The 60948-nt window shown below is 39.6% G+C and overlaps 3 protein-coding genes across 3 annotated transcripts; all 3 read left to right on the top strand.

The window, feature by feature from the left end:
* The first annotated feature begins 4595 nt into the window (after window positions 1-4595).
* Window positions 4596-5534, top strand: LOC140847643 (olfactory receptor 5AN1-like). Its single transcript, XM_073228360.1, has one exon. The coding sequence runs from the start codon at window positions 4596-4598 to the stop codon at window positions 5532-5534; it is 939 nt and encodes a 312-aa protein (XP_073084461.1).
* A 26621-nt stretch (window positions 5535-32155) lies between these two features.
* LOC140847644 (olfactory receptor 5AN1-like) lies at window positions 32156-33094 on the top strand. The gene has a single exon (XM_073228361.1). It carries the CDS (start codon window positions 32156-32158, stop codon window positions 33092-33094), a length of 939 nt encoding a protein of 312 aa, XP_073084462.1.
* Window positions 33095-44555: 11461 nt separating this feature from the next.
* Window positions 44556-45494, top strand: LOC108410118 (olfactory receptor 5AN1-like). The gene has a single exon (XM_037011888.2). The coding sequence runs from the start codon at window positions 44556-44558 to the stop codon at window positions 45492-45494; it is 939 nt and encodes a 312-aa protein (XP_036867783.2).
* Window positions 45495-60948: the final 15454 nt, after the last annotated feature.

Raw genomic sequence — 60948 nt, forward strand, 5'->3', positions numbered from 1 at the left:
AAGCAGTTTCAGCTGCTGAGGTTCAGGGCACAGAAGACAGAGGAAAAGCCCCACTTCCAGCCTGGGTCCTTGCAAGACGTGCTGGGGGACAGTACTCAGGCTCTGCCTGGGCCCTTTCGCCCACAGGAGGAGGACTGGGCACTGCGGTTTGACTGGGGTGCGGGGTCAAGGCTCCCACCGTGTGGGAAATGGTGGGGCCACATGTAGAATTAGCAAATCATTGTTTCCCCATGAATGTACAATGTTGCTGGTGGACACAGGAGCTGAATGTTCTCTGATTTATGGGAACCCAGAACATTTTCCTGAGACCTTTGCTGTGATAGATGACTATGGGGAAAGGCATTTGGAGGGAAGAAAGCCCAAATCCTGTTGAAGATAGGGTGTGAACCCCAAAGGAGTGTACTCTGTACATTTCCCCCATCCCCGAATATATTTTGGGGGTGGATATACTTTAGCACCTGTGGTTACAGACCACTGCAGGTCAGCTCAGACTGAGGGAACATGTGGTAAAGGTAGTTCTGAGGGGACATGCTAAGCACCCACCTGTAACTCTGCCTGTACCTTAACAGATGACAAATAGTAAGCAGTATACATTGCCTGGGTTGCACAAGGAAACTGGATGAACTCTACAGAAGCTGGAGAATGGGGGCTTCATAAATCCCACTCAGAGAATTTTTAATTCCCCAGTGTAGCCAGTGAAAATGCTGGACAGCTCATGGCATATGACCTTGGATTACAGGGAATTGAGAAAAGTCACACTGCCTTTGCATGCTGCTGCCCCTCAATAGCAGCTTTTATGGACGCACTAAGTCATGAAATAGGGATATATCATTATGTTGTGAACCTTGGTAATGCTTTCTTCTCTGTTAACATAGCACAGGAAGTCATTTTTAGTTTGCGTTCATGTGGGAAGGCCAGCAGTGGACACTCACTGTCCTTCCACAGAGATACCTCCACAGTCCCACCGTTTGTTATGGAATTGTAGCCCAGGACTTGTCTACATGGAAGAAACTGAAAACTGTGTGGCTGTATCACTACATTGATGATATTATACTCATGTCTGATTCTCCTGAAGATTTAGAAGGGGCAGTACCTAGACTGCTGCAACATCTACAGGAGAAAGGATGGGCTGTGAATAGCACCAAGGTTCAGGGACCTGGTTAGTCAGTAAAATTCTTAGGGGTTGACTGGTTAGGTAAAACCAAAGTTATCCCAGAAGCAGTCATAGAAATGTTCCATCCTTTCCCTAACACCTACCAGTGTGGCAGTATTACAATAGTTTTGGGGTCTTTTGGCTTACTGGAGAGTGTTTATCTCACACTTGGCACAACTTCTGAAGCCCTTATAGTGGTCGGGGCAAAATGGCATTAGGTGGGACTGGGAAGAAACATGTGCAGCTGCTCTTACTCCTTATAGGAGAGCGGTCAAGGCTGTACAGGTCTTGAGTATAATGGTCTCATCAATGTGCTGTGAGCTAGATGCTCATGTAACCAAAGATGGCTATGGATGGGGCCTTTGAGAGAGGCTTGGATGGACATGTCAACCTATTTGATTCCTTTCACAAGTATGCAAAGGAGCAAAGGCCCAGTACACCTTGATAGAGAAGCAACTGGCTGCTGTGTACCACACCTTGCTGGCTACGGAGCCCATCAACGGAACAGCTCTGATCAAAGTAATAACTACCTATCCCATCGCAGTGTGCGTCCAAGGCTGGAACGAAAGTCTGTAGAGTGGTGTGGTACAGACACCTACATTGGCCAAATGGGACAAATATTTACAGCAGTGTAACAACCTTTCCACTAAACCCTTACATGGAGAGTTCCAATGCTTAATGGGGCCAGTGACATATAACAGTAGCCATTGGAAACCAAGAGTCCTTATCTGGAAGGAAAAGCCTCTATAGCTGAAGGTGCTTGGTACAGAAATTGCTCTAGTCTCAGGCACCCCAAAGTGGAGGGCTGTGGCTTTCCATCCTAAGACTGAGACAATATGGAAGAAGGATGGAGAGGGGAAGTGCAACCAGTGGGCTGGGTTGCAGGCAATATGGTTCATGATTACCCATGAGCCTTCCCCCATAGTTGTCTGCATTGACAGCTGAGCCACCTACAGGGGCTTGTCCCTGTGGCTACCAACATGGTCCCATGCCAACTGGATGGTTGGTCACTGGTTCCTTTGGGAGCAAGAGTTGTGGCAAGACCTATGGGCCTATTGTCAGACTAATACAGTTACTGTATATGATGTGACTGACCATTTGCCCTTTTCATCCCCAAGGAAATATAAAGCAGATACATGGGCCCAGATGTTTTTTTTGGCTAGAAGGAAAGTTTGCCTCTGATGTATCCCAATGGTTACATCAGTGTTAGTTGCATGCTGGGCAAAAGACAGTATGGGCTGTAACCCATAGATGGGGCTTGCCACTGCCCTTTGAAAAAATCAGCAGAGTATGTAAGGAGTGCCTGTGTGTTCCTAGAGCGATTTACACTGAGTCTCACAGCAACATGGGACAATAGTAAAGGGGCTAATACCCCTTGTCAGGTGGCAAATAGACTATATTGGGCCTCTGCCCTCATCAGAAGGGTACCAAAATGCCACGACTTGTGTGGACACATTACAGGACTGTTGATTGCTCTTCGTACACAAACCACCAAGAGAGGCCTAGAGCATCTCTTTGCAGCCTAAGGCTGGCTGCAGGTCATTGAGAATGATCAAGGCACCCACTTTACTGGACATGCATTTCAAGAATGCGTGCAGCAGTTAGGGACAAAGTGGCAGTTTAATGTACCGTATAACCGTACAATGGCAGGGTTGATAGGGAGGTATAATGGTTTTTAGAAGTCTGGCCCAAGTTCATTCAACAATAGTCTATGGTGCTGTTCAGTTCACTTATGGACAGAGCTATGACCTTAGAATGAGAAGCCCCGAAAAGGAGCCTTGAGCCCTGTGGACATGCTAACGCACATTGCTGCCTCTCCTGTACAACTGTAAGTGCAAACCAAAGAGGAGTGAAGCCAGGATAAGGCCGGCCGTGCAACATCCTGCTGCCAGCACTACTGCATTAAACCCTGGAGACTCTATTGAGTGGATGTGATCCTGGACATTTCCACACATGGCCAGTGACGACTGGCCTTTCTGGCACCTTTGTAAAAAGGCCTGAAAGCTGGCCTCCTGTGTGTTCCTGCTGTAGCAGCAGAATGGCCCCCAAAGATCACAGTAGTGTGCCCAAAGCATCCACGAGGTAAGAGCATCTTACAGGGAAGTTTTTTTTTATCTTATGCCCAGTGCATACACCTCCCAGAGCCCTGTACAGTGACCCATCTGTAACCCCCACAGGGAGCAGGTGAAAGTCTGGTGTACTAGACCAGGACAAGGTCCCTATCCTGCCACTGTCCTATCACGGGTCCACTCTCTTGCATTGATTCTACCTGATGGACAAGATTTGCGTATGCTGGTGTCATTCAAACAGGTATCCTATTGCCCCCAAGGTAATTTCTTCTATAATCCCTGTGTCCTTGACCCACTTCCTGGCTGCAGCTGCCATGTGATCATTACTCTGAACTCCCTCCCTGTTCAGCTACTGGCTCCTGTGGGAAGGGCAAGCCAGGGACTTAATGTGTATAGGACTTTGAACCTCACTGAATCCCCTGGCTTGAGGATCATCATGATTTTATTGCCGCTGTTATTGTATGTTATTAGTCTGGTTGCAGTGCTCTAGTTTTCTTGCACACTGGCTGTTACCGATGATGGGGAGCAAGTAGATTGTGAGGTGAGATTTCTGGCAGGTGGACTGTGTGTAAAATTGCAATTATTTCCAGAATCTGTTGCCTGGCCTTAGTGGATTTCCATATTAATAGCTGTTTCCAAGGGGTGGATAGAAGTAGTACATTTCCACATCACTAGGTGATTACAAAGTGGGTGGAGGGTGAGGACCTACCAGGACTGGAGAGGTTTGGTGGGGCCTGGCACCCAGGTCACGAGAAACATGGAGAACAGAAGTAATAAGCAATAAACAGGTTTCTCCCCACTTCTTTTCTCCCTTTGAGTGGTTTTGGCTTCAAAGATTACTTGCCCCAGGCTGGCAACATATTTCTCCCCCAGCGGTATAGTAAAATGTTTTTATTATGTATAATGGAAGACATTTAAAAAAATGTATCAGGTTGACCATGGAGAACAGAAAGGCTATTTTAAATTAAATCTGGATTGATGCCACATATAGTTTTCTTATCAGAAAGCAAGTTATATAATGCATAAATGGAGGTTTTTAAAAAACCATATTTTCTTCAACGATCTCTATGTATAATAATCAGAAGAATTTCTTTTGTCTTAAAAATTATTCATCAAATTTTTATATACCTGTTTCAATTCTCATGGGAACTCATGCTTTAATTGAAAACCTGAAGCACTGAACAGGTTTTCCTTGATAATGTGAGGTGAAAATCTGCTGTGTTTCCACCCCAGAGCAGCGAGCATTTCCCTTTCTCTGGGTGCTCAGTGGAGGAAAAAGCTGGCACATAGTAGAATTGTAGTGCTATCACATTTCACTTGAATCAACAGTTCTTTCTCTTGTCTCTTTTCTGATCTTAGGAGCAGCAAGGGCTATGATTAGGAAAGGAAATATTACAGAGATCACCTACTTCATCCTCTTGGGGTTTTCAGATTTTCCCAGAATCAAAGCAGTGCTCTTTGTTGTGTTCCTGGTGATCTACGTTACAACTCTGACTTGGAACCTGAGCCTCATCATCTTAATAAGGATGGATTCCCACCTCCACACACCCATGTACTTCTTCCTCAGCAACCTGTCCTTCCTAGACATCTGCTATGTGACCTCCACAGCCCCCAAGATGCTCTCTGACTTCTTCCTGGAACAACATACTATCACCGTTGTGGGCTGTGCTGTTCAGTACTTCTTCTCTGCAACCACGGGACTGAGTGAGTCTTGTGTCATGACAGCCATGGCTTATGACCGCTATGCTGCCATTTGTAATCCACTTCTCTACTCATCAGTCATGTCACCCACCGTCTGTGTTGGGATGGTGCTGGGATCCTATATGGCTGGAATCTCTGGTTCTGTATCCCAACTGTGTGCCATTCTTCAACTCCACTTCTGTGGGCCTAATGTCATCCACCACTTCTTCTGTGACATGCCCCAACTGTTAGTCCTGTCCTGCACTGACACTTTCTCTGCCAAACTCATACTTGCTATAGTAACAATGATCTTTGCATTAATAAGTGTCCTTGTTATCCTGATATCCTACGTCTATATTGTCATCTCCATTATGAAGATCACTACAGCTAAAGGCAGGTCCAAGGCTTTCAACACCTGTGCTTCTCACCTGACAGCAGTTTCCTTCTTCTATATCTCAAGTAGCTTTGTCTATTTGCGTTCCAGCTCTGGCGGGTCTTCCAAGTTCGACAGATTTGCATCGGTCTTCTACACAGTGGTCACTCCCATGTTGAATCCCTTGATTTACAGTCTGAGGAACAAGGAAATCAAAGATGCCTTGAAGAGGTTGCAGAGGAAAGGAGGTTATTACTGACTTCACTGTTTCTGAGATTTTTTAAAACATATTATCCCTTCAGGATCATCTTAAGTCATAATACTGAGAATATGAATTTACGGTTACAAATTTCACACTACGTTTGGACAAAGAAGGTTTAATTTGCCATAAATTACACACCAAAATGGACCAATACGTGATACAAATCCACACAAACAGAATATTTTTAAGTCTTGCATCTCTATTACATTCATTCTATATGAGGAGTGTTTATTTTTTAATCTGTCCACATCTATTTGTAAACATCAAGGTTTAGAAACATTTGGGCTTTCCTTGATTCTGAGACTGAACCCTTAGTGATACCTAGCACAGGCTCCAGGAGTGTGAAAACCATATCTGCTAAATATTCTAATGCAATGACATGATGGTGATTGATGTTTTTTTCTGTGTCTGACCAGATTTGGAGTAAACAGAGGTAGGGTTTGGGCATTTGGAAAGAAAGAAAGCTATCAAATTGGTCTGATTATGCCTCCTGGAAACAGCAGCCTGAGACAGCTAATGTTTGTGTAAGGCCTCTTTCAGTGCTAACCATCTAATAGATTTTTGGTCACATCCTCATGTCTACCAGCTCTAGTCTATGCAAGGCAGATGTTTCAGCCGTATGGGGTCCCAGAACAATCATAAATTTGGATAGACTGAAGGATGTGGCCCCTCCAGTGCCATTTACTTATGAGTCTAGTGATTTCGTTTCTGGCATTTAGTGTCCAGTGGGGGTTTTGTTTGAGATATATTTGGAAGTCCATATCACAGCCAATAGTAATTTCTGAGAGTTGGCATTCTAACCTCTATTTCCTGCATTACATCCAGAAAATTCAAATTGCTTTACATAGCCAATCATTCACCTTATCAAGTGTTTTCTTATATTTCAGCATCTGTTCATATTTGGTAAGAGGGGCCTTGTGTGAGAGTTCATTGTTATAACAGAGCTACTGAATATTCAATATTGCCAAAATGAAGAATAAACAGGGTAAACTGGCATACATCTCCTATTGTCCATGCTCTTCATTTTATGTTTTAATGATTTATGGTTAAAGGAAATGATATAATAGATGGAGTAGGATGGTTAGAGTTACTTTAATTCTGATATGTTCCTGAAGCCCTTAAATACCAAGGAAGAAAATAGACAGTAGGATAGGCAGGGTTCTCACCTCCGGCCGGGTTATATAAAGCTTCTGGTCTTTGTGGTCGGGTTAAAAGAATAACATATGTAATAGCACCGACTATTGATGTGCCTGATTGATACCGGACTTGAATAAGCTGATACAAAACAGATGTCATTGCAATTACACATTATCCTTGGCAATTCATTTGGTCTTAATGTTGTTTTGCATCTCTGTTTTGATGAGTGATATGTTATTTTATTTAATTAAGGAGTATACGTGAAGAGGTATTTGAAGGTTTACCAAATCTTTCATGAGCTTCCACATGGGCAGAATTGAGAGAAAAGGAATTATTGCACCTCTGGAAAAGTATGTGAGGACTGTCCCCTGCCATGGAAAGAATGCAGAGTGAATTGTGTGGCCCCATGCAGGCATATGTATGGTCTCTGAAGCACTGCTTCTTAAAAATATATACAAATGTGTGACAAGTCTATTTGTAAGGATTCTTGAGGTCTTTCTCAGGAGGCAGACCTCTGTGAGCTTTATAGTAGCATATTGAAAATAATTACTATGCAGTGCATTAGATCTCCAGATTTATTTTTCTTTGAGAGCAAGTGGGTATACTTAATAACATCCCCTCAATTCTCTTGTTCTCAAACTGATTGTAACCACCACTTTATTCTCATTTTTTATGAATTTGTCTTTTAAGGTTCCACGTATTAATGATATTGTTCGTTAGTGACATTATTCTCTGACTTATCTCACTTGGCATTATGACCCGAAATCCCATCCATGTTGTCACAACCTATAGGATTTACTTACCCTCATAGCTCAATAATATTCCACTGTTTGGGTATTCTATGTCTTCTTCATCCAGTCATTCATTGACAGGAACTTTGGTTTTTTCTTTATCTTGGCTCTTGTGAATAATGCTGCAATAAACATGTGGGTGTGGATATCTTTTAATATCCTGTTTTTATTTCTACTCTATATATAGGCTGAAGCAGAAGTCCTGGGTCATATGGCATTCCCATTGTTGCCCTTTGAGTAACCTCCATAATGTTTTTAATAGTGGCTAAAAGAATTTGTATTCCCAAAAGGAGTATATAAGGGCTCATTTTCTACATGTCCTCACCAACGCATGATATCTCTTGTCTTCTTGACGATGGCCTTTCTAAAGATGTGAGGTGAGTTTCATTTTGGTTTTTCTTTTTCATTTCCCTGGTTGTTTTGTTGTTCAGCATGTTTTCATATACCTGTTGGCCATTTGCTAGTCTTATAGGAAAAATTTCTCTTCAGTTCTTCTGCCCATTTCTTGTTAGCTTGTCTGTTGTTTTGTTACTGAGTTGTATGATTTTTTTGTATTCATCGGGTATCAACCCTTATCTGGTATATAGTTTGCTGATATTTTCTGAGACATGGTTTGCAGATATTTTGTATCATTCTCTGTGCTGCCTTTTCATTCATACTTGATCACTCCTTTTCTTGTGGAGAGGTTCTTTTAATTCGATGTAGTGCAATTTGTTGATTTTCCTTTTCTCCTTGTGCTTTTGGTGCCATGTCATAAAAATCATTGCTAAGACCAATGACAAGGAACTCATTCCCTATCTTTTATTCTAGGAATCTTATGGTTTCAGGTCGAACTTTTATTTATAATGGTTGATGTTTGTGAGTGGTGGAAGATAGAAGTCCAATTTCATTTTTATGCATATGGTTATTCCATTTTTACAACACCACTTCTTATAGAGAATAACCTTGCTCACTGAGCATTTTTCCCTTTCTATTCAAATATTACTTGAGTATACATGGAAGGGTTTATTTGTGGTCTTAGTTCCATTGGCTTATCTCTTTTAAGGTAGGCCCATATTATTTTGGTTAGCATCGTCTGTGGCATAATTTGAAGTCAGGAATGTGATGCTTCCAGCTCTGTTCTTCTTTTTCAGAACTGCTTTGGCTATTGAGTGTCTTGTGGCTTCATGCAAATTTTAGTATTGTGTTTTCTATTCCTGTGAAAAACACCATTAGAATTTTGAGAGGGATTGTGTTGAATATACAGATGGGTGTGGTTGATTTGGACATTTGAAGACTATTAAATTTTTTCCAAGAATATGGGATATCATTCCATTCGTGTGTTTAATTTCTTTCAGGAATGTATTGTGTTTTTCATAGTAGAGAGCTTTCATGTCTTTGGTTAAGTTTATTACTGAGTGTTTTATTGTTTGTACTGTTATTATAAATGGGGTAATATTTGTTATTTCTTTTCCAGATGTTTTATTGTTAGTGTATAGAAATGCAACTGATTTTCATATGGTGATTTTATATCCTACAACTTACTGAATTTGTTGATTAACTCCAACAGATTTTTGGTTGAGGCTCTAGGATATTTTTTATACTTAAATATATATCATGTTCAATAGTGACATTTCCTTCTTCTTTTGTGATTGAGATGTCTTTCATTCCTTTATTTTTCCTGATTGTTCTAGGTAGGACCTTTATTTATTTTGCCTGACTTTTCTATCTAGGTCTTCAAGTTGAAAATGAGTGGTGACTGTAGGCATACTTATTTTGTTCTTAATTTTAGAGTAAAATATTTCAATCTTTCTATTTTTAATATGATGTTAACTATGAGTTTGTTGCATATGGTCTTTAATATGTTGACATATGTTCCCTTTATATCCAGTTTTTTGTTGATTTAATAATGAAAGTGTTGAATTCTGTTAATGCTTTTACAACTTCTTTTCAGATGATCATATGATATTTATCTGTTGTTCTATTAATGCAGTGTACCAAAGTTAATCATTTTTATATGTTGAAACATCCTTGCATCTCAGGGATAAATTCATCTTGATCATAGTGTATGATCTTTTTGATGTATTGTTGAATTACATTTATTAATATTTTGTTGAGAATTTTTGCATCTATATCATCAGAGCCATTAATGTGTAGTTTTGTGGTCTCCCGGCTTCTCTTTGAAGAGTGAAGAGGTTGGACCCAATAGCCAGTGTTACAACATTCAGGAGGCTGAGGGATGAATCCCCAAAACATCTAGTTCTGAAATCCAACTGGACTTAAATCCAGAACACCCACAGGTTAGAGCATAGAGACATTTCTTACTGATTTTCTCCCAGGTCTTAGTGCAGGGGTAGCATTCAGCATATCCAACTTCCAGCAACTCAATGAAAAAGAACTGTTTCTATATTGTAAAAGCTGCAGCCCATGTGTGAGGCTTCTAATTTGACACACACCTACCGACAGAAAGTAATCCTCGCTGGACACCATGGAGGTCTGCAAGTGCCATCATTGCATTCCCACACTTTCCCACTCTGGGTCACCAGTCTCTCCTGGGAAGTAACTTCTGCACAAACCTGGTTCCCCAGGTTCTGTGATTGCTGCTCAGAGGTACATACCATGTCATCCTGGCACTATTGGTCATTGGCACTTGCACATGAGTCCCAGAGGACTGAAGCCCACAAAGAAACAGCTCTTAACAGATTATCATCTCCAAAGACTAGTGCAGAGCGAATAGAAAGAAACCCCCAAGTCTCGTATTCCTGCAAAAGAAATCTGTTTATGTACTTCCAAAATGCTTCCTGAGTGTCTGGTTCCAGTCACCCTGTATCAAGTTGTTGAAAGTGATCCTCCCTTTCTGGTCACTAACAGTTCTTGTTATGCCATAAACTACAAGGAGCTTATTGGAAGACCAAAGGCTCCTGGGAAGCCACAAAGGACTGAGGAATAACTATGAGGTAGGGCCTGGAAGGATGATAAGTTTCATCTACACAAGATCACCTTTGTGGATTACAAGAGGTGGCTGTTTTATTTATGCACATAAAACACAGAGAATCAAGAAAAATGAAGAATCTGAGCAATAGGTACCAAACAAACAAAACAAAAAAACATAAAACTCTAGAAATAGGGGTGTGGAGCTAATATGGCAGCATAAGTAGGACAGTGGGAATCTCCTCCCAAAAACGTATATTTTTGAAAATACAGCAAATACAACTAATCCTAAAAGAGAGACCAGAAGACACAGGACAACAGCCAGACTACAACCACACCTGTGAGAACCCAGCACCTGGTGAAAGGGGTAAGATACCAGCCCCAGCTTGGTGGCACCTGAGCGCCCCTCACCCCAGCTCCCGGCAGGAGGAGAGGGGTCAGAGTGGGGAGGGAGAGGGAGCCCAGGACTGCTAAACACCCAGCCCCAGCCATCCGACACACTGCATGTGTGGAGTGCTGGAAACTAGGGAAACGGGACAGCAAGACCTTTGAGCAGGTCCCGAAGCCAGCACCCCTGTGACAAAGAAAAGCGAGTGCTTTTTGAAAGTCTTAAAGGGACAGGGATGCCATAGCTGGACAGAAGCTTCCTGGGTCACAGTCCAGCAGGTGGAAATTCCAGGGAAACCCAGGTGCACTAGCCCCCTGGGCAGCTGCTCTGAGACCCCTCACGGAGGTATGCAGCCAAACAGTCCGCCATTCATTACCCCTCCAGGACCCTGCCATAGCAGAGCAGCAGCCAGAGGCTGGCCATGCCCATAGCAAGGGAACTTCCTCCATACCAGCCGGGTAATTACAGAGACCCAGTCTACACATAATTACCCAACACAAGCCACTAGGGGTCGCAGCTGTCCCAGTAAAGAGGCCAGGAGCAAGTGGAAAGTCTTAGCTCTACGGGCTGACAGAAAGCCAATAGCACACCACTGCACCTATCAACATGGAAAGGGAAAAAATTTGATCCGGACAAGACAAACCAAGACAGCTTCAACATCTGCTACATCTTACCCTGAAAAGGAACCCAGGCAGATAGATTTAACCAGTCTTCCTGAAAAAGAATTCAAAACAAAAGTCATAACCATTTGGATGGACTTGCAGAGAAATATGCAAGAACTAAGGAGGAAGAATACAGAAATGAAACAAGCTCTGGAAAGACTTCAAAACAGAATGGATGAGATGCAAGAGACCATTAATGGACTAGAAAACAGAGAACAGGAATGCAGAGAAGCTGATGCAGAGAGAGATAAAAGGATCTCCAGAAATGAAAGAATTTTAAGAGAACTGAGTGACCAAACGAAATGGAACAATATCCACATTATCGGGGTACCAGCAGAAGAAGAGAGAGAAAAAGGGATAGAAAGTGTCTTTGAGGAAATAAGTGCTGAAAATTTCCCCAAACTAGTGGAGGAAAAGGTCTCTCAGACCACAGAGGTACACAGAACTCCCATGACAAGGGATCCAAGGAGGGCAACACCAAGACACATAATAATTAAAATGGCAAAGATCAAAGAAAAGGACAAAGTATTAAAGGCAGCCAGAGAGAAAAAAAAGTTCCCCTACAGAGGAAAACCCATTAGGCTATCATCAGACTACTCAACAGAAACCCTACAGGCGAGAAGAGAATGGCATGATATACTTAATGCAATGAAACAGAAGGGCCTCAAACCAAGGATACTGTATCCAGCACGAATATCATTTAAATATGAAGGAGGGATTAAACAATTCCCAGACAAGCAAAAGTTGAGGGAATTTGCCTCCCACAAACCACCTCTACAAGGCATCTTACAGGGACTGCTCTAGATGGGAGCTCTCCTAAAAAGAGCACAGAAGAAAATACCCAACATATGAAGAAGGGAGGAGGAGGAATAAGAAGGCAGAGAAGTAAAGAATCATCAGACTGTGTTTATAATAGCTCAATAAGCGAGTTAAGTTAGACAGTAATATAGTAAAGAAGCTAACCTTGAACCTTTGGTAAGCAAAAACTTAAAGCCTGCAATGACAATAAGTACATACCTTTCAATAATCACCCTAAATGTAAATGGACTGAATGCACCAATCAAAAGACACAGAGTAACAGAATGGATAAAAAAGCAAGAGCCATCCATATGCTGCTTACAAGAGACTCATCTCAAACCGAAAGACATGCACAGACTTAAAGTCAAGAGATGGAAAAAGATATTTCACGCAAACAACAGAGAGAAAAAAGCCGTGTTGCAATACTAGTATCAGACAAAATAGACTTCAAAAAAAAAAGAAAGTAACAAAAGATAAAGGACATTACGTAATGATAAAGGGCTCAGTCCAACAAGAGGACATAACCATTACAAATATATATGCACCCAATATAGGAGCACCAATATATGTGAAACAAATGCTAACAGAATTAAAGGAGAAAATAGAATGCAATGCATTCATTCTGGGAGACTTCAACACACCACTCACTCCAAAGGACAGATTCACCAGACAGAAAATAAGTAAGGACACAGAGGCACTGAACAACACACTAGAACAGATGGACCTAATAGACATCTATAGAACTTTACATCCAAAAGCGACAGGATACACATTCTTCTCAAGTGCACATGGAACATTCTCCAGAATAGACCACATACTAGGCCACAAAAGAGCCTCAGGAGATTCCAAAAGATTGAAATCCTACCAACCAACTTTTCAGACCACAAGGGCATAAAACTAGAAATAAACTGTACAAAGAAAGCAAAAAGGCTCACAAACACATGAAGGCTTAACAAACACGCTCCTAAGTAATCAATGGATCAATGACCAAACCAAAATGGAGATCCAGCAATATATGGAAACAAACAACAACAACACAAAGCCCCAACTACTGTGGGATACAGCAAAAGCCATCTTAAGAGGAAAGTATATAGCAATCCAGGCATATTTAAAGAAGGAAGAACAATCCTAAATGAACGGTCTAATATCACAATTATCAAAATTGGAAAAAGAAGAACAAATGAGGCCTAAGGTCAGCAGAAGGACGGACACAATAAAGATCAGAGAAAAAATAAATAAAATTGAGAAGAATAAAATTAGCAAAATTCAATGAAACCAAGAGCTGGTTCTTTGAGAAAATAAACAAAATAGAGAAACCTCTAGCCAGACTTACTAAGAGGAAAACAGAGTCAACAGAAATCAACAGAATCAGAAACGAGAAAGGAAAAATCAAGACGGACCCCACAGAAATACAAAGAATTATTAGAGACTACTATGAAAACCTATATGCTAACAAGCTGGGAAACCTAGAAGAAATGGACACCTTCCTAGAGCAGAAATGAATAGTTCAAAAATTCATATGAAAACGTCAAAGACCCCAAATAGCTAAAGAAATCCTGAGAAGGAAGAGTAAAGTGGGGGTGATCTCACTCCCCAACTTCAAGTTCTACTACAAAGCCACAGTAATCAAGACAATTTGGTACTGGCACAAGAACAGAGCCACAGAACAATGGAACAGAATAGAGACTCCAAACATTAACCCAAACATATATGATCAATTAATATTCGATAAAGGGGCCATGGACATACAATGGGAAATGACTGTCTCTTCAACAGATGTTGCTGGCAAAACTGGACAGCTATGTGTAAGAGAATGAAACTGGATCACTGTCTAGCCCCATACACAAAAGTAAATTCGAAATGGATCAAAAACTTGAATGTAAGTCATGTAACCATAAAACTCTTAGAAAAAAACATAGGCAAAAATCTCTTAGATATAAACATGAGTGACTTCTTCTTGAACATATCTCCTTGGGCAAGGGCAACAAATGCAAAAATGAACAAATGGGTCTATATCAGGCTGAAAAGCTTCTGTACAGCAAAGGACACTATCAATAGAACAAAAAGACATCCTACAGTATGGGAGAATATATTCGAAAATGACAGATCTGATAAAGGGTTGACTTCCAAAATATATAAAGCACTCACACACCTCAACAAACAAAAAGCAAATAACCCAATTAAAAAATGGGCAGAGGAACTGAAAAGACAGTTCTCTAAAGAAGAAATTCAGGTGGCCAACAGAGACATGAAAAGATGCTCCACATCTCTTGTCATCAGAGAAATGCAAATTAAAACCACAATGAGATATCATCTCACACCAGTAAGGATGGCTACCATCCAAAAGACAAACAACAACAAATGATGGAGAGGTTGTGGAGAAAGGGGAACCCTCCTACACTGCTGGTGGGAATTTAAATTAGTTCAACCGTTGTGGAAAGCAATATGGAGGTTCCTCAAAATGCTCAAAATTGAAATACCATTGGACCCAGGAATTCCACTTCTAGGAATTTACCCTAAGAATACAGCACTGCAGTTTGAAAAAGACAGATGCACCCCTATGTTTATCGCAGCACTATTTACAATAGCCAAGATATGGAAGCAACCTAAATGTCCATCAGTAGATGAATGGATAAAGATGTGGTACATATACACAATGGAATATTACACAGCCATAAGAAGAAAACAAATCCTACCTTTCCCAACAACATGGATGGTGGTAGAGGGTATTATGCTCAGTGAAATAAGCCAGGGGGAGAAAGACAAGTACCAAATGATTTCACTCATATGTGGAGTATAAGAACAAAGCAAAACTGAAGGAACAAAACAGCAGCAGAAGCACAGAACCCAAGAATGGACTAATAGTTACCAAAGGGAAAGGGAGTGGGGAGGATGGGTGGGAAGGGAGGGATAAGGGCGGGATGAAAAGAAAGGGGGCATTACGATTAGCATGTATAGTGTTGGGGGGCACAGGGAGGGCTGTGCAACACAGAGAAGACAAGTAGTGATTTTACAGCATCTTACTATGTTGAAGGACAGTGACTGTTAAGGGGGATGTGGAGGGTACTTGGTGAAGAGGGGAGCCTAGCATAATGTCCTTCATGTAATTGTAGATTAATGATACCAAAAAACTCCCTCTAGAAACAGACCTTACTGAATAGGGACAAGTGACTTGCCTGATATGTAATTCACTTATGGAGATAAAAGTGTCCACCAAGGTTAGGAAAATAATGCACGAATGAAATGAGAATTTCAACCAACAGTTACTAAATAGAAGACATTATCAAATAGAATCACATAGATGCAGAATAAGATTTCAAAAATTCAAAACAAATTCAAGAGCATATGGGATAAACTAGAAAAATACTCAATGAAATTGAAGATAGGTCAATGCAATTCATCCTTTTAGATGATCAAAAAGAATAAAGAATGAAAAAAGTGAAGGTAACTTAAGGGACTTAGGGAAACCATCAAACAAACACATCAATATTTACATTCTAGAAGTCTCAGAAAGTGAAGAGAAAGTAAAATGGATGAAAGCTTATTTCAGTAAGTAATGGTTGGAAATATCCCCGACCTGGAGTAAAAACAGACATCCAGAGCTAGGAATCTCAGAGTACTCCAAATAATGTAAATCCAAGAAGAACCATACCACAATGTATTATAAATAAAATATAGTAATATAAAAACAAGGCATCTTAAAACAGAAAGACAAAAAACAACTTGTTATGTACAAGAGTACCTGTGGAAGACTATCAGTAAATTTACCAGCAGAAATTTTCCAGGCCTAGGAAGGTGACACAATATATTCAATGTGGTGCTAAATACCTGCCATCCAAGAACATTATTATTACCTGGATAAGCTGTCCTTCATAGTTGAAGGAGAGGTAGAGAGTTTTCCAGACAAGGAATTCTAAAGATTTCATTATAAGTAGGACTGGTTTTGAAAGACATTCTAAATGGACTTCTTCACATAGAAGTGAAAACTTGCCAATTAGTAATAGGAACCATATGAAAATGTAACTCTCACTGGAAAGGTTAAACTAGTTAACTTCAGATACACTAATGTTATTGCAGTTGTATGTCCCTTATAAATCTAGTATCAAAAATGAAAGACAAAAGTAGAAACACAACTGTAATCATAAAAATCTGTTAGTGGATACAGAAGATAAAAAAAGATGTAGGTTTTTCCATCAAAAACATAAACTATCAAGCCAGAAGGGTAACACTGTAGTTTTAGTATGTGTTAGAGCTCAAGTTGTTTTCAGCTTCTATTTGACTGTTTTAACTATAATAGATGTTTTATATAAGCCTCATGATAACAAAGAGCCAAAATCTCTAGTAAATACACAAAGAAAAAAGAATTTAAGCGTACCCGTAGAGAAAGTCATCAAGGAAGAGAGCAACAAGAGAAGAAAGGAGCCAAATGATTACAAAATAGTCCGAATACAATGAAAAAAATGACAATTGCAAGTCCACACCTCTCAATAATACTTTAAATGTAACAGGACTTTCTTCAGTGAAACACATTGAATGTATGAATATATGGAAAAACAAAGCCCAACTGTGTGCTGCTTATTAAAGACTCATTACAGTTTTGGAATCACACATACACTGGAGGTGATGGGATGAAAAAAGAAACTGCATGTGAATGGAGACCAAAATAACCAGAGGTAGCTATAATTACATCAGAATAAATAGACTTTTAGGCAGAGATTGAGAAGAGGCAAAGAAGTTTATTATATAATAATAGTAAAGTGGTCAATCCAACAGGAGAATATAAGATTTTAAGTATTTATGTCTCCTATAGAGGAGCACCTAGATACAGAAGATAAGTCTTAACAGAGATGAAGGGAGAGCTAGACAGCAATACAATAAGAGCAGAGAGCTTCATTACCTCACTTTCTACAATGGGTCGATCATCCAGATGGACTGCCAGCAATGAAACACAGGACTTAAATCACATGTTAGGACAAATGGACTTAATAGATATTTACAAACATTTCATCTAAAGGAAGCAGCATAGACATTGTTCTAGAGTCATTTGGAAGCTTCTCCAGGATAGATCATATGTTAGGGCACAAGACAGATCTTAATCTATCTTTAAGAAGATTGAAATCATATCAAGCATCATTTCCAACCACAATGGTAAGAAAGTAGGATTCAAGTAAATAAAGAAAACTGGAAGATTCATAATATGTAGAGATTAAGCAGGAGGCTATTGAACACCAGGATGTCAGAGAAGTATAAAAAGAGATACAAAGTAATATCCTAGTTGAATGAAATGGAAATACAACATACCAAAGTTTATGGGATGCAGCAAAACAGTTCCAGCAGGAAATTCTTAATGATGAATACCTGCATTAAGAAGAAAGGTCATTCAAACAACCTAACATTAAGAGAAGACAAGTAGTGATTCTACACCATTTTGCTATGCTGATGGACAGTGACTGTAAAGGCGTCTTCTTGGGGGGACCTGGTATAGGGGAGAGCCTAGTAAACATAATATTCTTCATGTAATTGTAGATTAATGATAACAAGAAAAAGGAAAGAAAAGGGGGATTACTCCCTGATAGGATAAAACTAACTGTAAATCAATGATTAAAGCATGCTTTAAATATCCTTAATTTTGATCATTTAAAGGGTGTCATATGATCAGATATGGAAGTACATTTTTTTCATAATATTCCATTCTCTTAAAAAAAAAGCAGTTCCTGTGTAGTGATCTCCAATAAGTTCTTCACAATGATATAAAGGGCATATCGAAGTGTGGGCAAAGGGTTTGTTTGTGTTTATACAGAGTATCAAAGCTTAATTTGGCTACCCAGAAAATGAATTAAGATACGATATGAAGAAGAACTTCCAACATCAACATCCTCTGGAAGAGTCATTCCAGAAGATGAACATCAAAAACTTCAATGAAGATTCCGGCACTGCTGCAGTTGTAGCTGCATTCATCCCACCGGTTCCTGGACTTGCCATTGGAATGAAGAAGGAGATATCTAAGCTGGCCTGTCCATACAGTAAAATTACAAATTTGACTGGATCTATACTGTCAGAACTCAACCAAGAATTAGGAGAAGTGCAAGTTGCAGTGCTCCAAAATCTTGCAACTACAGACTATCTACTGTTAGAAGAACATATGGGATGTGAACAGTTCCCAGGAATGTGTTGTTTTAATTTGCCTGATTTTTCTCAAACTATTGAAATTCAGTTAGACAATATCCATCATATCATTGGTAAGTTTTCACAAATGCCTAGGTGTGCCTAACTGGTTTTCTTCGTTTCACTGGAGATGCCTGGTAATTGTATGTCTGCTTTGGTTATGTAGCTGTATTCCTATTACGTTAACGTATGTGTGCAATTTAATAAGTAGTTTAAAACCTATACATGCTCATGTTACTCTACAAAAAGATATGTCAAAGAAATAATCAATCTTCCCATGTTTTCTTCTGCCTGCTACTTCTATAGCTTTTCTTCTTCCTTCCTAATTACAACTCTTAAGTAGAATTCGTGCCTCATAATGAAATTCCTGAGAATCATAATTCTTCCAAGTGGTAAAGATACCTCAAGACAAATGCTGGGCATAAAAGCCTCAGGGCATAAATCTTTAAAGAAATAAAAAGCTAACCTTTTCAAACAATATTGCTTCTCTCTCACTTACCAACTTTACATTTCCCTGTATGGCCCTGGAAGATGACTGGTTAGCCAGAGATGGGTAAGATTCCTCAAGGGAGGAACAACCTAAGACAGGCACAGTCACAGGGGGGCCATCAGGTGAAAAATTGGGGATCAACAGAGGTGAGGCTTAGAACCCCCCCCCCCCCATATTGAGAGAAATCTTCTGCATCCGTGGATGCTTTGTTGCCCTTGTCTAGCTTGGATTGATACTTAGTCTATAGGCACACACCTGATCATCTACATTTGCCCTCTTACAGCACTAAACTATATTTTCTTCCTTTATCTTGCATCTACCTACCACTTCAGCATTTTATTAAAAATAATAATAATAATAACAACAATAATATGGGAGAAATGTGGGATTCACATATAAATCAAGTATAAAAATCAAACAAATATTCATATTTGACCTCATTGTTTATAGTTCATAATGCGTGATCAAAACCGAAAGTTTCTGTGATGACTGCCCTTGCACTGTTCATCTGGAATTCACTATGTAAGAATTTGTTCACCATGTAAGAACTTGTTCGTTATGCTTCAGAAGATTGGAGACTGTTGAGAACTAGGCTTGGGGTTGATTAATGATTGTGCATTGAGTCCCCTATACAGAATTTTGTTTTTGTTAACAACCATTTGATCAATAAATATGAGATTAGCCCTCTCAAAAAAAAAAAAGAAAAAAAAACAACATAACATTGTGATGCATGGAACTAGAACTAAATAGTAGAAGGAAGGAAATAACAAAGATCAGCATCGAAATATATATAAACAAACTATAGGACATTAGAAAAGATTAATGAATATAAGGATGTGGCTTTTAGAATGATAAGCAAACCAGACAAACATTTAGTTTTAGTCATCATGAAAAAAAAAGACCGGACTGTCATACATAAAATCATAAATGAAATGGGAGACATTACAACTAATACCACAGAAATGCAAAGCATAAAAAGAGACAACCATGAACAACCATAAACCAACAAACAGGTCCATCTAGGATAAGTGGACAAATGGTAAAAACATACAATTCACCAGGACTGAATCGTGAAGAAACAAATCTCAACAGATCAATTAGTAAGAAGACTGAGTCAGAAATCAAAAACTTCGTAGAAGCCACAAAGTATCTGGAACTAAATGGCTTCACTGGTTAAGTTCTACCAAACATTTAAAGAAGAATTAATTGCAATGCTTCTCTAACTCTTTCTAAAAGTAGAAGAAGTAACACTTCTAAACCCATTTTATAAGGGCAGCATTTAAATGACACCAAAAATGGACATGGACAGTAATAGAAAAGAAAGAGAAGTTCAATATCCCAGTGAACATTGGTGCAAAAATCCTCATATAAATATTGGCAAACTGAATTCAGTAATACATTAAAAGGTCATATACCATGATCAGATACAGTACATTGCCCCCCATGACTTATTTATAACTGAAAGTTCGTACCTTTTGAGTTCATTTAAATAAACTCCACTTAAAATTATAAACAATATTTGTGGGAATGATATTAAGTAGATACTGTAACTCAAGGCTTAGCCATGCACCATATGTTGGAAAAGATTCCAATTCAGAACATCAAAATTATATCTAGCATTAATGGAAGACATGCTGTGTATGACACCCTCCAATAAGTGCTGTGTAATCATTATCTAATTTGATTATCTCCATGAAGAGCAGTAATGAAGTAGCTACTACTATCAGCTCTACGTTATATGTGCCAGTACTGAGGTCAGGAGGGGTAAATTTGCTCATGGTCACAAACCAGCAAGTGGAAAGCCAAAATTCAATGCATTGTGGCTGATGCCAATGCTCATGTTGGACCATCGAAAGTCATGATTCTGTCATGAATTAATTTTACTGTACTCATTATTGAGTGGATTTTCTCACTTTTGCCTAGGAAATAATGCCATGTCTGCCCTACAGGTTTGGTGTGATGATTGATTAAGATCAGATATTTGAAAAAATGTGCTTGTGTGTGTGTGTGTGTGTGTGTGTGTGTGTGTGTGTGTGCGTGTGTGTGTGTGTGTGTAATGGGTGTGTTTTATAAATTTTTATAAACAGTGAGGTATCCACAGATCTACTTTACTGTGGTGAAGCTGTTTTACCAGCTAGCTGTGTCATGTTCATGGAATATTTTATCTCTTCTTGTTTCAGATTCCTCATCTGGAAATTGAAGGTATCAGACTAGCTGATCCCTTGGTACATAGCAGGTCTTCTGACCCAACATTCATTAAAAAAAAATAGTTACTATCATGAGATCATGATAGGACCACGGGGTACTGGGTGATGGTATCAGAAGGGACGTGAAAAAGTGGGGCATGAGATTAGCTGGGAGAAAACCTCCGTGACAGCCATGTCTCCAGAGAGCAAGAACCTGGGGACTTTCCTTCCTCTGACTGTCTTTTCTCCTGACACCTCTGCCCTTAACAACACATTTGAGAGGAATCCCAGGTGTGGGCATCTCTCTCGCTGTGAGTGGACAGCCAGTTTATAGACTAAAGCTCCTGTCTTGCAGTGTAATCTGAGAAAACCCTTTTGGAAAAGAAATAAGCAGTTTCAACCTTTGGCGAGAATTCTGTGTACTTGAGGGATCTGGGTCAAGGTGAGAGGGCGAGATTAGAGGGCTCAGTGGATTCCATGTCCTCTCAATAGCCGTGGGATCCTCCTGGTAGGACTGTGCGGACGAGGTTTGTGGTCCTCAGTGTCCCCGTTTGTCAGTCTCCCTCCCCCTCGCCCCCACACCCTCCACTTAGGGCTCTTCCTTGGGTTTTCTCCTTATCCATGTTGTCTGTCGTTCTGTGGAAAGACTAACCACTTATCTAACATTTCAGGTATTACTCTGGGGCGAGAGGCAGGTGTTGAGCTCTAGTTCTTCAATTTCTTATTTATTTATTTTTGTTTTGGTATCATTTATCTACAATTACAAGAGAAACATTATGGTTACTTGACTCCCCCCATCATCAAGTCCCCCCCCACAAACCCCATTACAGTCACTGTCCATCAGCGTAGTAAGATGCTGTTGAGTCTCTACTTGTCTTCTCTGTGTTTCACAGCCCTCACCGTGCCCCCACCTACATTATGTCTGCTAATTGTAATACCCCCTTTTTTCCGCTTCTTCCTCCCTTCCCTCCCGTCCTCCCCAGTCCGTTCCCTTTTGGTAACTGTTGTCCATTCTTGGGTTCTGTGTGTCTGCTGCTATTTCATTGCTTCAGTTTTTTCCTTGTTCATATACTCCACATATGAGTGAACTCATTTGATACTTGTCTTTTTCCACCTGGCTGATTTCACTGAGCATAATACCCTCTATCTCCATCCATGTTGTTGCCAATGGTAGACTCTTAGGGATGTGATCTTGAACTCTGTTGCCTTCTTTTTTTTGTCCTTTAATGGGGGATAATAAGATCATCTGTAAACTAATAGATAGTATCTCTGAAACATAAGAAAATTTAGAAGGTAGTAAATGAAGACTTAATCAAAAATAATAAATTACTGAATTATAGGGGAATATCCTAAACTGGAACATTCTTGTCTGTTTCCCAACTTTAACCATCACAAAGACCCTTTTAATGTGATTTTTCCCTGGAGGATTATTCTGTTTTTATAATAATGACAATTAACTTGATGTCCATTTAAATTTATACCTTTGATTCATAATTTCTGAGTAGGGAATGACAAGCTAGTCGCTACATAATCATATGACAGAGAACTCATGTATAATTTCATTCCTCTGAAATATTGCAAATAGTTCTGCTTTTTCATCTTTGAAAAACCTGGCATAGTACGGAGGCACTAACTGGGTGACACAATCTCAGAGATGCCGCACCTGAGCACAGGTAGTGTTGCCCTCTTTTACCTTCTTTTACTTCTGTTTCCTTCATTCAGCGACATTCCAACTTAACACTACTTTACTTTGCACAACCTTAAAAACTGACTATGTCCTAAGTTGATAAGAATGGAAGAGTTTTGTATAGTTTTGTTCTATATCCACAAAGTAAAATTCCCAGCATATTGACATCAGTCATCATTTCTACTCCAATGAATTAGTCAACACTTGGAAAAAAATTAATCAAAGAGAGTGATTATATTTTGAATGTTTCCCCTTTTTCTCTAGCTTACCTTATTTTAAGAACATATGTTTTCAGGGTCAAATTTATCATGAGTAAGTAAAACAACCCACCTCTCCTCACTCTTTGTGGACCCCTGATGCCTTAGACAGAGGGCATTTAGTTGTGGCTGCCTCTGCTCCCAGAATGTAATAAGAATGTGAAGAATTTTAGTACAACTGCTTAATCAAAGTTTGAATTATTTTCACAGATTCGATCTGTTATGTTAGTATATTTGGAGATGGTATGTGTGGTAGTCTATATTTTGAAAACATTTTCATTGAATCTTACTCCTCTTGTATAAAACATTTGACAAATGACTTGGCAGCAGTCTATTCAAAAAGTAGGAGAAAGATTTCCAAGGTCAATAGAAATGAAGCAAAGTAAGATATTTTTACTTCCACATCCAAAACAGCTTCAAAGAACCACTTATTAGTATACTCAATATGTATTTACTGTTAAATGCAATTATCAGTAATATTAGTAAACCAGAGTCATATTAAATAAACCAGCTCCACTAGGCCATGTACTGTACCTCATCAGTATTATCATTTCAGCTGCGTTGGTGCTGGTGGAGCACAGAAAGTGGCATCATGAGTTGATGATCCATCTGAGTGTGAGATAATGGAGCAATACAAGATGGAAACAAAGATGATCATTTATTAACAATATTATTGATATTGTGCTAGAGACATCCTCTTCAGTAATAACTATATGAAGAGCTCCTGATGCTTCAGTGTTAGTTCTGCCTTATTTTTCCTTCACATGGAGGAAAGACAATAGGAATGATAATTGCTTACGTTTATTTAGCCCTTATTGTTTTAAGCCCTTTATGGCATTGAATCCATGCAGCAACCCTATGAGGCGCTAAGCACTACAGCCCTGCTTATACATGAGGCAGCTGTAGCACAGAGAGGGTAATAACTTTCTAAGAGTGCTATGCCAGGAATTAAAAGCCAGGAATGTGTGAAGTCTTCCCTCTGATTCTTTCTCCATCATTTCCCATCTCACTCTCCCTCTGTCTCTCTGTGCTGACTATTAAAGATTGTGGATTTACATATACTAATAGATTTTCTACTTATAAATAAAGGAGTTGTAGACAATTGAAAATACAAGTATAGAGAAGAAAATAAAAATCATAACACTCATTATTTTGGTATTTGTAATTCGTTCATGGGTGTGTGTATGTGTGTGTGTGTGTGTGAGAGAGAGAGAGAGAGAGAGAGATTGTATAAGCAATTGTTTCCTCTAGTCAGGTGGGACTATTTTGTGCCATCATCAGCAGTATATGACAATGCATAACCTTTATTGATTTATGCTATTTGTACTAAAGTCATTATTACATTGTCCATTTCATGTTTCGTTACTGTTTTCCCTATTCAGCAACTATATTTCAAGAGTGTTTTACATGAGTGGGTTTTTCTGCTCTAACCTGATTTTAAATCGCTAAATCTTATTTTGTTCTATGTTTTCTGTTCTGGTGTTTTATTTCAGATATATCATTCCCATCCAAGATTATGTAAATGCTTACCAAGTCTTTATCCTTCTCTATCAGTTGAAATATAACTTAAAAAAACTACTAAGTTTATGACATATTCAATTTTTACTAATATTTACCATTTTTTCTGAAATTTCAGATATTATTATGGCACTTTTCTATTTTTACAAGAATCATGAATTATCCATCTTTATTAAGCTTTTTAATACTTGAACGTACAAGACTTTTTATTTATTTTTTAAATACTTTCATATTTCATTTCTTCCGTTTTTTTAAAAATTATACTATACTTGACATACAGTATATTAGTTTCAGGTGTGCAGCATAGGGATTCAACAGTTTTATGCTTTATGAAATTCTTACCATGATAAATGTGTTTACCACCTGTCACCATATGATTATTGACTCTATTCACTATGCAGTACTTTTCATACCATGAATTATTTATTCTGAAATTGAAAGTTTGTACCTCTTTATCCCATCACTCATTTCACCTAATCTCCCACCGCTTATGTCAACCACCAGGTTGTCTTCTGTATTTATGGTCCATTCCTGGTTTGTGTTTTGCTTGTTTGTTCATTTCAAATACTTTTCATATTAATCTTTGTCAAAATTTTCTTGGCTATGCTCAGTGATTCACCCTTTCATCTCAAGGAAGGTAAGAAAAGTTATGGAACAGAACCAACAGGTTCTATCTATTATGAATCTGTTAGTAAGTTCTAGGCAGCTGAGTGTATCAACAAAAAATATGAAATAAACCTATCAAGTACTTGAGCATTGAAATTACCCATTTGGACTCTTTCTCTGCATCAAGGCCCGTCATAGCGTGATGTTGGTTGTCAGCTGACCTAAGGAGACTCAAACTCAAGCAAGCCTGATATGAAATCATTTACCTGGCTTGTATCTTCATGGTCTCAGGTGATCTGACGTGCTTCTGTCCGAGGTCGGAATCTACGTCTGCCTCGAGGTACTGATGCCTAGTACTATGTACTAGACTGTGTGCTGAGCATTTGTATGAAGTTTCTCCTGTAACCCTCCCAGCAGCAGGATGGTTCTGGATCTCTCATTGTTCTCACTTATTGCAAGTGGTCAATCTTAGTGTGTTTAAGCCATTTGGACCGGTACACAGAGCAAGAGGGTATCAGAAGGAAAACTCGAACGTCTTAATCTCTAACTACATTCCAATGCTATTGCTTATGCATAAAATACTCAAAATGATAATATATTGGAGTCAACAGTGAGCTATACCAGCTTCCCTTTTGTGTACTTTCTATGAAGGCTTCCCTAGTACACTTATTCTATAACTTCATTGGTCACACATGCTGTGCCCCAACAAAATATTATCAGAGTTATAGACTGATATAATTTCCTGACCAATTTGGAGATCAAATTCTAAATACATTTACACAAGTTTGAGAAATTATTACTAAAAGGGTAAATGTGGGTAAAATTCCAATATTCCAGAATCTCTCACTTGGCCTCAGTGCCTCTCCATATCAATAGGTGTTACCAAGGGGTGGAGAGAAGTACTTCATTTCCAGATCACTAGATGACTTCAGAGGAGGTGGAGAGTGAGCGCACACATGGACCAGAGAGGTTTGGTGGGGCCGGGCAGCTGGGTCATGAGAGACATGGGCCACCACAATTAGACGGCCGCTTGGAAGCTATAAACAGGTTTCTTCCACTTCATTTCTCTCTTTTACTGATTCTGGCTTCAAAGATTATTTCCCCCTGGCTTGGAACATGTATTCCCCCTGGAGTTTTCATGGTGGTAGTTGGCAGGAACTTTGAAACAGTAATGTGTATTCATGGGTGTGATACTTGGGCAGGCTGCCCCTAGAGATGTTGGGGAGAGACGCAGAACCCATTGTGAATGGTGGGGAGGCCCCTTAGCTGTGGAGGGTGCAGCTTCACCTGAAGCCACATCTATGGGCCTTCCACATGGGAAGCCCCTAGTAGGGACCTGGTATAGAGGGAAACACCTTCTAAACAGGTGGGGCCTTCCCAGAATTGGGGAACAGTCGAGACACCAGAAGCTGTGGAATTAGTCCTCCATGAGATGGAGATAGAAGACTGCTTAGAGGCCCTCAGTGGTTGTGTGGTGGCTGGGATTGTGTGATGTTTGTTTCTCAAGATATTGGAAAGGTTATTGAGGAGAGAGGCACACTGAGGCATTGCTTGGAGGAGCTGGACGATGACCTATGGGACGCCCTTAAGAAAGAGAGACACTTCTTGGGCAGTCAGGTTGTGCTCCTGAAACACACGTTATCAGCGAGGGAGGAGGCAGCAGGAGAACCTGTGGTGCAGGGGGCCGTGGGGGTGCGGGAGGAAGGAGTGATGTCCTCAGTTGTTGAGACAGATCAAAGCAGCAGGAGCCTGGGGAGGGTAAGTGGGTTGGAATGAGGGCAGAATTGTTGCCAAGGACACCACCAAAGGCACTAGCCCCTCCTGTATTGAAGGCCCACCTGGTGTTATTAAGTAAATAAAATGCAATAACTGTGTGCTCCTCAGAGGGAGGAGTGGCCCCCTCCCCAGGTTGTGGAGCACTGCATGCTCAGCCCCTGTACCCAGGATGAGCTGGTGGACGTGAGTGTCTGTTACAGGCAGAAGCCCTCGGAACCTCTGCCTACATAGCCTGTATATATCTGGGTTTTGAGGATGGAAAACATTGTTATGTTGGGTTCTGAAATGAGTAGACTCGCTTCCCTGATGACTCATCCTTCTCTATCTCAGTGGTTGCAAACTGCCTGTCACATCTCAGGGAATCAGGCACATCTGGATTGGCTGACAGCAGCCATCAGGGCACTTTGGCCTAATCAGGGTTACTTACCATACTTACCCACTAGCTGGGTAACATCTGCAGAGCTCCAGCAAGTACAATGGGAGCTGGGCATGAAAAATATCATCTATAGTATGGACCCCCAGGGCCCTGATGAGGAGTTGTTCACTGTAGGAATGATAAATCTGGTGCTCCACACAGCTTCCCCATCTCTCTTTGGGTCCCTAGTGACTATTCTTGCGCCTCCCCCCACCCCTGTAGCGCAACCCGTAAGTGAGGTTAGCTGTACTTTAGCAGATCTGGGGAAGGTTGAAAGTAAGAGCATGGAACGAAGTTCGGGCTACGACTGAAAGGAGAGGTGGAAAGCGCCCCGTGAAAGTCTCAAGGACACAGATATTGGTTGGTTTGATGAAGGCAGGGGTAGTGAAAGAAAAATTTGATGGGCAGCCCAAAGGGATCTTGTTAGAACTGTGGCACCAATTAAAGCCAGAGAAGCAGTTTCAGCCACTGAGGTCCATGACATGAATCCAGAGGCATTGCCCCATGTCCAGCCTGGGTCCTTGCAAGATGTGCTGAGGGACAGTACTCAGGCTCTGCCAGGGACCGTTTCCCCACAGGAGGAGGACTGGGCATTATGGTTTGACTGCGCATGGGGGGGTCAAAGGGGCTGCATGTAGAAATAGCAATTCATTGGTTCCCCATGAATTTACAATATACTCTGGTGCTGGTGGACACAGGAGCTGAATATTCTCTGATTTAAGGGTAACCCAGAGCATTTTCCTGAGGCCCCTGCGATGATAGATGGCTATGGGGTAAGGCAATTAGAGTGATGAAAGCCCAAATCCCTTTGGATTTAGGCTGTGAACCCCAAAGGAGTGTACTCTGTACATTTCCCCCATCCCTGAATATATTTTGGAGGTGGATATCCTTTAGGGCCTGTGATTACAGACCACTGCAGGTCAGCTCAGACTGAGGGAACATGTGGTAAATGTAGTTCTGTGGGGACATGCTAAGCACCCACCTACAGCTCTGCCTGTACCTTAACAGATGACAAATAGTAAGCAGTATACATTGCCTGGGTTGCACAAGGAAACTGGAGGAACTCTATAGGAGTTGAAGAAGGGGGGCTTCATAAAGTTCCCTCGTAGACCTTTTAATTCCCCAGTGTGGCCAGTGGAAATTCTGGACAGCTCATGGCATATGACCTTGGATTACAGGGAATTGAGTAAAGTCAAACCGCCTTTGCATGCTGCTACCACTCTATAGCAGCCTTTATGGACACACTGTCATGAAATAGGAACATATCATTATGTTGTTTACCTTGATAATGCTTTCTTCTCTATTGACATAGCACAGGAAGTCAGAAATAGTTTTCCTTCATGTGGGAAGGACAGCAGTGGGGATTCACTCTCCTTCCATGGGGATACCTCCACAGTCCCACCATTTGTCATGGACTTGTAGCCCAGGACTGGGCCACATGGAAGAGAGCATAAACTGTGCAGCTGTATCACTACATTGATAATATTATGCTCATGTCTGATTCTCTTGAAGATTTAGAAGGAGCAGTTCCTAGACAGCTGTAACTGGAGTAAGGATGGGCTGTGAACAGCACCAAGTTTAAGGAACCTGGTTAGACAGTAAAATTCTTAAGGGGGTATATAGTTGGGTAAAACCAAAGTTATCCCACAAGCAGTCACAGAAGAGTTCCATGCTTTCTCTACCCCTACAACTGTGGCAGTATTACAAGAGGTTTGGGGACCTTTGGGCTACTGGAGAGGGTTTCTCCCACACTTGGCACAAATTCTGAAGCCCTTTTACTGGTTGGTAAAAAAAGACTTCAGGTGGGACTGGGATGAAACATGTGGAGCTGCTCTTACTGCTTCTAAGTGAGCGATCAAGGCTGTATTGGCCTTGAGTGTAATGGACTCATCATGGCCCTGTGAGCTAGATGTTCATGTAACCAAATATGGCTGTGGATGGGGCCTTCGGCAGTGGCTTGAATGGAAACACCAACCTATTGGATTCTGTTCACAAGTATGGAAAGGAGCAGAGGCCCAGTACACCTTGATAGAGAAGCAACTAGCTGCTGTGTACCACACTTGGCTAGCTATGGAGCCCATCAACGGAACAACTCTGATGAAAGTAATAACTACCTGTCCCATTGCAGGGTGGGTGCAAGACTGGAACTAAAGGCTGTGGAGTGGTGTGGTACAGACACCTACAATGGCCAAATGGGACACATATTTAGAGCAGTGTAGCACCCTTTCCACTAGCCCCTGATTTGGAGAATTCTGATGATTATCTGGGCATATAATAGTAGCCATTGGTATCCAAGAGTCCTCTTCTGGAAGGAAAAGCCCTGTAGTTGAAGATGCTTGGTAACCAAATTGCTCCAGTCTCAGGCAACCCCTGAAGTGGAGGGCTGTGTCTTTCCATCCTAAGACTGAGACAGTATGGATGGAGGATGGAGAGGGGAATAGCAGCCCATGGGGTGATGTGTGGGCAGTATGGCTGGTGATCAGCCAGGAGCATTCACCCATAGTTGTCTGCACTGACAGCTGGGTCATCTACCAGTGTTGACTGTGTGGCTACGGCCATGGTCCTGTGCCAACTGGATGGTTGGTCACATGCCCCCTTGAGGGCAAGAGTTGTGGCAAGACTTATGGGCCTCTTGTCAGACCAAGACAGTTACTGAATACGATGTGACTGATCATTTGCCTTTGGCATTCCCAGGGAATGATTAAGGAGACACATTGGCCCAGATGTGTTTGTTGGCTAGAAGGAAAGCCTGCCACTGATGTTGTCCAATGGTTACATCAGTGTTTGTTCCATGTGGGGCAAAAGATTATGTGGGATGTATGCTCTGACTTGTGTGGACACAGCTACTGGACTGTTGATTGCTCTTCCTGCACATCGTGCAGATCAGCAAACCACCAAGAGAGGCCTAGAGCATCTCTGCAGCCTAAGGTTGGCTGCAGGTCACTGAGAATGATCAAGCCACCCACTATACTGGACATGCATTTCAAGAATGTGTGCAGTAGTTAGGGATAAAGTGACAGTTTAATGTACCATATAACCATACAATGGCAGGGTTGATAGGGAGGTACAATGGTTTTTCAAAGTCTGGCCCAAGTTCATCCAACAATAGTCTATGGTGCTGGTCAGTTCACTTACGGGCAGTGCTATGTCATTTGAATGAGAAGCCCCAAAAGGAGCCTTGAGCCCTGTGGACATGCTAACACACATTGTTGCCTCTCCTGTACAACTGTATGTGCAAACTAAAGGGGAGTTATTGAAGCCAGGATATGGCCAGCAGAGCAACATCCTGCTGCCATCCCTACAGCACTAAACCCTAGAGACTCTGTTGAGTGGATGTGATCCTGGACATTTCAACATATGGATCAATGATGGTTGGCCTTTCTGGCACCTTAGTGAAAAGGCCAGGAAGCTAGCCTCCTGTGTGTTCCTGGAGTAACAGCAGAGTGACCCCCAAAGATCACCTAGTGCACCCAAAACACCCTGGAGGTAAGAGAATCTTACAGGGAAGTTTTGTTTTACCTTTATGCCCAGTGCATACACCTCCCAGAGACCTGTATAGTGACCCATCTGTAACTCTCACAGGGAGGGGGTGTAAGTCTGGTGTACTAGACCAGGATGAGATCCCTTTCCTGCCACTGTCCTATCACAGGACCACTCTCTTGCGTGGATCCTCCTGATGGACAAGATTTTCCCAGGGTGGTGTCATTCAAACATGTATCCTATTGCCCTTAAGGTTATTTTCTTCTGTAGTCCCTGTGTCCTTGACCCACTTTCTGGCTGCAGCTGCCCTGCGATGATTACTCTGAACTCCCTACCTGTTCAGCTACTGGCTCCTGTGGGAAGGGCAAGCCAGGGACTTAATCTGTATAGGACTTTGAATCTAGCTGAATCCTTGAGGATTATCTTGTTTTCATTGCCGCTGTTATTGTATGTTATTAGTCTGGTTGCAGTGCTCTAGTTTTCTTGCACACTGGCTGTTACCGATTATGGGGAGCAAGTAGATTGTGAGTTGAGATTTCTAGAAGGGTGGACTGTGTATAAGATTGCAATATATCCAGAATGTCTGGCTCCGTCTTAGTGCATTTCCATATCAATAGGTGTTTCCAGGGTGTGGAGAGAAGTGGTCCATCTTCAGATCACTAGGTGATTACAACAGGTGTGGATCGTGAGCACGTACCTGGACTGGAGTGGTTAGGTGAGGACTGGCACCCGGGTCACGAGAGACACGGGTGAGCAGAAGTAATAAGCAATAAACAGGTTTCTCCCATTTTATTTCTCCCTTTGAGTGGTGTTGTCTTCAAAGTTTATTTGCCTCAGGCAGGCAACATATTTCCCCCTGGAGGTACAGTAAATGTTTTTCTTATGGATACTGGAAAAAATTTTAAGAATTTATCAGTATGACCATGGAGAACAGAAGGGCTCTTTCAAATTTAACCTGGATTGATGCCACATATGCTTTTCTTATCAGAAAGCAAGTTTTATAATGCATAAAAAGAGGTTTTTTTAAAAAACATATTTTCATCACTGATTTCAATGTATAAAAATCACAGAATTTCTATTCTTTAAAATATTCTTCATCAAATTTTGAAATACCTCTTTCAATTCTCATGGAAACTCATGTTTTAGTTGAGAACTTGATGCACTGAACAGGACTCCTTGACAATGTGAGATAAAAGCTGCTGTGTTTCCACCAGAACAGTGAGCATTTCCCTTTTTCTGGTGCTCAGTGGAGGAAAAAGGTGGCACATGTGAGAATTGTAATGCTACCACATTTGACTTGAGTCAGCAATTAATTCTGTTGTCTCTTTTCTGATCTTAGGAGCAGCAAGACTATGTTTAGGAGAGGAAATATTACAGAGATCACCTACTTCATCCTCTTGGGGTTTTCAGATTTTCCCAGAATCAAAGCAGTGCTCTTTGCTGTGTTCCTGGTGATCTACGTTACAACTCTGACTTGGAACCTGAGCCTCATAATCTTAATAAGGATGGATTCCCACCTCCACACACCCATGTACTTCTTCCTCAGCAACCTGTCCTTCCTAGACATCTGCTATGTGACCTCCACAGCCCCCAAGATGCTCTCTGACTTCTTCCTGGAACAACATACTATCACCGTTGTGGGTTGTGCTGTTCAGTACTTCTTCTCTGCAACCATGGGACTGACTGAGTCTTGTCTCATGACAGCCATGGCTTATGACCGCTATGCTGCCATTTGTAATCCACTTCTCTACTCATCAATCATGTCACCCACCCTCTGTGTTGGGATGGTGCTGGGATCCTATGTGGCTGGACTCTCTGCTTCTTCATCTCAGCTGTATGTCATTCTTCAACTCCACTTTTGTGGACCTAATGTCATCCAGCACTTCTTCTGTGACATGCCCCAACTGTTAGTCCTGTCCTGCTCTGACACTTTCTCTGCCAAGCTCCTACTTGCTATCTTAACAATGATCTTTGGGATAATAAATGCCCTTGTTGTCATGACATCCTATGTCTATATTGTCATCTCCATCATGAATATCACTACAGCTAAAGGCAGGTCCAAGGCTTTCAACACCTGTGCTTCTCACCTGACAGCAGTTTCCTTCTTCTATATCTCAAGTAGCTTTGTCTATTTGATGTCCAGCTCTGGTGGGTCTTCCAATTTTGACAGATTCACATCAGTCTTCTACACAGTGGTGATTCCCATGTTGAATCCCTTTATTTACAGTCTGAGGAACAAGGAAATCAAAGATGCCTTGAAGAGGTTGCAGAAGAAGGGAGGCTATTACTGAGTTCACTGATTCTGAGATTTTTTAACATATTATTCCTTCAGAATCATCTTAACCCGCAATACTGAACATATGAATCAACCATTACAAATTTCACACTGCCTTCAGACACAGAAGGTTTTATTTGACATAAGTTATACACCAAAATGTACCAATACATGGTACAGATCCACACACACATAAGATTTTTAAGTCTTGGAGCTTCATTACTTTCAGTCTATACGAGGAATGGTCTCATTTTTTATTAATCCTTCCACGTGTATTTGTGAAACATCAAGGTTTAAAAACTTTTGGCCGCTTCTTGATTCTGAAACTGAACCCTGAGAAAAACCTGGCACAGGCTCCAGGAGTGTAAAATCCCTGTCTGATAATTATTCTAATGGAACTACATGATGGTGATTAATGTTTTTTTCTGTGTCTGTTCCGATTTGGAGTAAACAGAGATAGGGTTTGGGCATTAGGACAGAAAGAAAGCTATAAAATTGATCTGATTATGCCTCCTGGAAACAGCAGCCTGAGACAGCTAATATTTGTGTAAGGCCTCTTTCAGTGCTAACCATCTAATACATTTTTGTTCATATCCTCATGTCTACCAGCTCTAGTCTATGGAAGGAGGAAGTTCCAACCATATAATATCCCAACAGAATCGTAAAGTTGCATAAACCAAAGGATGTGGACACTGCAGTGCCATTTACTTATGAGTCTAGTGATTTAGTTTCTGGCATTTAGTTTCCATTGGGTGTCTTTGATTGAGATATTTTCAAAATCCATGTCACAGACAATAGTTGTTTCCTAGAGTTTGCATTCAAGCCTCTCTTTCTTTCCTGTATTAAATTTAGAAAATTTACCTTGCTTTAAATAGCCAATGGTTCATCTTATCAAATATATTCTGATATGTCAGCACATGTTGATGTTTGGTAAGGGGAGCCTTGTGTGAGAGTTCATTGTTATCACAGAGCTACTGAATATTCAATATTGCCAAAAAGAAGAATAAATACGGTAAACTGGTATACATCTTCTCTTATTGTCCATGTTCTTCATTTTATCTTTTAATGTTTTATGTTTAAAGGGGGTGATAAAATTGGTGGAATAGAATGGTTAGAGTTACTTTAATTCTGATATGTTCCTGAAGCCCTTAAATACCAAGGAAGAAAATAGATAGTAGCATAGGCAGGGTTCTCACCTCCAGCCGGGTTATATAAAGCTTCTGGTCTTTGTGGTCTGTTTAAAAGAATAACATAAGTAATAGCACCGACTATTGATGTGCCTGATTGATATCGGACTTGAATAAGCTTATACCGAACAGATGTCATTGCAATTACATACTATCTTTGGCATGTCATTTGCTCTTAATGTTGTTTTGGGTCTCAGTTTTGATGAGTGATATGAGTTATCTTATTTAATAAAGGAGTATAAGTGAAGAGGCATTTGAAGGTTTTACCAAATCTTTCATGAGCTTCCACATGGGCAAATTGAGAGAAGTGAAATTTTTGCACCACAGGGAAAGTATGTGAGGGCTTTCACCCAGCCATGGAGAGAATGCAGTGTGAATAAATCTGTAGGCCCATGCTCTCTGAAGAACTGCTTCTTAAAAATGTATAAAAATGTGTGACAAGTCTGTCTGTAAGGGTTCTTGAGGTCTTGCTCATGAGACAGAACTCTGTGAGGTTTATAGTAGCATATGGAATATAATTACTATGCAGAGCATTAGATCTCCAGATTTATTTGTCTTTGAGTTCAAGTGTGTATACTTTAATAGCATCTCCTCAATTCTCTTGTTCTCAAGCTGCTTGTAACCACCATTTTATTCTCTACGTCTCTGATTATGACTTTTAAGATTCCACATATTAATGATATTGTACATTAGACACATTATTCTCTGGCTTATCTCACCTGGCATAATGATCCTAAATTCCATCCATGTTGTCAGAAATTATAGGATTTCCTTACTCTCATAGCCCTATAATAATCCACTGTTTGTATCTGCTGTGTCTTGTTCACCCATCATCCACTGACAGGCACTTTAGTTTTTTCTGCATCATGGCTCTCGTGAATAATGCTCAGTAAGCATGTGGGTGTGGATATCTTTTAGTATCCTGTTTTTATTTCACTATATATATAGACCAAAGCAGAATTGCTCTGTCATAAGGCATTCCCATTGCTGCCCTTTGAGTAAACTCTACACTACTTTTAATACTGGCTAAAAGAATTGAAATTCCCAAAAGGAGTATATAAGGGCTCATTTTCTACACGTCCTCACCAACGCGTGCCAACCCTTGTCTTCTTGATGATGCCATTCTGAAAGTGTGAGGTGGGTTTCATTTTGGTTTTTTGCATTTCCCACGTTGTTTGTGTTGTTCAGCACATTTGTTATATATGGCTTTTACTATGTTGAGGTATGTTCCTTTATTATCCAATTTTTTGATTGATTTAATAATGAAAGTGTTGTATTCTGTTAATAATTTTTCAACTTCTTTTCAGATGATCGTATGATATTTGTCTTTCTATTAATGCAGTGTATCAAAGTTAATCATTTTTATATATTGAACCATGCTTGCATCTCAGGAATAAATTATTCTTGATCATGATGTATGATATTTTTGATGTGTTGTTGAAATACATTTATTAATATTTTGTTAAGAGTTTTTGCATCTATACCATCAGAGCCATTGGTGTGTAGTTCTGAGTTCTCCCAGCTTCTCTTTGAGTAGTAAAGAAGTTGGACCCAATAGCCAGTGTCCCAACTTTCAAGAGTCTGAGGGATGAAACCCAAAAACATCGAGTTCTGAAATCCAACTGGACTTAAATCCAGGAGACCCACAGATTGGAGCATAGCGACATTTCTCCCCGATTTTCTCCCAGGTCTTAGTAAAGGGACAGCATTCAGAAACATCCAACTTCCAGCATCTCAATGGAAAAGATCTATTTGCTTATTGTAAAAGCTGCAGACCATGTGTGAGGCTTCTAATTTAACACACACCTACAGACAGATTGCCAGCCCTGCTGGAGACCAGGGAGGTCTGCAAGTGTCATCTTCACATTTTCATACTTTCCCACTCCAGGTCACCAGTCTCTCCTGGGAAGGAGCCTGTGCACACACCTGGTGCCCAAGTTTTTGTGATTGCTGCTCAGAGGTACATCCCATGTCAGCCTGGCCCTGTTGGTCATTAGCACTTCCACAAGAGTCCCAGGGATTGCAGCCCACAAGAAAATAGTTCTTAACTGATTATCATCCCCAGAGATTAGTGCAGAGGATATAGAAAGAAACATCCAAGTCTAGTATTTCTCCAAAATAAATCTATTTCTGTTCCTTCAAAATGCTTCCTGAGTGTCTGGTACCAGTCACCCTGTATCTAGTTCTTGAAAGAGATCCTCCATTTCAGGTCACTAACAGTTCTTCTTATGCCATGAACTTCAAGAAGCTACTGGGAAGAACAAAGGTTCCTGGGAAATCACAAAGGACTGAGAGATAACTATGAGGTAGGGCCTGGATGGATGATAACTTACATCTACACAAGATAGCATTTGTGGACTACAGGAGGTGGCTCTTTTATTTATTTATGGAACCCAACACAGAGAGTTAAGAAAAATGAAGAAACAGAGCAAACAAACAACGAAAAAAAAGAAGATAAAACTCTAGAAATAGACTTTACTGAAATAGGGAGAAGTGACTGTCCTGATAACCAGTTCACTTATGAAGATAAAGGTATTCCCCAAGGTTAGGAAAATAATGTATGAACAAAATGAGAATTTCAGCAAAGAGTTGCAAAATAAAAGAAATAGAATCACATAGATGCATAGTAAACTGAAAAATTCAAAATAGATTCAATAGCTTATTGGATGAAGTAGAAAAATACTCAATGAAATTGAAGCTAGGTCAATGCAGTTCATCCTTGTAGAAGAGCAAAAGAATAAAGAATGGAAAAAGTGAAGATAGCTTAAGGGACTCATGGGACACCATCAAACAAACACATCAATATTTGCATTCTAGAAGTCTCAGAGGGGAAGAGAAAGTGAAATGGGTGAAAGCTTATTTCAAGAACTAATGGTTGAAAATATCCCTGACCTGGGGAAAAAACAGACATCCAGATCTAGGAATCTCAGAGTACTCAAAATAATGTAAATTCCAAAAAGAACCAAACCAAAATGTATTATAAATAAAACATAAAAATATTAAAACAAGGAATCTTAAAACAGAAAGAGAAAAACAACCTGTTATGTACAAGAGTACCTGTGGAAGACTATCAGTAAATTTTCCAGCAGAAATTTTGCAGGCCTAGGAGAGAATGGTACAATATATTCAATGTGTTGAGAAAATATGCCATCCTAGAACAGTCTACCGGGATAAGCTGTCCTTCACAGTTGAAGGAGAGATAGAGAGTTTTCCAGAAAATGAACCCTAAAGATTTCATTAACAGTCTATTTATTGGTTTTGCAAGAGATTCTAAATGAACTTCTTCACGTAGAAATGAAAACTTGCCAGTGATTAATACGAACCATATACACAGCAGGTCTACTGACCCCACATTCGTTAAAACAAAATCTACCATCATGAGATCATGAGAGGACAACGGGGAACTGGGTGATTATATCAGAAGGCACGGGGCAAATTGGGGCATGAGATTAGCTGGGACAAAACTGCCCTGACAACTATGTCTCCAGAGAGCAAGTACCTGGGGGCTTTTCTCCAACTGTCTTTTTTCCTGGCACCTGAACAACACATTTAAGAGGACCCTCGGGTGTGGGCATCTCTCTCGCTGTGAGTGGACAACCAGTTTATAGACTAAAGCTCCTGTCTTGGAGGGTAATAGGGCTCACTGAGAAACCCCTTTTGGAAAAGAAATAAGCAGTTTCAACCTTTGGTGAGAACTGTGTGTTCCTGAGGGATCTGGGTCAAGGTGAGAGGGTGAGATTAGAGGGCTCAGTGGATTCCGTGCTGTCTTGATAGCCATGGGATCCTCCCGGTAGGACTGTGCGGACGAGGTTTGTGGTCCTCAGTGTCCCCGTTCCTCAGTCTCCCTCCCCCTCTCCCCCACACCCTCCACTTAGGGCTCTTCCTGGGGTTTTCTCCTTATCCATGTGGTCTGTCCTTCAGTGAAAAGATTAATAACCTCTTACCTAACATTTCAGCTGTTACTCTGGGGTGAGAGGCAGGGGTTGAGCTCTAGGTCTTCAGTTTCTTAAGGACGTGATCTTGAACTCTCTTGCCTCTGTTTTTTCACCTGTTAACTGGGATAATAGGATTATCTGGAATATAATAGGCAATACCTCTAAATGCTAACAAATTTTAGAAGTTAGTAAATGAGGACTTAATAAAAATTAATAATTTACTAAATTATAGGGGGATATCCTAAGTTTAAATATGTTTGTTTCCTAACTTTATCCATCCCAAAGACCCTTTTAATATGATTTTTCCTTTGAGGGTACTGCTTTTATAATAATGAAAACTTTATTGCCATTTAAATTTTAGCTTTGATACATAATTTCTGAGTAGGGAAAGACAAGTTAGTTACTACATAATGATATGACAGAGTATTCTGGTATAATTTCATTTCTTTGAAATATTGCAAATAGTTCTCTGTTGTCACCTTTGAGGAGCCTGATATGAAGGCAGTGGCTGGTTGACACAGTCTCAGAGACGCCCCACTGAGCACAGGTAGTGGTGCCCTCTTTCACCTTCTTTTACTTGTATTTTCCCCATTCAGCGACATCCCGTCTTTCTTAACCCCACAGTATACTCCCCACAACCTTGTAAACTATGTCCTAAAGAGAGAAGGCTGGAAAAGTTTTGTATTAACTCTATCCACATAGTAAAATCTCCAGCATATGTACATCAGTCATCTTTTCTATTCCAACTTTTCATGAGTTAGTGAACACATGGAAAAAATTAATCGAATAGAGTGATTATATTTAGAATGTTTCCCCCCTGTTTTTGGCTTACCAGATATTAAACTATATGTTTTCAGGGTCAGTTTTATCATAAAGAAGTAAAACAACCCACCACTCCTCATTCTTTTTGGGCCCCTGATGGGTTAGACAGAATGCATTTAGTTGTGGCTGCCTCTGTTCCCGGAATGTAATAAAGTGAGGAATTTTAGTGCAACCTCTTGATCAAAGCTTGAGTTATTTTCACAGATTTGTTCTATTATGTTAGTATTTTTGGAGATGGTATGTGTGGCAGTCCATGTTTCCAAAACATTTTCATTGAAACAAACTCCTCTTGGATAAAACATTCGAGAAATGACATGGCAGCACTCTATTCAAAGAGTAGCAGAAAGATTTCCAAGTCCATATAAACACAGTTGAGATGACGCAAAGCAGGATATTTTTACTTCCACATCCAAAACAGCTACAATGAATAATTTATTAGTATAGTCAATATCTATTTACTGTTAAATGCAATTACTAATGTGTTACTATAGCCAGATTCTTGTTAAATAAACCAGCTCCACTAGGCCATGTACTGTACCTCATCAGTATTATCATTTCAGCTGCATTGGGTGGTGGTGGAACATAAAAAGTAGCATTAGGAGTTGATAATCCATCTGAGTGGGAGATAATGGAGCAATACACGATGAAAACAAAGATGATCATTCATCAACAATATTCTTGTGTTAGAGAACATCTGTTTCAGTAATAATTATATGAAGATTCCCTGATGCTTCAGTATTAGCTCTGCCTTATTTTTCTTTCACAGAGAGGAAAGAATGTGGGAATGATAATTGATAACATTTATTTAGGTCTTACTGTTTTAAACCCTTTATGCTCTTCAATCCTTGCAGCAACCCCATGAGGTGGTAAGCACTATAGCCCCGTGTATACATGAGGCCACTGGAGCACAGAGCGGGTAATAACTGGCTAAGAGTCCTATGCCAGGAAATAAAAGTCAGGAAAGTCTGAAGTCTTCCCTCTCATTCTTTCTCCATCATTTTCCCGCTCTCTCACTCTCCTTCTGTCTCTCTGTGCTAACGATTAAGGATTATGGATTTGTGTATCTTAATAGATTTTCTAACTATAAATGTAGGAGTTGAAGAAAATTGAAAATACAAGTATAAAGAATACCAAAATCATACCACTCATTATTTTGGTATTTGTAATTGGTTCATGGGTGTGTGTGTGTGTGTTAGAGAGAGATTATGTAAAGCGTTTTTTTTCTTCTAGTGAGGTGGAAGTATTTTGTGCAATCATCAGCAATATATGACAATGTGTATCCTTCATTAACTTATGCTTTTTATATAAAAGACATTACTACATTGTCTTTTTTTTGAGAGGGCATCTCTCATATTTATTGATCAAATGGTTGTTAACAACAATAAAATTCTGTATAGAGGACTCAATGCTCAATGTACAATCATTAATCCACCCCAAGCATAATTCTCGTCAGTCTCCAATCTTTTGAAGCATAATGAACAAGTTCTTACATGGTGAACAAGTTCTTACATAGTGAGTAAGTTCTTAACATGGTGAACAGTACAAGGGCAGTCATCACAGAAACTTTCGGTTTTGATACCATATTATGAACTATAAACAATCAGGTCAAATATGAATATTCGTTTGATTTTTATACTTGATTTATATGTGAATCCCATATTTCTCACTTAATATTATTATTATTATTATTATTAATTTTTATTAAAATGCTGAAGTAGTAGGTAGATGCAAGATAAAGGTAGAAAACATAGTTTAGTGCTGTAAGAGAGCAAATGTAGATGATCAGGTGGGTGCCTGTAGACTAAGTGTTAATCCAAGCTAGACAAGGGCAATAAAACATCCACGGATGCAGAAGATTTCTCTTAAAACAGGGGGTGAGGTTCTAAGCCTCACCTCTGTTGATCCCCAATTTCTCACCTGATGGCTCCCCTACGACTGTGCCTGTCTTTGGTTGTTCCTCCCTTGAAGAATCTTACCCGTCTCTGGCTAACCAGTCATCTTCCAGGGCCATACAGGGTAATGTAAAGTTGGTAAGTGAGAGAGAAGCCTTATTGTTTGAAAAGGTTAGCTTTCTACTTCTTTGCAGATTTATGCCCTGTGGCTTCTATGCCCAGCATTTGTCTTGAGGTATCTTTACCACTTGGAGGAATTATGATACTCGGTATACTCGATATGGGGCACGAATTCTATTTAAGGTTGTAATTAGGAAGGAAGAAGAAAAGCTATGGAAGTAGCAGATGGAAGATAACATGGGAAGATTGATTATTTCTTTGACATATCTTCTTGTAGAGTAACTTCAGCATGTATAGGTTTAAAACTACTAATTAAATTGTGTACACACTTTAACTTAATAGGAATACAGTTACATAACCAAAGCAGACCTATAATTACCAGCCACCTCCAGTGAAACCAAGAAAACCAGTTAGGCACCTTAGGCATTTGTGAAAACTTATCTATGATATGGTGGATATTGTCCAGCTGAACTTGAACAGTCTGAGAGAAATCAGACAAATTAAAACAACCCATTCCTGGGGACTGTTCACATCCCATATGTTCTTTTAACAGTAGATAGTCTGTAGTTGTAAGGTTTTGGAGCGCTACAACTTGCACTTCTCCTAATTCTTGGTTGAGTTCCAACAGTATATATTCCGTCAAATTTGTTGTTTTACTGTATGCACAGGCCAGCTTAGATATCTCCTTCTTCATTCCAATGGCAAGTCCAGGAACCGGTGGGATGAATGCAGCTACAACTGCAGCATCACCTGGATCTTTGTTGAGGTTTCTTGATGATCATCTTCTGGTATGACTCTTCCAGAGAGTGCTGATGCTGGAAGTTCTTCTTCATATCGTATCTTAGTTCATTTTCTGGGTCGCCAAATTAGGCTTTGATCCTCTGTATAAACACAAACAGACCCTTTGCCCACACTTTGATATTCCCTTTATACCATTGTGTAGAACTCATTGGAGGTCACAACACAGGAAATGCTTTTTTTTTAAAAGAAAGGAATATTATCATAAAAATGTACCTCCATAGCCAATCATCTGACACCCTTTAAGTGATCAAAATCAAGGATATTTAAAGCATGCATTAATCATTGGTTTACAGTTATTTTTATCCTGTCAGGGAGTAATTCCCCTTTTATTTCTTTTTTTTTTGTTATCATTAATCTACACTTACATGAAGAATATTATGTTTACTAGGCTCTCCCCTCTACCAGGTCCCCCCTTTAAACCACTTTACAGTCACTGTTCATGAGCATAGCAAAATGTTGTAGAATCACTACTTGTCTTCTCTGTGTTGTACAGCTTTCCTCTTTCTCCCACCCCCCAACATTGTCTTTTTTTATTGTTTTGGAACTCTTTTTTTCCCAATTCAGCAACTGTGTTTCAAGGGTATTTTACTTAAGTGGATTTTTCTGCTGTAACCATATTTTAAATTGTTAAATAGTATTTTTTCTTTATGTTTTCTGTTTTGGTGTTATATTTCAGATAGATCATTCCCATCCCAAGATTACTTAAAAGCAAAATAAGTGTTTATCCTTCGCTATCAACTGAAATACTAACTTAAAAGGGAGTTCTAGTTTTATTGTATTTTCAATTTTTACTAATATTTCCATTTTTCCACAATTTCCGTGTGTTCTTATGATGCTTTTCTACTTCTACAAGAATTATAAATTGTTCATGTTTATTAAACTTTTTAGTATCTGAAAGTACAAGGCTTTTTATTTACTTCTTCAATTTTTATATTTAAACCTTTTTCATTTTTAAAAATTATAGTATAGTAGACATACACTATATTAGTTTCAGGTGTGCAGCATAGGGATACAATTTTATGCATTATGAAATCATACCACTGTAAATGTAGTTACCATTTGTCACCATACAGTTATTGACTCTATTCCCTGTGCTGTACTTTTTATCCCATAAATTATTTATTATACAATTGGAAATTTGTTCCTCTATCCCATCACCTATTTCATCCATTCCCCTACCCCAACCTTTTACGACAACCACCAGTTTGTTCTCTGTATTTATGGTCCATTCCTGATTTGGGTTTTGCTTGTTTGCTGATTTCAAGTCCTTTTCCTTATTAATCTTTGTCAAAAATTTTCTTGGCTATTCTCAATGATTAACTCTTTCATTTCAAGGAAGGTCAGAAAATTTATGGATCATAACCAAGAGGTTATATCTATTGTGAATCTGTTACTAAGTTCTAACCAGCTTACTGTATCAACAAAAAAATATTAAAAAGAACTATGAAGAACTTGAGAATTGAAATTTTTCACATGGACTCCTTGTCTGCATCAAGACCTGTCATAGCGTGATGTTTCTTGTCAACTGAACCAAGTGGACTCAAACTCAAACAAGCCTGATATGAAATCCTTTACTGGCTTGTATCTTCATGGCCCCAGGAGATTTGCTTCTACCTGAGGTCTGAATGTATGTCTGCCTAAAGTAATGATGCCTGACTGCCTAGAAGGCTGGTGATCTCTCAGGAAATTCGCTAAATGGATCCATAAAACTCTAGCAGCCCTGGCATTCCTATCCAGGGGTAAAACTGTAATGCATGATTACCTGTAATCAATTAATGATAATAATAGTCAACACCTATTGAAACAGTTGCTATGTAGTAGATTGAGTGCTGAGCATTTGCATGAATTTCCCTACAGCCCTCCCAGTAACATGATGTTTCAAGGCCTCTTATTGTTCTTATTTATTGTCAGTGGTAAATCTTAGTGTGTTTAAGCCACAGGGGCAGGTACATAGAACAGGAGGGTATCAGAACAAAATTTCCAAAATTTGAACATTGAACTGTAGTCCCATGCTATTGCTCTGGTAGAAAAACACCTTAAGTTAATAATATATTGAGGTCAGTAGTTAGCTCTACTAGCCTCCCTTTGGTGTACTTTCTATGAAGACTTCCATAAGAACATTTATTCTATAACTTCTTTGGTCACACATGCTATGCCCTACAAAAATATTATCAGAGTTATAAATTGTGATATGATTTTCAGGCCAGTTAGGAGATGAAATATTCAATACATTTGCAAAAGTTGAGAAATTATTACAAACAGGGTAATCATTTTTCTCATGCATCATGGGATCAATTTTTAAAATTTATCAGGATGCCCATGTGGGACAGAAGGTCTATTACAAATTATTACACTATTATTATCAGAACGTGTAGTTATATAATGAATAAACAGAAGTCTTGAGAAAACACTTTCATCAATGATCTCCATGTACAATAATCACAGATTTTCTACTGTTTCTAAAAAATTCTCCATCAAGTGTTTAAATATGTCCTTCACTTCTCATAGGACTTCATGCCTTAACTGAGAACCTGAAGCACTGAGCAGGTACTCGACAATGTGAGATGAAAAGCAGCAGTGGTTACAGCAAGACAGTGAGCATTTCCCTTTTTCTTGTGCTCCATGGAGGAAAAAACGGGCACTTAGGAGAACTGTAATGCTGCCATTTCCATTGAGTCAGCGGTGCATTCCCTTTTTTTGATCTCAGGAGTACTGAGCCTATGATTAGGAGACGAAATATTACAGAGATCACCCACTTCATCCTGTTGGGGTTCTCCGATTTTCCCAGAATCAAAGCACTGCTCTTTGCTGTGTTCCTGGTGATCTACGTTACAACTCTGACTTGGAACCTGAGCATCATCATCTTAATAAGGATGGATTCCCACCTCCACACACCCATGTACTTCTTCCTCAGCAACCTGTTCTTCCTAGACATCAGCTATGTGACCTCCACAGCCCCCAAGATGCTCTCTGACTTTTTTCAGGAACAGCATACCATCACTCTAGTGGGTTGTGCTGTTCAGTACTTCTTCTTTGCAGCCCTGGGACTGACTGAGACTTGTCTCATGACAGCCATGGCCTATGACCGCTATGCTGCCATTTGTAATCCACTTCTCTATTCATCAATCATGTCACCCACCCTCTGTGTTCAGATGGTGCTGGGCTCCTATATGGCTGGCCTCTCTGCTTCCCTATCCCAGTTGTGTGCCATTCTTCAACTCCACTTCTGTGGGCCTAATGTCATCCACCACTTCTTCTGTGACATGCCCCAGTTGTTAGTCTTGTCCTGCACTGACACTTTCTTTGTTCGACTCTTGGCTGCTGTATTAATAATATTCTATGGAATAATAAATGTCGTGGTTATCATAGTATCCTATGGCTATATCATCATCTCCATCATGAAGATCACTACAGCTAAAGGCAGGTCCAAGGCTTTCAACACCTGTGCTTCTCACCTGACATTGGTTTCCCTCTTCTATACCTCAGGTATGTTTGTCTATTTGTGTTCCAGCTCTGGTGGTTCTTCCAACTTTGACAGATTTGCATCAGTTTTTTACACAGTGATGATTCCCATGTTGAATCCCTTGATTTACAGTCTGAGGAACAAGGAAATCAAAGATGCCTTGAAGAGGTTGCAGAAGAAGGGAGGGTATTGCTAACAACAAATTCTGGTATTTTTGACAGATTCATCCTGTCAGAATCCCCTTAACCCACAATACTGAGGCCATGAATAGACTATAAGAAAATTCATACTGCCTTTGGACAGAGAAGGATGATTTGACAGGTTCTATGGCCAAAAGGACCAACATCTTATTAAAATCCAGGCAAAGACAATGAGTGTAATTCTTCGAGCTTCTCCAGTTTCCCCCTCCATGAAGAGAGGCTTCATTTATTAATATACCCTAAAATATAGATGAAACATTCAGATTCAGAAACTTCTATTTTTTTCTTTTGAGAATGAGGCCTGTTTAATGACAGCCTTCTGACTGTAAGGGCGAGATACCTGACAGAGGCCCAGGAATGTAGGAACACAGTCTCCCACATGTTCTGATGCAACATAATCCAGACATGATAGTGATCCATGCTTGCTGTGTGTTTCTGACCGGAATGGGAATGACCCATGGGAGATGAAGTGCCTTTGGACAAACAAAGCTATATAGTTGGCCTGGTTGTACCTCCTTGTAGGGAAAAGGAAGATTGCTTAGGTCTGTATTGCGGCAAACTCTGCCAATAAACAGAGCTTGAAGAGACTCTTAAGAGAGTTTGACTCCTCATAATGTGCTCAGATCATGGCCTGTTCAGGGAACATTGGAACAGTCAGTTGTCTTGCAAGGTTGCATGAAATCATAATAAATGAGGCTTGTATAATAATAGTTACAGAAGCTGTTTGTACTAGAGTATAAAGCAGGAGCCCTAGGGCCACACCATGAAGCCTCACACATGGAGGAGATGCTCTGCCTAGCATCATTGTCCCAAAGCGGGTCAGGATGGCTGTTTTCATGGGCTTCCCAGCTGGTGCAACTCAGATGCTGCTGAGTGCATCTGGTGAAGATTTTTATTCTTAGTTGCATTTCCCATTTATCTGCTTGTCTTCATGCTTTGCAGTAAACGTTTCTTTCTTTAATGTATTATTGCATACAATCGCATTTCTGCCTTATCAGATCCTTTGAACCTTATCTTTGGCAAAACACTTCTGGAAACACCAATCTGAGACAGCTAATATTTTTCTAAGGCCTCTTTCAGAACTAACCATGTAACAATGCTTAAGCTCCATCCTCATCACCGCCAGCTGCCATCTAAGGAAGGAGGAGGTGACTTGAATCATAAAGAGGAATGAAATGAAGAATGTGGTCCCTTCAGTGCCATTTACTTATGATTCCGATGATTTAGTTTCTTGGATCTAGTGTTTAATGAGGATTTCTCATGGGAGATGATACTCAAAATCCACGTCATAGCCAACAGCCATTTCTGTTATTGTGGGACTCAAACATCTCTCTTCCCCATTAAATCTAGAAATGTACCTTGGTTGACATAGCTGATGGTTCGCACTATCAAGTCACTTCTGATATTTCAGTATCTGTTCATTTTTGGTAGGAGGAGACCTATTGTAGTAAAAGAGTTACTGCATATTCAGTGTAGCTGAACTAAGAATAAATATGACAAACTGTATATGTTCTTTCCTGTCATCTGTGTTTGGCATTTTTTGTCCTAGAGATTTATGGTTGTATGAGGTGATAATGAATGGAGTAGAATGGTTAGAGTTCATTTAATACTGATACTTTCCAGAAACCCTCAAGACTCAGGAGAGGAAATAGTAATGGGATATGTATCATTCGCAGATCTAGGCAATTTCCTCTGTCTGAAGAAGGACACACAACTTTGGCTGATTGTAGTCTGGTTAAAAAAACATGGAACATGTACAATGATACTTGCTATTAATTTGCCAGATTGGCCAGGCATGAACAAACTGACACAGAACAGATGTCATTACTTTTACATATTATCCTTGGAGATTCATTGGATTCTTACTGTTGTTTTGGGATCTCAGATATGATGGGTCACATGAATACCTCTGTTTAATGAAGGACTGTAAGTGAGGAGGTGTTTGAAGGCTTTTCCAAGTCTTCCATGAGACTCCACATGGGCAGGGTCGAAAGAGTGGAATTATTGATCCTCTGGGAAAGTTTGTGAGGGCTTTCCTCCTGACAAGGAAAGAATGTGGTATGAATAAAGGATGTGTGGTCCCTGTGCAGGCATAGGCATGCTTTTTGAAGGATTTCTCTTTAAAATGTGTGAGAATGTGTGAGAAGCCTGTTTCTGAGGGGCCATGAGGACTTTCTCAGGAGATAGACCTCTGTTAGGTTTATAATACAGTGTCGTTGATTCTAATCACTATGCTGTGCATTCAGTGTCCAGATTTATTCATCTTCTAGTTGCAAGTTAATACCCTTTCATAACATCTCCTCAAGTGTTCTGTCCCCCAGCCCCTGGTAACCACAATTCTACTCTCTATTTCTTTGAATTTGACTTTTAAGAGATTCCACAAATAAGAGACATCATACAGTATTTGCCTTTTTCTGGTTTATAGCACTTAACATAATGATCCCAAATTCCATCCATATTGTCACAAATGGTAGCATTTCCTTTGCTCTTGTGGTTCAATTATATTTCACTGTTAGTGTATGCCATGACTTCTTCACCCATTCACACACTGATGGATACTTTTTTTCCGTATCTTGGCTATTGTGAGTAATGTTGCAGTAAACATGGGAGTGCAGATATCTTTTTGATATCATTTTTTCATATGCAGTGGCCATATACACAGACGTGGTGTTGTTGCACTGTATGGTTGTACCATTGTAAAAGTTGGAGGAACCTCCATGCTAATAGTGACTTAAACCATTTACATTCTCATCACAAAGTGTACATCACCAACCCATGTTATCTCTTGTCTTCTTGATGTTGGCCATTCTAACAAGTGTGAGGTGATATCTCATTTTGTTTATCCTTTAATTTTGCATTTCTCTGATTATTAGTGATGGTGAGCACCTTTTCATATACTTGTCGGCCATTTGGATGTCTTCTTGTAAAAATGTCTATTCAGTTTCTCTGTCCAGCCTTTATTTGGTTTGTTTATTGTATTAGTGTTGAGTTGTTTGAGTTTTTTGTATATATTGTCTATCAATGCCTTGTCTGATATATGGTTTGCAGATATTTTCTGCCATTCTCCAGGTTGTCTTTTCATGTTGTTTCTTTTCTGTGCAGGAACATTTTAATTTGATGTCCCACTTGCTGAGTTTTGCTTTTGTCCCTTGTTTTTTTTTTGGTGCCATATCCTAAAAAATTATTGCCAAGGCCAATTTCAAGGAGTTCTTTCTCTGTCTTTTCTTCTAGGAATTTTATGCTTTAGGTGTTTCTTTCAAATATTCAATATATTTATGGTTATTGTTTGTGACTGGTGGAAGATGGTGGTCCAATTTCATTATCATGCATGGTTATCCAGTTTTCCAACACCATTTGTTTAAGAGACTACTCTTTCTCCATTGAGTATTTTTGCCTTTCTATTCAAACACTGGTTGACTACACATGCAGGGGTTGACTGCCATATATGACAAACCCATAGCCAACACCATACTCAACAGTGAAAAGCTTTTCATCTAAGATCAGAAACAAAACAAGAATGTCCACTCTTCTCACTTTCATTCAACGTAGTACTGGAGGTCCTGGCCATGGCAATAAGATAACACAAAGAGATAAAACATATTCAAACTGTTAAGGAACAAGTTAAACTGTCACTTTTTTCAGATAACATGATATTATACATAGAAAACCCCACAACTCCACCAAAACACTATTAGAATGAATAACTAGATTCAACAAAGTTGCACAATACAAAATTAATACACAGAAATCTGTTGCATTATTGTATACTAAGAGTGAGCTGGCAGAAAGAGAAATCTGGAAAACAATTCCACTTATGATTGCATCATAAAGAATAAAATACCAAGAATAAGCCCAACTAAGGAGGTGAAAGACCTGTGCTCTGAAAACTATAGACACTGATGAAAGAAATTGAAGACACAAATCAATGGAAATACATGCCTTGCTCATGGATAGGAAAAATTCATCCTGTCAAAATAACCATCCTGCTCAATGCAATTTACAGATTCAATGCAATCCCTATCTAAATGTCAATGGCATTTTTCAATAAACTACAGCAAATAATCCTAAAATTCATGTGAAACCACAAATGACTCCAAATCAGCAAGACAATACTGAGAAAGAAAAACAACGTTCGAGTATTGCGCTCCCTGACTTCAAGCTATACTAAAAAGCTACAGTAATCAAAACAGTATGGTACTGGCACAAGAACAGGTTCATACATCAACGGACCAGAAAAAAAAGCGAAGAAATAACCCCATGCATATGTGGTCAGTTAATGTATGATATAGGAGCCATGAATATATAATGAGGAAAAGACAGCCTTTTCAAACTGGTGTTGGGAAACCTGGACAGCTATGAGAAAGAGAATGAAACTGGATTACTGTCTGACTCCTTTCACAAAAGTAAACTTGAAATGGATTCAAGATCTAAATATAAGACAAGAGACCTAAAACTCTTAGAAGAAATCATAAGCAAAAGTCTCTTGAGAATAAACATGAGCAATTATTGTCTGGACCCATCTCCCAAGGCAAGGAAAACAAAAGCAGAAGTGGACAAGTGGGACTACATCAAACTAAAAAGCTTCTGTACAGCAAAGGGTGCCAGTAATAAATAAAAAGGCAACCTACATCATGGGAGAATATATTCATAAATGATTTATCTGATGAGTTAACATTCAAAATATATAGAGAATTCATATGATTCAGCTCCAAAATAATAATAATAATAATAATAATAATAATAATAATAATAATAACTTAATAAATGGGCAGAGGACCTGAACAGACATTTTTCTAAAGAAGAAATACAGATGGCCAATAAACACAAGAAAAGATTCTCTATATCCCTAATTATCATGGAAATGCAAAGAAAAAACACAATGAAATATCACCTTACCCCAGTTACAATGGCCGCTATCCAAATACAAGAAATAATAAGTGTCGGCAAGGATGTGGAGAAAAGGGAACAGTCCTACAGTGTTGGTGGGAATGTCAATTGGGGCAGCCACTGTGGAAGGCAATATGTAGGTTCCTCAAAAAACTAAAAACAGAAATACCACATGACCCAGTAACCCCACTTCTAAGAATTTACCCAAAGGAAACAAAATATCTGATTTTCAATAGATGAATATAATTAAAAGAGGAAGTGGTACATGTATACAATTCAATATTATTCAGCCATAAAAAGAAGAAATCCTGTTGTTTGTGACAACATAGATCGATCTAAAGGGTATTATGCTAGGTGAAATAAGCTAGGTGGAGAGTGAAATATACCATATGATTTCACTTACATATGGAATCTAAAAAAAACAAAGTGGACAAAATAGCAGTAGACTCTTAGACACTGAGAAATGACTGGTGGTTACCATGGGAGAGTTTGTGGGATGGGGTGGGTGAGGAAGATAAAGAGACACAGAATCTCAGTCATAATATAAGTTTGTCACAGGGCTGGAAGTGCAGCATAGAGAATATAGTGAGTGGTTCTTTAACATCTTTCTATGTTGACAAGTAGTACCTGCACTAGTTAGGGTGAGTGTTTAGTAATATGTGTAACTGTTGAATCATTGTGATATATACTGAAACCAATATAATGTTGTATATTAACTATTTTTCAATTAAAAAAGAAAGTGATAAAGAAGGCACCCCATTTACCTCAGTAGGAATGATATTTGGGCAGGGGTTTTGACTTCTTTAAGGAAGACGGGTCAAAATATATGTGACCTTGTACACGTCTCAAAAATAGCTGGTAGAGAGGAAGGGAAAATGTGGCTTCCTTGATTCCTGGTGCCACTTTTTTTTTACCTGGGACCCACATGTGATCTGCCTTAGTGCCACTACATTTAATTCAGTGTAAAAAGTCATTTCCATGATAGACTCAAGTAGATAAAATCTTAGATTTTGAGAATAGAGGTTCTGACAAATGTCACATTAGAGAAACCACTAGAAGCTAGGAAGCCATACAGAGTCTTTCCTTCACTGATTTTCTTGATTGAGTTTTGCTGTTAAATGTGTTTATACTTTAATACAAATAAAATAATGTATAAAATTAAATGTCCAGATTAAAAATAATTTAAGAGGAAACACATTATACCTTTAATCCAGATCAGAGATAGAGAGAGAGCATTAGTGAGAGAGGGAGGAGAGATGGAGATTGCTCTGTTTAGCCCTGAGTAGCCTGCTTCTCTCCTCCTTACTCCTTGAGCCTCCTTGTGGAGTGAATTGTGAAGAAGAGATGGGAGAGAGCAATGGTGGAAGGAAGCGGACATTTTTAAAGGTTGGGGAGATTCTCAGAGCTAGAAAGAAGGTAAAATCGCCACCTTCTGGGCACAGATGGGCCTGGAGCTGCTCCTAGTTGCTTCCTTCAGAAATGATGACTTTGTGGTGAGTCTAAGGAGGGGGGGACCCGAGTCCCAGAAAACAACCTCTGTGTTCCTTTTTAGAGCTTCAAGCTTTTCTTTGCTGCTCTCATTTTTATTTTATTTTTTGTTTTTTACATGTGATGTGATTGGCATACAACATTATATCCATTTTAGGTGTATGGTATGATTCGGTATTTATATATTACCAAATGAACATCACAGGAAATCTAGTTAACTTTGGTCACCATACACAGTTACAGAATTATTTCTCCCTGGGGTGAGAACATTCAAGATGTAATTGGCTGCCCCAATTGACATTCCCACCAACACTGTAGGACTGTTCCCTTTTCTCCACATCCTCAGCAACTTTCAAATATGCAATAGAGTATTACTAAGTGTAGTCATCATGCTGTATATTATATCCCCATGACTTATTTATTTATTTATTTGTTTTTATTTTGGTATCATCAATCTACAATTACATGAGCAACATTATGGTTACTAGACTGCCCGCATCATCAAGTCCCCACCACATACTCCATTACAGTCACTGTCCATCAGCCTAGTAAGATGCTGTAGAATCACTAGTTGCCTTCTCTGTGTTGTACAGCCTTCCCTGTGCCCCACCCCTATGTTATGTCTGCTAATCATAATACCCCCTTTTCCCCCTTGTCCCTCCCTTCCCACCCATCCTCCCCAGTCCCTTTCCCTTTGGCAAATGTTAGTCCTTCTTGGGTTCTGTGAGTGTGTTGCTGTTTTGTTCCTTCAGTTTTTGCTTTGTTCTTATGCTCCACAGATAAGTGAAATCATTTGATACTTGCTTTTTTTCCACCGAGCTTATGTAACTGAGCATAATACCCTCCATATTGTTGCAAATGGTAGGATTTTTTTTCTCATGGCTGAATAATATTCCATTGTGTATATGTACTACATCTTCTTTATTCATTCATCCATTGATGGACACTTAGGTTGCTTCCATTTCTTGACTATTGTAAATACTGCTGCGATAAATGTAGGGGTGCATATGTCTTTTTCAAACTGGCTGCTGCATTCTTAGGGTAAATTCCTAGGAGTGGAATTCCTGGGTCAAATGGTATTTCTATTTTGAGTTTTTTGAGGAACTCCGTACTGTTTTCCACAATGGTCGAACTAATTTACATTCCCACCAGCAGTATTGGAGGCTTCACCTTTCTACACACATCCTCGCCAACATTTGTTGTTGTTTGTCTTTTGGATGGTAGCCATCCTTACCGGTGTGAGGTAATATCACATTTGTGGTTTTAATTTTGCAGTTCAAACATAATTAGTGATGTGGAACATCTTTTCATGTGCCTGTTGGCCATCTGAATTTCTTCTTTGGAGAAGTGTCTGTTCAGGTCCTCTGCCCATTTTTTAATTGGCTTATTTGCTTTTTGTTTGTTGAGGTGCATGAGCTCTTTATATATTTTGGATGTCTACCCTTTATCGAATCTGTCATTTATGAATATATTCTTCCATACTTTAGGATGTCTTTTTGTTCTACTGATAGTGTCCTGTTCTGTACAGAAGCTTTTCAACTTGATATAGTACCACTTGTTCAGTTTTGCTTTTGTTTCTCTTGCCCGGGGAGATATGTTCATGAAGTTACTCATGTTTATGTCCAAGAGATTTTTGCCTATGTTTTTCTCTAAGAGTTTTATAGTTTCATGATATACATTGAGGTCTTTGATCCATTTTGAATTTACTTTTGTGTATGGGGTTAGAAATGATACAGTTTCATTCTCTTGTATGTAGCTGTCCAGTTTTGAAAACACCAGCTTTTGAAGAGGCTGTCATTTCCCCATTGTATGACCATGGCTCCTTTATTGTGTATTAACTGACCATATATGTGTGGGTTTATATGTGGGCTCTCTAGTCTGTTCCATTGGTCTATGAGTCTGTTCTTGTGCATGTACCAAATTGTCTTGATTACTGTGGCTTTGTAATAGAGCATGAAGTCAGGGAGCATAATAACCCCCACTTTATTCTTCCTTCTCCGGATTGCTTTGCCTCTGCAGGGTCTTTTGTGTTTCCATATGAATTTTAGAACTATTTGTTCCAGTTCATTGAAGAATGCTGTTGGTATTTTGATAGGGATTGCATTGAATCTGTAGATTGCTTTAGTCAGGATGGTCATTTTGACAATATTAATTCTTCCTGGCCAAGAGCATGGGATGAGTCTCCATTTGTTAGTGTCCTTTTTAATTTCTCTTAGGAATGTCTTATAGTTTTCAGGGTGTAGGTCTTTCAGTTCCTTGGTTAGGTTTATTCCTAGGTATTTTATTCTTTTTGATGCAATTGTGTATGGAATTATTTTACTAATTTCTCTTTCTGCTAGCTCATCGTTAGTGTATAGGAAAGCAACAGATTTCTTTGTATTAATTTTGTATCCTACAACGTTCTGAATTCAGACATTAGCTCTTGTAGTTTTGGAGTGGATTCTTTAGGATTTTTTTATGTACAATATCATGTCATCTGCAAATAGTGATAGTTTGACTTCTTCTCTACCAATCTGGATGCCTTGTATTTCTTTGTTTTGTCTTATTGTCATAGCTAGGACATCCAGTACTATGTTGAATAACAGTGGGGAGAGTGGGCATCCCTGTCTTGTATCTGATCTTAGGTGAAAAGCTTTCAGCTTCTCTCTGTTAAGTATGATGTAGGCTGTGGGTTTGTTATACATGGCCTTTATTATGTTGAGGTACTTGCCCTCTACATCCATTTTGTTGAGAGTTTTTATTATGATTGGATGTTGAATTTTGTCGAATGCTTTTTCAGCATCTATGGAGATGATCATGTGGTTTTTTGTCCTTTTTGTTGATGTGATGGATGATGTTGATGGATTTTTGAATGTTGTACCATCCTTGCATCCCTGAGATGAATCCCACTTGATCATGGTGTATGATCCTCTTGATGTATTTTTGAATTCGGTTTGCTATTATTTTCTTGAGTATTTTTGCATCTATGTTCATCAGGGATAGTGGTCTGTTTCTTCCTTGGTCAGTCTTGGAAGGTTGTATTTTTCTAGGAAGTTATCAGTATCTCATAGGTTTTCCAATTTGTTAGCATGTAGATTTTCATAGTATTCTCTAAGAATTCTTTGTATTTCTGTGGGGGCCGTCATGATTTTTCCTTTCTCAATACTGATCCTGTTTATGTGTGTAGGTTCTCTTTTTCTCTTAATAAGTCTGCCTAGGGGTTTATCTATTCTGCTAATTTTTTTAAAGAACCAGCTCTTGGTTTATTGATTTTTTCTATTGTTTTATTCTTCTCAGTTCTTCTCTGATCTTTATTGTGTCCCTCCTTCTGCTGACCTTGGGCCTCATTTGTTCTTCTTTTTCCAGTTTCAATAATTGTGAGTTTAGACAATTCATTTGAGATTGTTCTTCCTTCTTTAAATAGGGATGAATTGCTACATATTTTCCTCTTAGAACTGACTTCTCTGCATCCCACAGAAGTTGGGGCTTTGTGCTGTTGTTGTCATTTGTCTCCATATATTGCTTGATCTGTGTTTTAATTTGGTCATTGATATACTGATTATTTAGGAGCATGTTGTTGAGCCTCCATATGTTTGTGAACCTTTCATTTTCTTTGTACAATTTATTTCTAGTTTTATACCTGTGTGATCTGAGAAGCTGGTTGGTAGAATTTCTATCTTTTTGAATTTACTGTGGCTCTTTTTGTGGCCTAGTATATGATCTATTCTTGAAAATACTCCATGTATTTTGAGAAGAATGTGTGTTCTGCTGCTTTTGGGTGTAGAGTTCTGTATATGTATGTTAGGTCCATCTGTTCTATTGCATTGTTCAGTACCTCTGTGTCCTTACTTATTTTCTGTCTGGTTGATCTGTCCTTTGGGGTGAGTGGTGTATTGAAGTCTCCGAAAATGACTGAATTGCAATCTATTTCCTCCTTTAGTTCTGTTAGTATTTGTTTCATATATGTTGTTGCTCCTGTGTTGGGTGCATATATATTTATAATGGTTACATCCTCTTGTTGGACTGCCCTTTTTATCATTGTGTAATGTCCCTCCTTGTCTCTTGTGACTTTCTTTGTTTTGAAGTCTATTTTGTCTGATACAAGTACTGCAACACCTGCTTTTCTCTCCCTATTGGTTGCATGAACCAACTTTTTCCATCCCTTCACTTTTAGTCTGGGTATATCTTTGGGTTTGAGCTGAGTCACTTGTAAGCAGCATATAGATGGATCTTGCTTTTTTTATCCATTCTATTACTCTGTGTATTTTGACTAATGCATTTAGTCCATTTACATTTAGGGTGATTATCAATAGATATGTACATATTGATATTACAGGCTTTGGATTCATGGTTTCCAAAGGTTCAAGGGTAGCTTCTTTCTATCTAACCATTTAACTTAACTGTCTTATTAAGCTATTATAAACACAGACTGATGATTATTTATTTCTCTCCCTTTTTATTCTTCCTTCTCCATTCTTTATATGCTAGGTTTTTTATTCTGTACTCTTTTGTGTTTCTTTTACCTGCTTTTTGGATAGTTGATTTTATTTTTTGTGTTTAGTCAGTATCTGCTTGTTCTGTTTTCTTTGCTGTGATTTAATTTTCTCTGGTGACATCTATTTAGCCTCAGTAGTGCTTCCATCTAGAGAAATCCCTTTAAAATACCCTGTAGAAGCGGTTTGTGGGATGCAAATTCCCTCAACTTTTGCTTGTCTGATAATCGTTTAATACCTCCTTCAAATTTAAACAATAATCATGCTAGATACAGTGTTCTTGGTTCAAGGCTCTTCTGTTTCATTGTATTAAATATATCATGCCATTCTCTTCTGGCCTGTAAGGTTTCTGTTGAGAAGTCTGATGATAGTCTGATGGGTTTTCCTTTGTAAGTGATCTTTTCTCTCTCTCTGGTTGCCTTTAATACTCTGTCCTTATCTTTGATCTTTACCATTTTAATTATTATATGTCTTAGTGTTGTCCTCCTTGGGTCCCTTGTGTTGGGAGATCTGTGGCCTTCCATCATCTGAGAGACTATTTCCTTTCCCATATTCAGGAAGTTTTCTGCAATTATTTCTGCAAAGACACTTTGTATCCCTTTTTCTCTCTCTTTTTCTTCTGCTTCCCCTGTAATGCAAATACTGTTCTGTTTGGATTGGTCACACAGTTCTCTTAATATTCTTTAATTCTAGATATCTTTTTATCTCTCTCTGCCTCAGCTTCTCTGTATTCCTGTTCTCTGATTTCTATTCCACTAACAGTCTCTTTCACCTCATCCAGTCTTCTCTTAAGCCCTTCTTTTAATTGTTGCATTTCTGTTATCTCACTCTGGACTTCATTCCTTAGCTCTTGCATATTTTTTTGCAGTCCCATCACCGTGGTTATGACTTTTATTTTGAATTCTTTTTCAAGAAGATTGGTTATATCTATCTCACCAGGCCCTCTCTCTGGGGTTGTCTGAATGATTTTTGAGTGGACCAGATTCTTCTTCCTTTTCATGGTGATAGAAGTGGTTTCAGGCAGGTAGCACGCATTTCAGCTGGGAGAACAAAGTCCCTTCCTGCTTGCCGGTTGCTTTGCCCTTCTGCACTGCCTGTGCCGTCTATCCACACACCAGGAGGCTGTCTCTGGGATAATATCCTGAGCTGCTGTGGACAGGGTGGCCTTAGGCCTAGCCTAGAGCACTGCAGGTGTTCACGGCCATGCCAGGTGTGATCTCCTGCAAGAACGATGTCCCTTCATGCCTTCTGGACCTTGTTCTGGGTTCCCCTGCCTGTCTCTGGGATAATATCCTGAGCTGCAGAGGGTGGGGCTGCCCTCAGGGTAGCCTAGCACACTGTGCACTGTCAGAACTGTGCCCACACAGTGTGCGGGCACACTGTGAATGGTGCCCCTTCATGCCTTCTGGACCTTGCTCAGGCTTCCATTGCCTGTGCTGGTTACCCTTACCCTGAGAGGCAGTCTCTGGGATAATCTCCTGATCTGCCTTAGGCGAGGCGGCCCTCTGGCTAGCCTAGAGCACTCCAGGGGGTTTCAGCCATGCTGGATGTGCTCTCTAGCAAGAACGGAAATCCTTTGTAGCCTCCAGACCTTGCCCTGGCTTCCTCTGAATGTGTCGGTTACCCACACACTGGGAGCAGACTCTGGGATAATCTCCTGAGCTTCCATGGGCAGGGCAGCCCTCAGGGTAGCCCAGTGCACTGAGAGTGTTGGCAGACATGCCTAGGTGTGTTCTCCTGCAAGAAAGGCACCTCTTCATGCATTTCATACTTGCTCTGACTTCCTCCGTCTGTTCTGGTTAGCTGTGCAGTGGGAGGAGACTCTGGGTGGTTGATGTTGGTGGGGCTGTTCTCTGGCTACTCTTCAGCTGTGACATGTCAGCTGGTGTAATTGCAGCACTAGCTTGGGGGAATGAATTACTACTTCTTACTGCTGTGAGGGGCTTTGGGGCTGCTTTAACCCCCAGGTGGGTTAGGGGGCCTGAAGTTCCTCAGATTCCCAGCCTTTTGGGCTGAGTGTGCTCTGACCATTTTGACTAGCTATTGAGCCCTTGTACCTTTAAGACGTTTGAAAAGTGCCTGCTTTCCTTTTGTCCCAGGGGACCTGGCTGTGGGGACCCACTTGAGGTCTCCATCTCGAATTTTACTTTTCCGTTTCTCTAATATCCAATGTATGTCTGTGCTCCCGGTGCAGATTACTAGAGCTGGTTATTTAGCCATCCTGTGCTTCCACTCCCTTCCCACTCTGACCGTTTTCCTCCAGCCAATGAGCTGGGGTGTGGGGAGTGCTCGGGTCCCACTGGGTTCGCCTTTGTATGTTGCCCTTTTCGTAAGATTCTGAGTTCTCACAGATGTAGATGTAGCCTAGCTGTTGTACTGTATGTTCTGGTTTCTCTTTTAGGAATAGTTGTATTTGTACCATTTTCAAAAATATATATAGTTTTATGAGATTTCGCCACCCTACTCAATGTGTGATCTTGAGCCTTTGACTTAGTTATTTTATAACTGGAAATTTGTACCTTTTGTCTACATTTAAATGAGTTCTTCTTTCAAAGAAGGGAAGAAACCATAATTGTGAAAGTGATATTAAGTAGGTATTTTAAATGAAGCATCAGTAACGCGGTATGGTATCTTGAAAAGGCCTCCAATTCAGAACACATAAATTACACCTACTATTAATATTAGACATATTATGTCCTATACACTCTGATAAGTGTTTTATAATCATTATTTTTTCACTTATGCATGGGTTATAATGCCAAGACTCAAAGAGTTATTGTGGTGATCGATTCACGTCAGGTGTTTTAGAAATGCCCGTACGTATATATCTAAAATGAAAGTGCTTTGTAAATAGGAAAGTATTCCCAGACCTATTTTATTGATATGAGGCTCTTTTACCAGCGAGCTGTTTCATGCTTGGCAAGTCCCTTAGCTCCTCTGACTTCCGATTCCTCTCTTGGAAATTGAAGGCATTGGACTCGATGATCCCTACATCATCTCCAGCTCTAATGACTCCAATTTTGTTAAAAGGAAAACTACCATCATGAGCTCATGATTGGACTATGGGGAGGTAGGGAATGGACCCCAGAGAGATGTGGCAAAGTGGGGATGAAATGAGCAGGGACAGAAACTCCATGACATCCATATCTCTGGAGAACAAGTACCTGGGGCTTTTCTCCCTTTGCTTTTTCTCTTGGCACTACTGCCCTTGACAACACATTTGAGAGAACCCTGTGTGGGCATCTCTCTGGCTGTGAGTGGACAGCCAGTTAGTGTAATGCTCTTGCTTGGAGTGTAATAGGGATCACTGGGAAAACTCCTTTGGAAAAGAAATAAGCAATTTAACCTTTTGTGAGAACTCTGTGTTCCTGGGAGATCTGGGTCAAGGTGAGAGGGCAAGATTATAGGGATCAGTGGATTCTGTGCTGTCTCAATAGCCATGTGGTCCTCCTGGTAGGACCTGTGTGGACGAGACTTGTGGTCCTCAGTGTCCCCCGTTCATCACTCTCCCTCCCTCCACCTCCACACCCTCCACTTAGGACCCATCCTTGGGTTTCTTCTTACCCATGCTATCTGACCTTTAACGAAAAGATTAATATCTTAACCAAAATTTTAGGTATTGCTTTGGACTGAGGGATAAAAATTGAGTCCTCATTCTATAGTTTTTTAAGGACGTTGTCTTGAACTCTGGTACCTTCTCTTTTTTCACCTGTGAATGAGGATAATATGATCATATAGTATCTATTGAGACAATGTGTATCGAACAGAACGCTGAATAAAAAGTACTAATTTAATGACTTTTGGGAGAATTTCCTAAGATGAAAACATGCTTGTCTGTGTTTCCTATCATCATCTATCCCGGAGACCGTTTCATTTAAGATTTTTGTTTGAGGAATGGGTTTTACAATTATAACAATTAATATGATATATATTTAAGTATATAGCTTTGATTCATAAGTTTATTAACAGGCAAGCTGATCACTGCATAACGACAGGACAGAGTGCTCATGTATATTTCCAGTGGCCTTTTGAAATACTTCAAATAGTTCTCCATTGTCATCTTTGGAGACTCTGGGCTATGTAGGCACTAGTGCAGGTGACACAATCTCAGAGATGCCCCACCCAAGCACAGGCAGAGCTGGTCTGTCTCTCTTAGATTCTTTTACTTACAGTTTTCTTCATTCAGCAGGATCCTGACTTTCTTAACCTAATTTTGTACCCTGCACAACCTTGCCAACTGACCATGTCCTTAGTAGGTCAGATTGGAAAAGTTTTGTATTAACTATATCTACTTAGTAATATCTTCAAGCATATGAATGTCAATCACCTTTTCTTCTGCAAAATGTCTTGGGAAATGCTGAGCACATGGAAAAAGTGAATCAAAGAGAGTGAGTATGTTCAGGTTTTTTTCTCTTTTTCTCTAGCTTGCCAAATTTGAACAAGGTAACATTTTCAGGATCAAATTTTTCATAAATAAATAAAACAATCCATAATTCACTTTTTTGGGAGAAATGATGGTGAATTACATAGAATACATTTAGTTATGGCTACTACTGTTATCATAATATGATAAGAAATGAATAATTTCAGTGTGTCTGCTTCA

Source organism: Manis javanica, unplaced genomic scaffold, assembly GCF_040802235.1.
Source record: "Manis javanica isolate MJ-LG unplaced genomic scaffold, MJ_LKY HiC_scaffold_25, whole genome shotgun sequence".
In the NCBI taxonomy this organism is placed as follows: Eukaryota; Metazoa; Chordata; class Mammalia; order Pholidota; family Manidae; genus Manis; species Manis javanica.

Coding starts and splice junctions, on each gene's coding strand:
- LOC140847643 (XM_073228360.1), top strand. CDS start 4,596: ATGATTAGGAAAGGAAATATTACAGAGATCACCTACTTCATCCTCTTG.
- LOC140847644 (XM_073228361.1), top strand. CDS start 32,156: ATGTTTAGGAGAGGAAATATTACAGAGATCACCTACTTCATCCTCTTG.
- LOC108410118 (XM_037011888.2), top strand. CDS start 44,556: ATGATTAGGAGACGAAATATTACAGAGATCACCCACTTCATCCTGTTG.